The sequence below is a fragment of the Carassius carassius genome, chromosome 15, assembly GCF_963082965.1.
Source record: "Carassius carassius chromosome 15, fCarCar2.1, whole genome shotgun sequence".
Classification (NCBI taxonomy): Eukaryota; Metazoa; Chordata; class Actinopteri; order Cypriniformes; family Cyprinidae; genus Carassius; species Carassius carassius.
The window spans coordinates 25,513,637-25,585,725 of record NC_081769.1 but is presented as its reverse complement, the minus strand read 5'-3'; the positions used below and the strand labels follow the sequence as shown (position 1 = coordinate 25,585,725).

At 36.9% G+C, this 72,089-nt stretch overlaps 3 protein-coding genes across 5 annotated transcripts in view; 1 reads left to right on the top strand and 2 right to left on the bottom strand.

Annotated features, from left to right (window-relative positions):
• Positions 1–12,758, bottom strand: part of LOC132158684 (mitogen-activated protein kinase kinase kinase 5-like) — a 16,959-nt gene extending 4,201 nt beyond the window's left edge. The window contains exons 1-19 of the mRNA XM_059568207.1: positions 12,252–12,758; positions 12,024–12,163; positions 10,985–11,172; positions 10,723–10,891; positions 10,153–10,259; positions 9,875–10,045; positions 8,937–9,049; positions 8,392–8,551; positions 7,865–8,015; positions 7,612–7,716; positions 7,345–7,394; positions 6,252–6,347; positions 5,753–5,843; positions 3,513–3,646; positions 2,338–2,465; positions 1,281–1,417; positions 1,090–1,195; positions 844–1,001; positions 289–484 (exon numbers count right to left, since the gene is read on the bottom strand). Coding sequence (XP_059424190.1) covers positions 289–484; positions 844–1,001; positions 1,090–1,195; positions 1,281–1,417; positions 2,338–2,465; positions 3,513–3,646; positions 5,753–5,843; positions 6,252–6,347; positions 7,345–7,394; positions 7,612–7,716; positions 7,865–8,015; positions 8,392–8,551; positions 8,937–9,049; positions 9,875–10,045; positions 10,153–10,259; positions 10,723–10,891; positions 10,985–11,172; positions 12,024–12,163; positions 12,252–12,582 — 2,731 coding nt within the window. The 5' untranslated portion in view covers positions 12,583–12,758. The remainder of the gene's footprint in view (positions 1–288; positions 485–843; positions 1,002–1,089; positions 1,196–1,280; positions 1,418–2,337; positions 2,466–3,512; positions 3,647–5,752; positions 5,844–6,251; positions 6,348–7,344; positions 7,395–7,611; positions 7,717–7,864; positions 8,016–8,391; positions 8,552–8,936; positions 9,050–9,874; positions 10,046–10,152; positions 10,260–10,722; positions 10,892–10,984; positions 11,173–12,023; positions 12,164–12,251) is intronic.
• Positions 12,759–13,640: 882 nt separating this feature from the next.
• Positions 13,641–27,594, top strand: LOC132158683 (polycomb protein SCMH1-like). Of its 3 annotated transcripts, none has more exons than XM_059568205.1 (16): positions 13,641–13,665; positions 14,967–15,011; positions 15,899–15,976; positions 16,207–16,277; positions 16,371–16,605; positions 17,062–17,150; positions 17,338–17,584; positions 19,526–19,770; positions 21,375–21,545; positions 21,637–21,763; positions 21,866–22,066; positions 22,530–22,697; positions 22,788–22,919; positions 23,028–23,168; positions 23,509–23,651; positions 26,425–27,594. In XM_059568205.1, exons 2-16 carry the CDS (start codon positions 14,987–14,989, stop codon positions 26,545–26,547), a joined length of 2,196 nt encoding a protein of 731 aa, XP_059424188.1. In that variant the 5' UTR covers positions 13,641–13,665; positions 14,967–14,986; the 3' UTR covers positions 26,548–27,594. The 3 variants fall into 3 exon arrangements, with proteins under 3 accessions (XP_059424188.1, XP_059424187.1, XP_059424189.1); XM_059568204.1 differs by lacking the exon at positions 13,641–13,665 and adding an exon at positions 14,272–14,439; XM_059568206.1 differs by lacking the exon at positions 13,641–13,665 and adding an exon at positions 14,585–14,605 and having other exon boundaries at positions 14,965–15,011.
• Positions 27,595–36,171: 8,577 nt separating this feature from the next.
• LOC132158682 (cbp/p300-interacting transactivator 3-like) lies at positions 36,172–38,545 on the bottom strand. Its single transcript, XM_059568203.1, has 2 exons — positions 38,359–38,545; positions 36,172–37,600 (listed from the first exon to the last, which is right to left on the bottom strand). Exon 2 carries the CDS (start codon positions 37,590–37,592, stop codon positions 36,846–36,848), a length of 747 nt encoding a protein of 248 aa, XP_059424186.1. The 5' UTR covers positions 37,593–37,600; positions 38,359–38,545; the 3' UTR covers positions 36,172–36,845.
• Between the last annotated feature and the right edge of the window lie 33,544 nt (positions 38,546–72,089).

Genomic DNA, 72,089 nt, shown 5'->3' with positions numbered 1-72,089 from the left:
AAAAAATTAATTATACATTAATGAAATATTTACAAATAAATAATTAAAATAAAATCAAGTAAATAACTTAATTATAAAATTAACTTATTAAATAATTTAATTAATAATAGAATTATAAATAAATACTACTAGTTAAATAAGTGAATAAAAACAGATTTCTTGTGCAATATGAATAAATATCGCTGGACATGAGTAGACCAAAAAAAAAAAGTGAGTGTGAAAAGTAGTGTTTAAGAAACACCCATTTAAAGGAGTTGGTTTTAAAGTGTCAGAGATTTAAAGACTCACCGACAGGTTCTTTCAGAGTGTTGTCAGACTGAGGCTTTGCCCTTTTCCTGGGACTGGCCTTCAGAAAGCTGTTTTTCAGGAGCTCTGATGCTGTGGCTCTCTTGTCTGGGTTGGGTTCAAAGCAGCACATGATGAAGCCTTTGGCTTCCTCTGACATGCACTCTGGCACTGTGGGATGGATCTTAAACATGCCCACCTGCGGGGGGACAGTTATTAAACCTGATGAGATTCTTTGAAAGAGATATTAACATTTAGGCCTGAAACTCAAGCAAGTATGCAAACACAAACACTTCTAGCTACACATAATGTGCCAGAAAAAAATTCATAACAGCAGCTGTATTGCAGCATCAGTCTTTTCCACAATGGGCGCTATAACAGACATTAGCTTAGTTATTTCTCTGGCCTAACTTTGACTCTATTAAATATGCATTAAGCATGAAGTCAATTGGGAATGTGAGAATGGAATGTAAATAAACTTCACAGTTCATTTAACATGGTTATATAACCATTAGCTTAAAATAACACTCAGATCCCTGCTACAAAAACCTGCAGTACCTTAAACATGGCCGCTTGAGGACTTCCCAGCTCATGAAAGGGAGGCTTCCCTGTGGCCATTTCAATGATGGTGCAACCCAAAGACCAGATATCAGCCGGTTTGCCATAGCCACGAGGACCTTGGTCGATGATTTCTGGAGCCATGTACTGCAGAGTGCCTGTGGACGAATGAATCACGAGGAGTTTGAAAAGCAAACACACAAAAGTACATAATGTAATGTGAGAAGTACGCACTAGGAGACTCACCTGTGAACGTCTCTGTACATGGATTGATTCCTGCTAGTCTCTTAGAAGTGCCAAAATCTGATATCTTGAGCAGTCCGCTGTATGTATTTACCAAAACATTATCACCCTGGTGAGATGAAAAGTAATGGCATGTTATAATGAAAACTGCAGCTGAAATTTTTCTTACAGAGTCTGAAAGCACCCATTTATACCTTAATATCTCTATGGACGATCTGATTGTCATGGAGATATTTCAGCCCTTCAAGAATCTGCTTGGTATAGAAGACAATGGTCGCCTCATTATCTTTAAGAGGCCCCCACTGTGATCGTAAGAGAGAGGACAAACTTCCTGTGAAGGAAGAAAAAAAACAAGTGAATACATTTTCAAATCATACACTCTGTATCCACATGCACATAAATAAATATAAAATGTCAAAAGTCATACAATAGATGACAGAATCATGATATTTAATAACATCTAAAATGCATCAACATTTTTAAAATATAATGAATGCATTTGTTGATTTAATGCTCTATTTTCAACAATAAGTTAAATTACTTACAATTATAAATGTCAATACATTACAGTTTGAGGTAAGATTTTATTTTCTTTGAAAGGAAGATAATTTTATTCAGCAAGGACACATTAAACTAATAAAAAAGACCCAGTAAAATATAACATTACAAAAATTCAATTATTCTATCAGAAATTAAATTCAACTGTTCTATTAATTGTAAAACATTTTGACAGATCTGAATTTTTAATTATTAATACTTTTAGTTTTTTAGGGGTTTTACTGTCTGACAAACTGAACCTGTAAAATTAGATTTTTTGTTGTTGTCATTTTTGATCTTGCCACAAAGATCTACTACAGTGATATCATTTCCAAGCTGGTCAAATATGAATAATTTTTTAAAGTAACTACTTCACTACAAACTGCTCAACGTTTTTTCATGACTCAGGATAGTCTATGTATTGTCTTCATATAAGAGGTGTAGCACCAAACACATCAATGAGTGTTACGTCACTGACCCATAAATAACTCTGAGATGAATTCTCTAAACTGGTCTGTGCTGTTCGGTACAGAACATTTCAATTACGCTCTCAGTTGGAGATCTTCCCACACATGAAGATTACACAAAACACACCCTTCCTTAGAGAGCCTAGGATTTCTCAATTGACCTTACGAAAATCAACATTTCCCCATGTCACCAAAAATGACAAGTAAAAAGTTAATGACAGAGAACAATCAGAAAAGCACGCCACACCTCCAGGAACCTCCTCCATGAAGATCTTGATGAAGCCATCCTCACTGACTGATCCCAAATACTGAACAATATTCCTGTGCTTCAGCCTCTTGTGTAGGGCAATCTCCTCATGGAGTGGCTGAGAGTAGCTAAAAAAAAAAAGAGAGAGAGAGAAAGAGACCAAAATGGTAGACAAAACGTAAAAATGATGATCATCTAAGCTATGCAGTTCTGACCACAATCATAAGGGTGGTTATGGGCATATTTGGTTAAAACTGTTAAGCACAAGATTTGGATCAAATGGAGAGTTCTATTTCTGCTAAATGTCCATGTGAGGACAGATTAAACAAGCATCAGTCCTGTGGACAAACATTACTGGGCCGTGGGGACCTTTGAACATGGTCAGAGGTCAAATAACAAACATTGGATTTCTACTGAAGCAGATCAACAATGTATACACAGTTCAGAAGTGATGTAAATATTCTGCTAAAGGTTAAATTTAAAGGTCATATTATACATCATTTTATAATTTTTTTTAAATGTATTAATATATGTGACCCTGGACGACAAAAGCAGTCTTAAGTGTCAGTTTTTTTAAATCACATGAAAGCTGAACAAATAAGCTTTCTATTGATGTATGGATTTGATATGATAGGACAATATATGTTCGAGATATAACTATTTGAAAATCTGGAATCTGAGGGTGCAAAAACAATTATTGACGTGTTTACGGTAGGAAATTTACAAAATATCTACAAGGAACATGATCTTTACTTAATATCCTAAAGATTTTTGGCTTAAAAGAAAAATCGTTAAGTTTGACCCATACAATGTATTTTTGGCTATTGCTAAAAATATACCTTAGCCACTTAAAACTGGTTTTGTGGTCCAGGGTCACATATGTTCACTGTCTAATATATGAAATTATTCATAGAGTTTATGAATCATATCATATAGTAATTCTGTGTGGCAAAATTGGACACGTTTTAAGAGTTGTGAAACTTATAGTATATTTTTAATGTGCATTGTTACGTAGTATATACGAAGCTATTTTAGCTTTTATCTGTTTGATTCTTCATTATACAGTTAGAATAAATTAAACAAACTTACAGCTAAATTGATAAGAACTTAAGAAGCATATTCTAAAGGATGCATTCCACTAGAGAAATGAAAGCAATGGAAAAACATGTTCATACGTGCTGTCCTTCTCTGGAATCTCTTTGATTGCGATGCGCACTTGATTGCTGAGGTCCCGTCCAGCATACACCACTCCATAGGTTCCTTTCCCCAGCACCACCTTGTCTCCCTTTTCATTCCTCTCATAAATGTACTAAATTGTACGAAATTGATACTTTTATTCATCAAGGATGCATTAAATTGATCAAAATTGACAGCAAAGACAGTAATAATGCTACAATAGATAAGTTTAGCCTTGGTGATTATAAGAGACAAACTTTAAAAAAAAAAAAAAAAAAAAAATCAACCTCATACTTTTGAACTATATTATATGTTTTATGAAATATTTTACATTTAATTAAGCAATGATTAAAAATTATGCAAAAATTAAAGTTAAAGGTACAGGTTATAGTGCCTGCCACAAGAGGGCGCACTACCAAAACAATAACAATCAAGTGGTTTGATGACGCTAAGAAGGAGCGTGGAATGATGGGATTTGTTGTTTTTTACCCAACCGCTGATGGCCATCAATCAGACGGATCATGGATTTAACACGAGTTCCACGATTTGCACGAGTAGATTACATACAAAGTCACTGCAAAGACACGATCAGACTATGGATCAGACGCATCCTCGCGCGGGTCTGGAGATGCAATGCCCAGCGTTTGGCCTGTATGCCCCATAATACTAATCTTGTTGATTAGTTATAATAGCATACGTTTTCTGTAAAGGTGCGAATCCAAACAACTCACCTGTCGAGTAAAACACAAGCGAGATCGGCATCTCTTTCTAGTTGAAGTTTGTCGCAAAGCTACTTGCTCATTTGTCCACGACACTGTTGTCATGTGGTTTCTACGTCAGTAAAGACGGTAACAAAGGGTAACTAACGTCATTGACAGGCGACTGCACTGCCCCGTGTCACTGTTTAGAATGGGAATTTTCTCATGATTTACAAGTAGTTGAAAACATTAGAGATATTGTTAGTAATCAGCTGGACAAAATATATAACACTAGCCTAGTGGTTTTGGGATATTTTACTGCAAATATCTTACAAATTGTACCTTTAAACGAACATGTATGCTAAATGCTTGTTAAAAACAGCAAAGCTGAGTTTTCTAGGACGAAGTATTACATTTCACACTTAAATGCTATATTCAGCAAGTACTAAACTTGCTGCACTTAGAACACGTGACAGCAGGAAGTACGTTTAAATGTGGAGTTATGGCAATAGTAAAGAAATCACAGTTGCATTATGGTACTGTCTAAAAATGGTACCATATGGAAAAATCCACATTGAAGGAAACTATTTTACCATAAAATGTCAAGTCACCATTATTTCTATAGCGCTTACAGATACAGTAAAGATCAAAGTAGGGCTGCACGATATTGGGAAAAAATTACATTGCGATATTTTATTTTTCAGCTATATATATTGCTATATGAAATCTAATCTAATTTTTTCTTACAAACAAAAATGGGGTGAGCACACTTACATTCTCATTTTAAATGATTTAAACATCGACACCATCGTGTCAATTAATTAATATGCGCGAGGGAGAGAGAGCAAGATAGCGCTCGTGTTGTTTGAAGATGGTGAGCGTGCGGCCGGGGGTCTCTCTCTCTCTTTCTCTAGTACTGCGCTCTCTCGCTCACTCTCTCTCTCTCTCTCTCTCTGCCCTGTTAAACTCACAGGACTAAAAAAACATGCAAATTATAAACTTTCACTCTATGATGGTTAAGCTGCGCAATTAATCTGCGAATCACATTCGTGAAGTGCCGGGGAGCAGCTGGCCCGTACAGTTGGATTAACTACGACAGCCTACATCGCACATCCTGCGATGTGACTATCGTGGATTCGTACATCGTGATATCGATGCTTAAACGACACATCGTGCAGCCCTAGATCAAAGCAAAAGCAGCTTCAGAGTAACAAACAGGAAAATAGCAGAATCAACTGACACTACATATCCTGGCTGGCAAAATCCAATCCATGAGAAATGGACCAACTAATTGGTTAATCAAAACTAAACTAATGAGGTTTTCAAATATATCTCAGGTCTGTTCAATTCAATAATATCATCTAATTCTACCATGAGCTACATCTACATCAGCGGAAGTCATTTTAAGGGTTATATATCAAGGATAAGATAAAAAAAAGCTGCTTAATCAACCAAGTGCACATTTTCACTAATGCCAAACATGGTTACTAGCCTGAACAAACAATGAGAAGATATATAATATTCATGGTGATTTCTCTCACCTCTAAATCTCCTTCACCTGCCCTGATTGGACTGGAATCTTCCACGGGACTTTCTGTGTGATGCAACAGAGAGTTGACCAAATCACAGAACCTGACAAGCAGCAAAAATTACAGGGTTTGAGAATATGTCCAACGGAAAAATCTCTTTCAGTGTGACATGATATTTCAGCAAAAATTGTGTTAAAATGCACTTAATCATTTTGCCATTACGTAATCGCTTAATGCTTATTTCATTGGAACTATGACAAATTCAAATGTGACTTACTGAACCTGATACAACAGGATACATGAGAAAATAATATGACCTGTATTTTAAAGGCATAGTGAATAGTGCCCGCAGCACCTCTGAAGATTAGATTCAGTTTATTCTTAAAACAGATTCACAGAACTTAATCTTGTAAGAGTACATTTGCTGTCAAAACAATCACGACACTGGAGCTATTCCCTTATGTTGTCCTTGGCAGCGTGTTTAAGCAATGTGCCGATGGGAGAAGCTTACCCTTTACAATGAAGATCGCTGGGAAAGTACAACTGGAAGTCATCTGAATTGTACAGGACATACAAAAAGCAGCTCCGCTCATCAAACTTGGAAATGCTGCAAGAGTGGAATAACAGGCCAAAAACTAAAACATCAAAGATAATGGGACAAATCATTTTACACCATTTGAAACAGATCAAAATACAGCGATTCAGTTTGTAGTCCTAAAACTCAGAAGATCTGTGGTTTCCCTTGGGAATTTATAAGTTAAATCATTTTAAAACAAATGTATGTAAATCTGTGTGAATCTGCCAACTGTTGTAGTGCAGTAACTCACAATGGTTTTAAAATTCAATACATTTTAGCTGAATATGTAATTACATGTGTTACATAGAACATTTGAAACTCTCTTTAAATAATGTCAAAAGGAGATTTAAATTTTCAGCAATATTTAAATATTCACAGGGTTGCAAATAATCCTTCCAGGATGGCCTACAAGATGACATCATGACTGAACAGCTAATTGCAACTATAAAACATTTTAATGACAAATACAACACTTTATTAAAAAACCCAGACAAATTTCATTTAGTTAAGATGTCTTAGAAAATGGAATCATGTTCAGATAAACAAATAATGCACACCTGTGTGGAAATGGACTAATCCTACTAGGAACACAAACCCTTCCTAGAGCTATTTATGCATAACTGAAATTATTTTTAACTATGGGTCAATGTGACCTTAAATATTAACATCCAGTGCCGTTTATTATGCAACATGAGCTCTAAACTAGATGCCTGCTGCCCTAAGGGCTGGAAATGGGAGCAAAAACAGAAATAAAAAGAACAGAAAGAGACATTGACCAATAGCTCAAAAGCTGGAAAGAGGATAACAGGCGTCAACCAGGCCAAGCAACAAGCAAGGAAGTAAAAAAAAAAAAAAAAAAGAAAAAAAAAGGTCCATTCAGAGAAAGTCACTGGGCTGTTGCCCAAACAGAGCAGCCCTTGTGGGATTATAGACCGCTGCAAGCTCGGAAATGGAAAGCAGAAAAATGGGGGGGGGGGGGGGGGGGGGATGTTGTGGAAATGACAGTATTCCCATAAGAGAACAATACCTTACTCCACGAATAGCAGATGCTGGGAAAGTCCACTCATGAAGACCTTTCTGGGAAAGCCAAATAAAGCACATTACACTCCCACAGACTTGTACACAATGTTAAAATTTACAGCATAAAGCATCGGGTCACTCCGCCATGTTAAATGATGCCTATCCATCACATAAATAATTTAACAACATGGAAACTCCCACTGTTGTCCACTGACAACACACACTGCAGCCTGCACAACGTGTGCAAAAAACATCAAGGGTCAAGGGTGTTCACCTCGAGTGGAGTGACGTGTCTCAGCTGCACTGTACGGCTGTCATCTTCTTCACTTACGCTTATTATACTAGGTTGGAAGACTTTAGTAGGCTCCAGAATCAGAACCTAAACAAGATATATATTTTGAGTCTGTTTATGTCTCCACCTTTTTGGCCTTTCCTTTAATTGTTGTTGAAGCTAAGTAAAACAAGCTGTCTCTTGCGCAGTAGGGTAATGTTGTACCGATGAGAAGGGAGAAAAGAGGCTGTCTTACTGGGCAGCGTGCTGTGGAAACGGTAGGCTTGCATGCCTGCACCATTAACTCCATCCAAAAGTCCACAGTTTCCTGTTTAGGATGACTGTTGTCTCGAGGTTTGGCAAACTGCTTGTACAATATATATGTCTCCATGATGGATGCAACATACCTGTTTTTACAGAGAAATCTTATTTAGGTTTGCCTTCATGTTTTGTCACCATAATCTGATTTCTTTTCCATTCTATTTATTGAGGGTGTTTTTTCATGCAATTTATTGATTAAATCCGTTTATTGTGTAATTAATTATAAAAAAAGATTAATAAAATTGATAGGCCTAGTCCTTTTTTGAATAAGGGGTATTATGATTTTGAAAATAAAACTTAGGGCTTTAAATGTAAATCAATTTGCAATTGCATTTTTTTTTTATTAAAATATTTTTTTTCATGAATGAAAATCATTCCAATAATATTTGTTAATAGTAATAACTTTTTTAACTTCAGACTGCCATAAATAAAGCTAAATTAACATTTACTTTCTTTACTCACCACATTGGCGCATTGAGCCTGTAGAGTTTCTCAGAAGCATCTATGACTTTTTTGTGCTCATTGGCCAAGATTCCAGCCCCCAGATAAAAACCCACATCCCAGTAGTCCTGCATTTTCTCAAGACTGCCTTTCCTGCCCAGCAGGCTACTGAGTGTGACACCTGCACAATGCACAAAAACACCATGACTCAATAAACCAAAACTCAATAATAAAAGCTATCTGTTTGGTAAATGAATGAAGAGCGGGAGTCATGCATGTGTGAAAGCAAGGCAACACCTGTATAACCACCTCAAACTGTTACTTTCTCATGCTCTCTATACACATACTTTGTGTCATCATGCATTCATGCTCAATGCCTGAAGCATCTGTATCATACGAGTAGGCCACTAAATATCAGTTTCTATACACTAGCCTGCTATACAGAAAAAAACATGCGATAGCCCGCAAAGCACTACTGTATATGTAGACCAAACCATGACCCATCTCATTGTTTAAAGGGCTCACAACCAGAGCAGTGAAGCTAAATGAGGGACACACAAACACACCGTTTTTCCGCAGTTCAATAGAGGTGTCGAATTCATGCCCAGCAGCTATCAGAAGCACAACGTTATTGATTCCGGAGTGCAAAGTTGGTTCAATCTCAAAAGCCTTTCCATACCTGCAGGACAACATATAGGTAGAAACACAAGAATGGAATATTAGAGAAATTAGCGTTACCACAAACACGTAAACAAACATGATTGCCTCTCTGCTTGAACCACAGTGATAACATTTGCAAAAAAAAATAAATAATAATTCTCTCATTTTAAGTCAAAGAAAATATCTAAACATGATTTAAACCAGACAAATTCAGATGAGAAGCAAAACTGTATTAAATTATATTTATTTGTCTCAGGGAATGTATTAGGGAATTCATATTGTCATATTTTCCCATTGAACATCTTTATGCATTTTGTTTGCTTTTTTGTTTAAAGCATAAATCTACAAAATTTAGTAAGGTTTATATTTCAAAAAATAAGAAATGTTTTTATTTTATTATTATAAAAATTTTATTTTCTTAGCGCACTGTGGAAATGATTATGTTTTTTTTATTATTTAAAGCATACATCTGCAATATTTAGTTAAGAAAAATATAACTAAAAATGTATTAATTATTTGAAAACAGGAATACATCTTCTCTAATAACAAGTCTTAATATTAAAGTCTTAAGCAAATTTTTTTTTTTTGATAAACATATCTTGCTTTAAGATTATTTGCATATTTGTACTGGAAAGCAAGACAAAACTACTGAACAGGTTTTGGAAGCATGTGCAAACCACTGGAATATTAACTTTTATTTGCATTATTTCAAGTTAGATACTATCCTACCGTAGGACTATACAGTGAAGTGGATGTTTATAAATGTGTGCATGTGCAACAGACATGAAGATCAACAGTCACGTGGCGACTCGGTCGATCAGGACGGTAATTTGTAATGACTCACCAGTAACAAGCTTGATCTCTGCTGTTTGTGTCTTTGAAGCCTGAACTCAGGAACATGTCCTTGTAGATGCGCCCGCACAGGCAGTACACATCTGAGGCCACGGTGCTCCCCGATTCCACGATGGGTAAAATGAGCTTTAAAGCCTTGGCACGATCGCCAGGATGATTCCTCCTTTAAACATTTCAAAATGTTTTGAATGGAACAATATTAATATTTTCTTAAATAAATTTGTTTTTGTGTATTACATTATTTAAATAAATAAAAATAAAAAAGTTTACCTGTTCAGTGCAAATATATACTGAAACTTGATGTTCTGATGTGATGTCACCATGCACATGGGCAAATTATTCAAGGTCTCCACCAGATTTATTATGGCGTCGTAGTCCTTGAATCACATTGAGAAAGAGAGTTCAATTTCATTTAATTATTCACACATTTGGCTGGCACCTCTAATATTTCACAACCATCCAAGTCAAATAATCTTGCTTATTTCTTTGGGTAGACAAGGAAATGCATATAATCAAATTAAAAAAGCACAGCATGAAAATCTTCAAGAACAGGAAGCAATCACTTAATGTTTACTACATGATTTATTATATAAAGGACGGTGAGATCTCATTTCTAGATCTCATTAATAATTAAACAGATTCAGGTGTGTATCACAGAAACAATCAAAACATTCATACAAAGAAAGTCTGGCACAAACATGCATTCAAAAGTACTGCAAATGAGCCTATTTGTTTATATAATATAATAACTATACAGTATGCTATCAACACGTTCATTTATATTAGCTGTGTTTGTAACTGAAAGTTTAGTGTTGTGCATATGTAACTCTAGTAACTCACTGGGATGTCCCGGTAAGATAGCATGAGGCTCATAACAATGTCTGGACTCAGAAGCTCAACAGAGTCCAGGCGCTTCTGGATCCGACCAAGCTCCTGACTCAGGGCCTGCCCAGTGAAGTGCTCTCGGGCCAGACGGATCTCTCTACGGATTGCCTCATGGAGGTATTCGCTAGGAGCCAAGAGTGTGCTAAATGTTAATTCAGACAATTTGAAAGCAGCATTTAGCATGTGACTTCAAGGAAAAGAAAATGCACAGTCCTACCTAGAATGAATGTGAACACTTTCCAGCAACTTGACCAGTCGATCCACCAGAGGGGTCAGCAAGGATTCAAATTTAAAGCTGGAATGAAGGAAATCTTTGATGCCCCTCATCAGTGTGGCATCACAGGCAAATACTTTACCTTGTGGTGACACCATATACGGAATAAAAGTGTAGCTCCCACATTGTTCCTAGAATGAAGAATACAGAAGACCAGATGAAAACATATGATATAGCACCAAGGTAGGTTGTGACAAGGACAGTCACTCAGTAGCTATAATGTTAAGAGTGAAAAGTCTGATCATACAAATGCATGTAGTGTTTTTTGTATGTTAGTTCAGACATCTAAATAATAAATACTTAAATTGCAATTGTACTTGTACATTTTCTACTATCCTAATTGTGCCTTGAAATATAAATATCAGGATATTTTGTAATATCTGTTGGTAAACCCAACAACTTTTTAATGAAAAAACAAGTCAACGATCTAATGAAGAACTGAAATGTCAAACTGTGTTTTTAGGGAAAGCTTTTGTTTTCTTATTTGAAGAATAAATCTACAAACTTAAGTTACATTTGTTTTCTGTTATCACATTATCAGAAAAATACATATTTTATGTGTGTGTGTGTTCGCACAAATACTGGAAAGCAAGCATTTTAGAAAAAGGGTATTTAGAATAAATTAATATTTGGGATAAAAAGTCACATGCTTCATAATTTTATTTTAAAATTCTATTTTATATTTATGTATGTTGCCATTTATTAATCATTTAATGTTTCGTAATAGTAGTAGCGTTTAAATGGAAGGTCACATTATGATAACTCACCCCATATAGCGTGACAACATCGTTGTCAAGAATTTGTTTTTTTTGCCAAGGCTTTAAGGTTTGTGTCTTCACAGAAACTGGCTTTCAAAAACATACTCACACTGAGAAATATTCAATAAAATAAAGTGTGACAACTAGCACCGGTGTACTTTATAGAGACTTTCGAACACAACCTTGCACTTTCTGAAGAATGTTTTGTGTGCCTTGTGTCTCACCTTCACAACTTGAAGATCGTCTTCTCGTTTGTTACAGTACAGGATGACATTATTGGTCATACTGAAACTCTCCCTGACACCCAGGTGATAAAACAGAGACGGCTGGCAGATGGTGTTATTCATCTCCACCACAACAACATCTAAAGACAGAGTTAAAATAACATCCGCTTACAAATGCACTTTGGAATTATTCCTGAAAATCCCAGATATGTACGTGCCACAACTTGCCTGCGTTGTAGAAAGTGTCCAGAATTTCAGTGGTGCCTAACGCAACGCGCTCAAAAGAAATACTCTTGAGCACCGCATGCGCGTCTGCGCAGGCTTCTTTAAGACATGTCAGTGAAAGATTCGCCTCGGTTTGAGGCACAGACCCGTCGTCAACGGCGATATACACCACGGATAAAGCCCTGGTCCTACTCCGCGGGGATATTACGCCTTTACCCCCGCCGCCGATTTCGAGAGCCAAATGATCCTGCCATAAACTTCCAGCTGAAACTCGCACGGGATCCTTTCTCTTGGTCTCGTGCAGGCTCATGCGCCTGCGTTCGGTCGTATACATGGTGTATGTCGAAAGTAGTGCCTAGCTTATTAAAAAATCATCCTGTGACCGCGTCCTGGACATGCCTTCACTATGGCGTTAAAGTATTCCTGTAGTTTTTCCAGGTAAGGCTCTGAGGAGGATCCTTTTAGACGCGCCCTCCTCCGGTTCCCCGCCTCCTCGTGTCTGTCGCGCTCCACAGCTGTGCGACCTCTGCCTGCAACCTTAAAACACACACACACACACACACACACACACACACACACGTGTGTTTATATATATATATATGTGCGTGTGTGTGTTTAAAAATTAATTATTTGTTCTTTTTTATTTCACAACAATGCATCTGTCAGAGATCATTTTTTATCACATTGTACCCTGTTTCACACATGTATAGTATGAAGGCATTTAACAGACCAAATTAAATAAATATACAATAAAATAAAATAATACAAAATAGAACTGCAATGAATAAACTATAAGCATAAACAAATAAAAGAAGGATGCAAAATACAAATGTACCTTAAAATTTAAATCTTTATGGAAAACAAACTGAAATACACACCTTGAAATAAAATCAAGCTGACAATATAAATAAAATCAATATATAATTTAACTGAATACATTATGGAGTCAATATAAGCATAATGAAAAATTTGTACAATATATAAATACTGTGTATGTAAAATAAAAAATAATAAACACTTAAATAAAAAAAGTAATAAAACACTTCACTGTGCTTTTATTTATTTATTGCAACATTACATAATGTTTTATTAATTTTATTATATGTTATATTTAGTATGTAATTCATTGGTCAGGATTTCTGCAGTATTTTTTCGTTATTGTTAAACTGTTCAGTTAAATAAAAGGATGGAAACAACTCATTTAGTGTTTATTCCAGACATTGTTGTGAACACACTACAGAATAGATAACTAGTAGTTGCCGTCTTGGCCCATTTGATAGGAGTCTAATCGTCCCTTGCAGTCGCGTGCATCCCCTCCCCTCTCCTGACACACACAGACTACACGCGCACTAAAACCATGGCGGATAAACACTAACCGTCACACTTGAGAAATCACACAAAAACGTTTCTCCGCAAGGTAAACAGTCCCCGTCATACCGTCCGTTATAACTGCTAGCATCACTTTATAACTTAGTTTTGTTAAATGTAGAGGGGGAAAAAATACACAAAAAGTGACTCAGAGAGTTGCTAGAGGTTAGCCTTTAGCTAATGCTTATGGTATAAACATTGGAGGTGAAGTGTTGCCTTATAATAACAGAACCCCAAACAAGTATATTTTGCTGTGTTTCTTGTGATCAAGGTCAGTATCTATAGCGTAAAGTAATATGAAGTTGTGAAAAGCAATACGAAACATGGCATGATGCTACACGTAGCATGCGCATATTTGAGAGAGTGAAATTTTCTGTGCTATGTTCTTAAAAGTTTATTTATTTATATCGATAGCTTCACATAAATCGTCCCTGGTGAGTTTAACATGATTTTAAATTTACAAAATAATAAATAAAACGCTTTTATTAGAGTTATCGAATCAAAACACTGTAGCGTCCCAGTGAAATCAGGCTGTAATGCTTGTTGGGCTTGTGAACGAATCCTTTAAGTGAATGAATTGTCCGTTTCCCTGAATCGACTCATATTCAAGCGTGTACGTAGGGTGTAGCTCATCCTGCCGCAAGAAATGAATCTTTTTTTAATGAACTGCTTCAAATGATTCGGGGCGCTGGGATGAATCAAATCCTCGCCACTCCTGCGCTGTCATTTATGGAGAGGGAGGGTCTGTGGGTTTGGCGCTCAAAGGCGCTCTGCTTTTGAACGGAGAACTGGAAAACTGGAAGACAGGAAGCCATCTTTTGAGGTATCTGTACACATACAGTTAGTTTTATTCATTAATTCTGCATTTTGACATAAAGGAGGGCTGTATAGTAACAGAAACGATCACATGCTCGCGAGAAGAATAACTTGTGTTCAGATTTATTGACGGCTGGAAAACGCACGCGTGGTTTAACGGGATCTTTGAGTTGGTATTATTGTTTCCTTACAATTATTTTATGTGTCCTTCAGTTAAATATGGTGGGTTCCGACTCTCTTAAAGTAGCTCTACCTTGTCGTTTGTCACTTCACATTGACCTTTTGGGTCATTGCTGGTTCTTAAGCGTCTGACTCAACGACCCCCTGAGTCATTCTAGGCAGGAAACTGGCAAAGTATTCAAGTTGTGCAAGAAAAATTATGTCATCGTGTAAAGAAGCAGAGACCTGTGACAGCTGAACAGGACACAGATTCACTGCCTGAGAGACACGCAGGCCAGATCGAAACCACCTCAAACAGACACAGATGTAAGAAACTGCTTTAAAATCTCAAATTTGTTATTGTCTTTTGCAGAGAGGTTGGAATAAGCTGGATCATGAAGAAACCTGTACCACAGAAAGGTGATACTCTTATTTGTTTGGTACATTAATATCTATTTACTTAAAAAGAAAAAGAAAAAAATTAACAAATGCAAATAATAATGTAACATTGTCACTATGGCACATTAATATTTTTTCTTCTATAATTTATAGATCTATTATTGATAATGAATTCTATAAATATAATTATAACTTTCTAGATATGAAAAAAAAATGTTTTGTGGTTCTTGACACGTGATGTATTTTAAATACTGTTGTTAAAACACCAAAACTTTAGATGTATGTACACAATTTCACAAAACTATGCAAATTGAAATACCACAGCAAAATATACTAGCTTATAATAATGTTAAGTAATATAAAGTTCAAAATATTATTAAAGACAAGATTATGGTCAATAATAAAAAAGCAAATACACAAATTACAAGCAATAGCGATAAATACAATAGAACAAATATACAAATAAAATTGTGCTTTTCAAGTTTTTCAGATAGGTCTAAGTACGTACTTTTCAGGTAAAAAAAAAAAAAAAAACTTCAAAAATTGATTTAGCAAATGTAACACTGTACAGATGTCCCTGTAGAAGTTATGTTACAAAATGTATTCAGTCAGGAGTAGTACGTTTTTTCTTTCTTTTGTTATTTACAGTATCTAAGTACACAGACAGTAGCTAACCTACTGTGCTGAATTTGATCTACTATATTGACACAAAATCACATCTGATTTTCTCAACAGTTTATGTTCACTTAAGGCATAACCAACTGTTTAGGAGGATACTCGCCAGTTATTTGTATTTTGTATTATTTTAATAATGAACGTTTTAACTGTTATCATGGGATGTATTCTGACTTATGATTCAGGCTTAATAATGAATGTAGATATATTGAAGTGTTTTCCTCTCCCAACAGCTATTGAGTGGAAAGATGGCAAACGGATCAAGCACGCTCGCAGTGGTCGCCCCTCTCGTGTCCCATCACAGTACCAAGGTATTAAACCCACTACACTATAGCTAGTTTGAGTCCGATACCTCAACAGGGATACCTTCAGCATTATAGGAATGTACATCTTAAAGTAGTTACAGAAGAATAAGTTATGTACTAAATGTTTTAGTAGTAATTTTTTAAACTATTCAGGTTTAGATTATATCTCATTGTTTGAGATGTAGATTGAATCATAAGAGTAATTTGATTCTGACATGTTTACCTTTATTTTTAAGGGCATTTCAGTTGGGAGAAGTACCTAAAAGAGAAAGGAGCAGTCGCAGCTCCTTCTCACTGCTTTAGACAGGTGAGTCTTTTCATCCACAAATGCAAATGTGGAGCACATCATTATCATGAACTGTTATAAATGCCATTACTGATTGCAAATTTTTATTCTCAGAGCACAACCCCTCCGGTGAATGAGTTTAAAGCTGGCATGAAGTTGGAAGCTCAGGATCCCAGAAACACTACATCTACCTGCATTGCTACTGTGGTGGGCCTGACGGGCTCCCGCCTCCGCCTGCGGCTGGATGGTAGCGACAACAAGAATGATTTCTGGCGCCTGGTGGACTCCTCAGAAATCCAGCCCATTGGGAATTGTGAGAAGAACGGAGGAATGCTGCAGCCGCCGCTTGGTGAGAAAGACAACACTTCATACAACTTTGTTGTACAATAGACCAGTTTGTCTTGCTTATATATATATATATATATATATATTTATATATTTATATATATATATATATTTATATATTTATATTTATATTTATATATATATATATATATATATTGCATTCCAGACCTTTGAATCTCAAAATTCTAAAACTTGATTATATTTACAAGGAAACATTTTTTTTTTTTTACTTTTACCTCAATAGCTTGTGTTTTCATCATATGATCTCCTAAATTTAGTTATAGCACATTACTTTACATGTTTTTCATGATACAAAAGAGAAGATAATATAGAAACAATATTTTAGTTAAAGCACTTAATATTTCAACAAAGGTAATCAGCAACATCTTTGCTGTTGTAAAAATGTACTTTGATAAAATTTAAGTGATCGTTGACTGCGAATGTTCTGTGTTCTTCCTAGGGTTTCGTTTGAATGCATCATCATGGCCCATGTTTTTATTAAAAACACTCAATGGAGCTGAAATGGCCCCAGCCCGAATCTTTCACAAGGTATCTGTCACAAACAAACACAGTCAATAATCAAAGGTTTAGTTCAATGTATTATTCAAAGATTATTTTAGCATATTCTGGACATTTGACTCTAAAATTAGCAAAGTGTATAAGTTTGCCTTTCGTCTTTTTACTTTTTGCCTGATATGTTTCACTTACTTTTGCCTTCATCTCTTTGGACCTTCAGCAAGAACCACCTGCCCCGGAGCAAAACTGTTTTCAGGTGGGGATGAAGCTGGAGGCAGTGGACAGGAAGAATCCTCACTTCATCTGTCCTGCCACAGTGGGCGCGCTGCGGGGCGTGGAGGTTCTGATCACCTTCGATGGCTGGCGGGGCGCTTTTGATTACTACTGCCGCTACGATTCCAGAGACATCTTTCCAGTCGGCTGGTGTGCACTCACAGGAGACAACCTGCAGCCGCCGGGCACTAAAGGTGTTGATTACTCGTATGAATTCAGATTTTGACTACTGTCAATGAAAGATCAAAATTACATAAAAATACAGCATAACTATATTCAACAATGATAATAATAAATACAAAAAAAATGCATTAAATCAGCATCATATAATGATTTCTGAAAGATCATGTGACACTGAGGATCAAAGATTTTTAGTAATACAGGGGAAAATTCAGCTTTGCCATCACAGGAATAGATTAAATTTAGATTTAATAGAAAACAGTATTTTGTAACAGTATATTTTATAAAGTTACTGTTTTTACTGTTTGATCACACAAATGCAGCTTTGTTTTTTTTTTTATATATAAATCTTACCCCAAACTTTTGAGTTAGAGAGTTGTGCCAATTGTAAATGAGAGATGTGTTAAGTTGAATTTTGGAGATAATGGAAAGCACTTATGCAATTTACATTTATGTACATGCATGTTCATAGTGGATGTTTTTATACCAAAGCAACTGAGTATCTATCAAAACTTACGTTAGCCAGGTATGTTTAATTCATTGGGATTAAGAAGATGTTACTTTAATGATGCAAATGTGACAACACAGAAGTAGAATAAACAAAACAGAAGTAGAATAAACAAAACAAAGAAGAGACAAAAATAGCCTAGGTAGAAAACTGTAAATTAATAACGAGGTAATAACACAAATAAAAAGGGATAATTCACCTGAAAAAGTTTAGAATGACATGAAGGAGAGTAAATGATGACTTTGTTTTTTGGTGGGCTGTTCTTTTAAGCAATAAAGGCATTTGATCAGAGATAACATTGGAGTTTTGGTTTACAAGGAGTTGGCATCCACCCAGCTGGCACTGCTGCAAACCCTGTGCCCAATAGCAGGCCTCGCATTAAAGAGCTGGTGTAACTGTTTGAGTTTGAGACAACACAAGGCCAGCACATTTGGCAGAGGAAGACAAGCCTTGTAAGGCCCTTTAAACAAACACTGAACTTCACGGCTAGTCGGGGTAAGCGAGTTGTTATGGTGTTTTATTTGTGAGTCTTTATGTTTGAAGGAAACTTGGAAAATGTGTAAACATATCAGTCTGGGAAAGAGCCAAAGCAAACTCCATTGTGTTTGTGCTTGAAAGACTTTCAGGGTTAACAGTACTAGAAAGTTGGTTGTTGTGTCACTATCCACAGACTTTAAGACTTTAGAGAGCAGATCGAAACTAAGGGGCAGGAAGGAAGTGAATTGACTGAGAGAGTAAGAGGCCACAAAATTACACACACTGCAAGATCAAGAGCAGACCCTCGTTCAGTGAGATCGTACAAGCTTCATTTCTCTGAGTTGGATGAGTACATTTGCAATCCTGGCCTCACTAACAGGTCCGTAAAACTCTGAAGTGTTTGTTTGTGTTTGCAGTCTTTTGCTATAAATAGATAATTAGATTTTTCTGGTCTTTTTGGCTTACTATAGGTATTTTGTTGTTGAAAAGGAATTGTGATAAATGTTCAATGCATTCATGTGTTCAAAGTTTAAAACTGTTCTTTCTTTCTAGTTTTTTTTCTTCTCAAGAATCTGTTTAACTCACATTTGTGGATCTCTTTCTCTGTCTTTCATTCTCCTCTTCCTTTTTTCTTGCGCTCTCCCTCTCTCTCTCTCTCGCAATTTCTATTCATCTCTGTAGCACTTCAGAGACCACTAGCACCAAAAATGTGTAACAACTAATTTCTTTGTTGAGATGGCTCAAAGAAAAATGGGTCAGCTCTGCACACAAAGCCTGCCTTTCTCGTCTTCTGCTTCTATGTTTGTCACTGTACGTTGTGGTATAATGCCCTATGTAAGCTGTATTTTCCTTCCCTACCAGTTTATTTGTATATAGTGTGTGTGTGTGTGTGTGTGTGTGTGTGTGTGTGTGTGTGTGTGTGTGTGTGTGTGTATATATTTTATTTTATTTATTTATTTATTTTTTGCAGTTGGGTCACCAAGGGCGCTAGGTGCACTTGGTGCCCTACCAGAAGGTGGCATAGAGGGGACAGGCATGCCACCTACACCCGGCAGACCCCCACCCCAGAAGAAACGTAAGCCTGGCCGCAAGAAAACCAAACTATCTGGGCCCTGGGGTCAGAAAGGAGCACTTGGTTCACAGACAGGCCAGCCTGGAAAGGAACTGGAATCTATTAAAATCCCGAAGAAACGAGGCCCCAAACCAGGGAGCAAGGTATAACTGTATTTAAAGTCATTACAGTCAATAGCATGGGAGCCATTAGAGTCTTAACTTTACTGAGAAATTCTTGTTGCACAAGGAAGATAAAATATTCTATACATTTTATATGATCAGCTCAACATGAAGGCTGACAATCCTCAGAATTACTCCGAAATAAGTTTATGGCTAGGTTACATCAGGGCTGTCTTAATGTGCCCTTCCCTAGGGATTTGATACCTGGGTTTCCGTCATGCAAAGTTAAGGGGCGTTTCAAACAAAACATGTTTTTGCATTCCACTGCACTGCTTTTCAATTGTAAATATGCACTACACGGATGCTTTTGACTTTTGCGCTCACATCTCAAGGTGGACGTGTTCTAAAAATCCAGCATTGAAGATGTAAGTAAAAAAATCATTTATTTAGACGGTGTGGGTTTTTTGTCACATCCCACTACTTTTAACACTCGGTGAAGACATCCGTCAGTATTGAACAGAGTTGTTTTTGCAGCTTTATAGGCCTTAAACAGTTAAATACACACTTGTATGCATCAAAATGCCCATCTTAACTACCTCGTAAAACAGTAATTATTAAGTGAAGGCATACAGCTGAGAAAGAAAACATGTTACAGTATATTAGATAGATACAACAGCTCTTATATTGACTGCAGTTCAAAACCCCTGCTGTTTGTCATTGCTGCAGCCACAGGCTCCAGTCAAATGAATGTAGAAGCGGTACAGGTGACGAGGGAGCTTCAGCAGAACATCAGTGAACTGCGGTCAGATTAGATGTTGTCAGGGCGTATGTCAGTAAAAGTTATTTTCCTGTCCTGTCAGCCGTTATACTGTGCTCATCACACATTTTCTTTACTTGCATGCACAAATACAGCGGCGCGTGCTGCAACCTGTACCATTTCATATTAACGTTCAAATTAAACTACAAGCATGTGTGTCAGATCCGCGTCACATTCAGCAGCGGCAGCTCTTAAAGTAATAGCAGCCAGATAACCTAACAACCCAGCTGCTGTGATGACTGTTAATCAAAGAACAAAGAAAAACAGGAAATCAATAACTTTTGTAGCTTTAAATATTCATCTATATTTAATTTAGAATTTAGTGTTTGATAACTTTATTCAATTTCTGTATATTTCCTACTTGCTGAAGGGCACAGGTAAATCTGACATTTATTATAATGGGTTTATTCAAAAATTGTTTCAAGTTCACTTAAATTAGAAGTTATTTTTCAAAGTACATTTTTTTTAAACTGATAGCTGTAATATTGAATGGCTATAGTCAATGGTTAAATATTAAACTATAAAAAAAAGATTAAAAAAATAACAATATAGAAATTTAAATTTCATAGAGACAACATTGGTATTGATATCAGTAATTCATGCCTTCAGTCATTAAAAAAAAGATGCCATTAAACAAATACTATATGTGATTCCTACATTAATTTCAAGATTAAATGTGAAATTATTGCAATTGAAAAGTATATTTAAAAACTTCAATATTAGGTAGGTTTAACTGTTTTTTATATTTATATATTATATTTTTAATGTTTAACCAAAATAGTTTAAATGGGAGTTTGAATGTGTTTTGTATATTTATGTTGTCTTCTAGCTAAGCTGGGCCAAGAGGACAGCTTGGCTTGAAGGAACAATCGGAGGTCCTGGTAGACCTATCAGCAAACCTAGAGGCAAACTGCCAGCCAACTGGCCCCCAAAAGTGCAGCAGAACCCAACAGATCCCATTAAGATCCCAAAAAAGAGAGGCCCCAAACCCGGCAGCAAGGTGCAACTCTTTACTAGAAATCAAAGTGATAATTATAAGGCAGCATCATTATTTATGCAGATTCCTCCTGACCATGTTTATTTGTATATAGAGAAAACCCAGATTGGGACCCAACCCTATTCCCACCTCCCCAAGCACTAGCACTCCAGAACCAGACACCAGCTCAGTTCCGCTGGACAACGCCACCATTCCCGTTGCTGCCTTACAGGCACCTACAGGTACTGAAAGTTTCTCAGATCTTTTCCCAAAAAAATAAATATTTAATTCTTTGTCATATATTGTCTTTGCTAAAAACATCCTGGCAAATACTTGTGTGTCAGTATGTGTCTACCTGAATAAGTATGGGAAAGTGGGTCCGCATCTGGATGCACGCCGTATCCAGTCACTGCCAGATCACTTTGGGCCAGGCCGAGCTTCCTCTGTGCTGCAGCAGTGTGTTCAAGCCTGTGTTGACTGTGCACATAACCAGAGCTCAGTCTTTTCCTGCCTCAAACCAGGCCATGGAGGAGAGCTCATATCAGGTCAGAACGCACAGCCCCTTAAGGCTAATAGAAAATTAACTAAGAGCCTCAAGAGTTCTGGACTTTTTGTTGTCTTGGAAAATATTTAATTGCAATTTTCCTGCAATTACAAATAGATTTTAAAATGCTGATTTGCCGTGCTTTATAGGTTTGCACAGTTTGGCCAACAATTTTGTGATTCGTTTTTAATTAAATATTTTTTACAAAATGAAACTTCCCTATTGTAGTATTTCACTGTAAAAAAAATTGCACTATTTAAGACAAAATAAAATAATTTTACAGTACTAATATTTATGGGAACAGTGCTGTGATTCACTCTAAAACACACAGCGCTTATATTTATTTAATTCAGTTGCAGGCTTTGCTGTTTAATAATCTCACTAAGCCATATTGCAAATTTGTTTTCATTTCAATTAATTTTGCAGCCCTTATTTTAATATGCAGTCCCATTTTACTTTTACAGCCTATTTTGAGCAGCAGCACCACACTCTAACACTGCCAGCAGTGAATAGTGTGACGTATATGCTACGCTTGCTGGAGAAACTCTGTCACAACCTGCACTGTGACCCATTATTTGGCAGTCAGCCCGTCCCCGTGGGAGGACTTCACTATGACAGCCGGATGTACACAGGTCAGCGCTCATGTGTGCAAACACATTTTTGTGCATTCTTTGATCTTACCATTGTATAGATGTTAAAAGAGAGCCTCATGTGGATTGTAGAAAGGAGAAACTTTGGAGAAAGTCTGAATTCTGGACCTGGTCGGGGCACTAAGAGGTTCCTCCAACATGATGCCTACAACAGCAACTCTGCACCGCACAAAATAGCTAAAAACCACCGTCTCTCCTCGGAAGGTATTTCACAATGTTGTTCCCACTGCTAAAACAGCATTTAATTAGTGAACTCCTCTGACATTTGTCGGCCCTCTTTGTAAGTGTTTTTGTATCGTTGTGTTTGATCAGAGCCCTTCCTGATGGAGAATGGGGTTGGCAGCTCGGAGGTGCTGAAGAAAACACACTTGTCCTCTGGACATGTCTTGGCAATGCGTTCCCTTTCTCAAAATAGCAGCACACCGCGGAAACTACATCGTCTGGGCTCAACAGGTATGCAAACTAGCCCATTGTTGAAGATCAGTTATTCACAAAATCACATTGAAAATCTTGATTTCAAATCTAATTAAACTTGAGAATTTGTAAGATTATTTCTAGGTTACTAATAAAACCTAAGCAGATTTGTGACATTGACTCCTTTGTACAAAAGGTCAAATGTAAAGCAATTCAGTCATTTTTCAATTTCATTCAAAAATGGGATTCTGCTAATATCTTTTGTTATGAACAAGTTATTTGTTAATAAAAGATGTAAAATTGAAAATGTTTTGCATTTTAGACTTTTCGATCCCACTGTAAATCTCACTAAATCATGAATTGATTGATTGCCGCCCAGGTTCAGAGCATTTTCTGAGCTCGAGGGAAAGCCCGCGACCCAGTGGACAAGACCCCAACCTGTGGACGGTGGAAGATGTTATGCAGTTCATCAGAGACATTGACCCTCAGCTTGGGCCCCATGCAGACCTCTTCCGTAAACATGTAAGTGAGGAATACAGGGTCTGTTTAAAAAAAAAAAAAAAAGCTGTAATTTTGTTGGACTTTAACTTTTTCATAAAAGTTTGATAAAATTTAAAGTCATAAAAAGTCAGGGGACGGACAAATGACAATTGCTATACAGCCAACTTAAAAAGGCAATAATTTAAGCTTCGGGTCAATTTTCACATCATAGTTCAGATGCATCAATTAGTGATGAAAAAATTGCTGAGCTGGTGGTAACAACACGAGACCGTGCTGCCGCGACTGTCAAGAGCAGCTCGACAGTGTTATGTGTCCCACAGCAGTAGCGTGCCGTCAGCGCAGCTGAAGAGTTCTGTGTTCAAATACATGCAGTAGGCTTAAGCTTGCCGCAAGGCACAGGCAATGGTAATTACCACAAATGTGACGGGGGAAATTGTAAGTAGATATTTGAATTATTTATAGGGGTTGCATGACTACTGATTTCTACTAGTAGATTTAAAAAAAATAAAAAATACTTGAGTTATTCGACTACTAGTGGTTCATGCTACTGTAAATGAAAAGACATCAAATGTTTTTTATTATTTTTATCAATAAACGCTTATTAATTCATAGCCTTATGCAACAATTACATGTGTAAATTGTCAAAACTTTATAAATTATGACATTACATATTTCAATTTTCATGCAACAGCCAGTATTTGTATCTGTATTTGTGTATCAGTATTATTTATTTGTAACAATCACATTTTTCGTCTGCATTCGGATACAACTTTGTACAGTTACTTAATAAGACTGTTCTTTTTTTATAAATATAGTATTTATATTAAATCTATATTCATTGAGTTGAATCGAAATCGAATAGATTTGATAGCTTGTGAATCTAAATCGAATCGATCTGGAACATCTGAATCGATACCCAGCCCTAATTTGAACACGACTGAATCAATTCAATGCGCACATTTATTCACATTATATCATTACACAGAACTCTTTAAAGCGAGTCTTAATGTTTAATGAACTTCACTAAACAAATGTGCTTATTCCATGCAAACCAGCAGAAGATAAAGATGCAAACATGTAGGACAAGTAGAAAATGTATCCGTATCTAAGTTGATTATTAGCCTGCCCTCGAGAGAGAACTGGTTTGGTTTTTGAGAGACTGATGCACAACGCGGCTGTTTGATTGGTGAGCACACTGTGCTTAATCCATTCATTCGTATCATATCGTAGCCTAAGGTTTAAATCATTGCCTCTTAAATAAATACAATAGAACGTGTATGATGTATTATTATAGGTGATATTATTCTTGCCAAGCTATGATTTCTGAGAGATTCACGGAGAGACAACAGCAATGCTTTGTTTGATTTGCGCTCTTTTCACTCATAAAGTTTACATTCATTCACTTCACACTCGTGACTTTAGAGGTCTGTGTATTATATTGCGCTGATACCCTGGCTCAGCTGTTATCTAGCAAACTCCGGACCAGCTTCAGCCGAGTATTCAGGCAGAATTATTCCTTGTCTGTTATTTGTTTTTGAAGCCATTATCCGTGCCATTCCGAATAAGGTATTCGGCTTCAGGCACACCCCTTATTATTACATTACATATATTAATTTTACATGCAACATAGATAAGGTCATAAAAAGTAACAGCTTCACGCAATATTGTAATGCTCCAGTAGTCGATTGTTTCCTACAGCGCCGACTAGTGGTTGGCGACTATTCGACTAATCTATCCAAGCCCTAATTATTTCCTAATAAACTAGTGTTTTCTGAGACGGTGTCACCAGGATGAAGTTGCCAATCCTGACTCGCCATCTCCTCATTAGATGCGCCTTTAGAGAGTTTATGATCATGGATTATGATTATATTTAAAGAGTTTTTATTTTCAATTTATTTCATTAAGTAGTCATTTAAAACTTTATGTAGATATATTTATCATGTCTTTGAAGCATGTTTTTGCTGAGTTTCAGTTCATTTTTGTACTCCTGTTAAAGACGAGATGGCAGAAAGTGCATCATGTTTGTTTTCTTTATTTTATGAAAGCACAAAGTTTTGTTGATATTGTGAGTGCACACAAATAAAAATAGAACCTTTGCAATTACGAATGATTACTCTTATGACCAAAAATGATGGCGTATTCTCCTCCAATGTCCTGCAAAGCATCTCCGCACATATTATTGGATATAGTACACATTTATCAAGGTTTAACATTTAAACATTGTTATATGCTTGACCTGTTTTATATCTATAGATTTGATTTTAGGCAAGTCATGATTATCTGAGAAGGCTAAATTAATCAAACATTCAGTAGGCTCACTGTCTGCTGCTGGCGCTAGGTCATTACTTTAAAAAAACATTTAACCAATGACAATTGCTCCAAACTTTTTTCTAAATTAACAATAATGATAAAAATAAAAAAATAAAACAAAACAAAACAAAATATAATCACTTTGCTATTACATAGAAAACTTAACTATTTTAATAACTGCAACAGTAGTATAAGCTGTTTTGGTAGAAAGGGGGAAAAAATACTGGCTCGTGCTGGTAATTCTGATAAACTGTCAGACACAGGCCAGGCTGTGACCTGAGCGTCTTGGGCCAGGGCCGGACTAAGGCCTAAATCTGATGCCCGTACAGTGCTCTAAATCTTAGCCTCTGACAAAGTTCCAACAGTCACGAGAAAACATTTTGGGGCATGTAGATTTTGTGTCCGGTATCTTCTAACACATGAAAGATGTTCTGTCTTAAAATGCTAAACATTGTCTTTTCTGGGTGATACTCTTCTTTTGCAGGAAATTGATGGCAAAGCTCTCCTCCTGCTCCGCAGTGATGTCATGATGAAATACATGGGGCTGAAGTTGGGTCCTGCCCTTAAACTCACCTTCCACATTGACAGACTGAAACAGGGCCGTTGACATTTATGGCACTTGAATGGGTTTCGACCTTTACCCCTTCTAAGCACATTTGAAGATACACGGCATGCTGGGATCTTTGTGTCCCCCAATACTGTAGCAGGTGTCGGCAAGCTTCAAAGCTCCGCCCATCTCGTTTACCTTTCATTTTGTTCGATAGTCCATTTCTCCAGATTTTAATGCATTCTGTTATTAATTATAGCACTGTTATAATCAGTTTTTATGACTGATATCCTTGCGGTTGTTCTCACGTTACACTTACGGTTGTGTTTGTACCGTATCAGAACATTTCACATGTTCTTACTTGACTGAAGCAGTGAAGTGGACCAGGCTGTTTTTGGGCCTTTATTTGTACGACATACATTTAATTGTATATTATACACCCTACATCAATAAGGGTGTTTTTTGTGGCTTTTTTATACAAGACTAATTTTCTTCAATTAACTGCAGATAAACACTAGACCTCCCCCATAATGCTGGAAATCAGTCTGGCCTGACACCTCAGAGACCATTACTCATCCTCCATACTTTATACACATAACACATTTAGGAATTTAGATGCAGTACACTAGACTTAAGAGCATGCAAAATTACTTAAGAACAAATATGGCCTACAGGATATGATGTCATACTCTACCATCTGTTTGAATCTATTGTACCTGACAATTAACAATGCATTCATAATGTCATATTATCTGCTCCACTTTACAGCAACACTGCTGACAATACAGTGTTAAAGTAATTATTCTTTGCATTCCATTGGTCCAAAAGGTAAATGTGTGACATTTAGATCCACTGTTGGTCAGATGTCTTTTGTCATACCAATTAGCAGTTCAAAGCAAAGCACACGACTTAGTAAACTAGCTTTCACATGTTCAAATATGACAGGAAGTCTAGTATGGCCGCACCTATTATACACTCTGCCTGTATTTTGTATCGTGTTGATGTTTACATTGTCTTTGTTATTTGTACTTTTATACAATATTGTAGAGTGCATACGTTGACAGCGTTATACTCTAAGCTTCAATTAAAAATATGGAGCTTTTCTTCTGTTGTTTTTTTCATGACTTTAGTTCATATGGGGTCATATGATGCGATTTCAAGCTCTTGGTGCATGAAGAAGATCTTTAAAGTTGGAAAGACTAAAGTCTCAAATCCAAAGAGAAATTCTTTATCAAAGTTAAGACTCTGCCACGCCCCCTTAAAACGGCTCTTTCAAACACGTCCCCACATGTCTACGTCACTATGTGGAAATATTTGCGTAATGCTGCCCAAATGTTAATGCAAAGAAAGAAGGCGTGGTTTCGGTAACTGCAGTTAGTGTTGAAGCAGCCAAGTCAGGGAGATGCTGAGTGTATCTAGGAGAAAGCAAAAGCACTTCATTTGGCCTTCCGAAAGTAGATGCATTTAGGAATCTTTAAGATTAGTTACAACAGACAAGCAACGCATTTTATGGACGATGGTTTCGTAAATCTAGGAGAGGAGGTAATTCTGACTTTGCTACAGACAATCTGGTGCTTCTGAATCAGCTACTGTAAGTATGTTTTGTTATTAGTTTTAAGTATTTGCTACTGACTTCAAATGCGGAGTTTTTTCACACAGTGGAGTCAGTTGTCTTAACCACCCATGGCTTGTATACTGCAAACACATACATGCTTCATCATTCTGTCACGTGACTCTGTTCCCCTTTCAGGCTTTAAATGATGGTAAAACTAAAGACATTATTAACTGTCTTTACATTTATTTTGAAAGAAGCTCGCGATTATGGAAAGGGGCGTTACATTTCAGACAAGTGCTTGCGGTGTTCAGCCAGTCACAATGCACTTGGTCAGTTGGCCAATCAGAGCAGACTGCACTTTTCGGAAGGAGGGACTTTGTAGAAAATGATGCGTTTGAGAGAGGCGGGACATAGAGGACCTACAATAATGTACAGTATTTGAAAAATAATGTTTTTTAACATTAAAGCATGTCAACATTCTGTTACACCAAATACGCACAAAAAAAATCTTTAAAAAGCATCATATGAACCCTTTAATGTTTTCTAGTTTTTGATAGAATGCATACTGTTATTTCACTTCATTACAAAAATGGACTTATTATAACCTCAAACTTTATTGCATTAAAATAAAATTAAACAAATTAGGGTTTTAAACTAATTAGATCTCAAATTTTACTTTACACTTTCTGAAATGTAAATGCCCACCACTGTCTATGTATACTAAGAACAAAAACAGTAAGACTTTGAGCTGACTTCTACTGTATTTATGTAAAGTGCTGGTTCACTACCTCTATCAACCACATGGGGGCAGCACAACCATTATTGGTCTCTTTTCTATTTTTAAGCTTGCTTGCTGAAAAGCACATAGACCAGATCTTTTATAAAAAATAGTATCTATGTTCTTTACAGTCTTGAAGATAGTTTAAAATATATATATCATGTTTGGTATGAACCATATGAAACTTATATTTGGTCAGGAAATTTTTGTAGAAAAACAAAAACAAATAGAATATAGCAAATCAAAATTAATCCAACGGTTGTCAATAATTACCTTGTTTCTGAGTGCCACAGCTATAGTGAAAGTGCACTTGTGGCGGTTTTCACTGACTGACACGAGTACACGTAGAGAGCCGAGTTGAGGGATGTCACATACTGTAAATCTTACCACATTCTCAAAAACAGGAAGGTGTCTTTCAGGGAGGGTGCAACACTGTTGACCAAATCCCTCAGTAACAGTCAGTATGTGTGCACACTACGGTACACAAATACAGTGAGAATAACATAGTCATGTGACTTACAAATCCCTGTGTAGTTTGTGGAAAACCCCTCTCCATCATACTAGCTGAACCAACATGTTACAGAAACGTTTTGGAGTTTCAGTGTGCTCTCTGCGTGATTACAACCAGTCCAGATTTTAGTCAGACCGAATCTGTTTACATCAGCTCTTCAAGTGTGTGTACTTTGATTAAATGTGCTGGAGCGTACTGTTCCTTTCCAAAAACCCCAGTGGTTTTGCTCAGGCTGTGCTGTCTAGATGTCCTCAAGGTTTTATCTTAAATTAAGATATTATAGAGAAATGGAGTTCAACTGTAAGCAAATACACCCTTGTTGAAAGATTTTACAGTGTTTCTTCTCAAAACTGATTCCTCATGTCAACATCTTCCATGTTCACGTCACACCATTCAATACACTTTGATACTAGCATGTAGCTAAACGAAGTATTCTAAGTATTTCTGAACACTCCCCATCCATCTTTGGTCATACAAAACAAATAGTACTGTCCCAAGCTAACACCATTGGTGGGGCAAATGTTGCTATGTTGGGCTGGTCAAAAAATAAATACATTGTTTTGATAGCACCAACGTTTTTACAACCTTCAGGGGACAAACCTACAAATGGAGACAATTGGTGTGCCCCAAAATGCGTGCTTATGCACTATTCTATTAAATTTTGTAGTATAAATGGTGCGAGTAGTGTGTTCACACTGAAAATTACAAAAATAAAAACTACACTTTAAATACCCAGATGATGCATGTAACAAATTAAACCTTCATAATCATCGGGAAGAAGGAGACGGGAACCGGCTGAAAATCAAATCAAACTTTAAAAAACAAAATAAACACAAACCAGCGCGTCAGCCCCTCACGGACGACTGACGCGCACAATCAAAATCAAAACACAAACTAAAATCCAGGCCTGGTCCTCTCTCGTCCTTCACTGTCGTCGCTCCTGTTTTATATCCTTCCATCTCCTCCGTGGGACTCAAGACCGGTGGGTCGAGCATGTGTCGCTCATTTCCAATCACTCCACCGGCCTCGCTCCTGTGCCCATGGCTCTCGGCCCCGCCCCACTCGTCACAATGCACTTAATTAAATAACCAGAAAAAAAAATGTGGAATGTTGGACACGTCATGGACTCAGCTGTAGCTATCAGAATCAGATTATTAATGACAAAATAACCTTATAAAATTCATACACTACATGGTCAAGTACATAAGTACATATAAGTGCATAGTGTATAGTGCATCATTCGGGATGCAGTTAACAATTGTATCATTTTAAAAAAACATGCAATTTTTTAAGTTCAAGTTTTCTGGCCCTCAAAAGCGTTGTTGTGTAAATGAAAAGCCAAAAATGCCAACGGTGTGTTATAAATGCCCCTCAGTGATTGAAAAAGTCCATAATATGTCACCAGAAAGAAGTCATGTGAGGTCAAAATTAAAATAATAATAAATAAAAAAAAACATAAGATGAATCATTCACAATAAATCAATTATATGCATTTAGAAAATAGATAGAATTTCCATTTCATGGTTCCATTATTTATTTTTTTATTTTATTTTTTGGTTGACAACCATTACGCTCTTGTGGCTATACTTTGGAAATAATGTGGATTTTTATCTTTATCCCGCATTCTAATTGTGTTTTACTAATCAAGTCATTATTTTCAATAGTCTGTGAAAGCTTAATTTGTATTGAACCCAGAACATTCTTTAAACACCTCATATCTGCTCCACAGAGGACCATCAAGATGTGTCAAGAACCACAGAATCCAAACTGTGATTTTCAGTCTTTGCGATCACACCGAGTATATTTAGAATTCAAGAGTATCCAGCAAACCCAGTGGTATCCAATCAGAAGAGCAGACAGGTGCTTTCTCAGCCAGACATGCTACAAATATAAAAATGTGTCTGTCAGGCTCCTAGAATATTCTGAATGCTTAGAGCGCCGGCACACTGTTGTGTGCCAGAGGGTGCTAGGTTAGCTTCTAGCATCTGTGATACGGGTTTTGACCACTTCCAGTCCCCACTCAGTGTTTTTACAGCTTTATAGTTCACCTACTACTGTTTCACATCTCATTTCAGAAACCATGTTTCTTGCTGATGTTTGGGAAATGCTGCAGAGTCGTACGTCACTTGTCAGCATGATAGTAATCTCTAGCAGGCAATATCAAAACCCACATGGCTTTCTCAATCTGCTCCGTCTCGACCTGCCAAAACAGTGTGCTTGAGTCTCTGCCACGGCGCTCTGGAGACATTCAGAGCACACACTTGGATGACCTCACCTGGATAGCTCATGTTCAAAGGCGTCCATCTGCCCATAGGCTGCTTATGCTAGAAATTGACATTCTTAGAGCTAAGGGATATCGGTAGTTGAGTGCTCAGCGATGAATAGCTTAAAGCCACCCCCACAGACACACACACATACATGCACAACACTGAACAAACAACAAACAGTGCCACTCCTACCTCGGCTTGTTGAAGCTGGCCTGGCTGAGAGGTAAGCTTCACACAGGAAAATGAATCATTTACACAGTGCCCTTAACTTCAAAAGCCCAAGGCAATAAACAGTGGAAGGGGAAGGGAACAATGGGAGCAGAGCGAAGAGAATCTCCAGCGATTTTAGCTGTCAAACACTCTTGGTGCCACGGCCTGCCTAAACATGTGTGGCATCATTTGCACCTACATAATGAAGATATTGATGAACGTGTGAAGACCTGTGATGGACCAAAACATGAATATTCATAGTTAAAGGTAGTTATGGTTAGTTCTGTAGCTAGAGCTGGTCTGAGTGACTCTCAATTAGGGTTGCTGGCTGGCAGTCAGGCGAAACAAGAGCAGGAAGTGTGGTCCATCACAATCAATTTCTTGCGTACGTTCACGCATGAATGGTCAGCGTGGGGGTAAAACCAATTGAAGTCCAAAAAACATGTTTTTATTTGAAAGACAGTCAGTTGGCAGAAGGAAAAACATGTTGATGCACGCTCCACCCATTGATCCCTTCCTGTATTTTTCTCTCTCATATAATGATCTAAAGCTGATATAGGCTTATTAGATCACATGCTTTGTGATCTAATAAATCTTTGGCTTGAAAGGATCGGAAAGGTGTTTGCAGCCTGGTGCCATAAGAGAACCATGTGCTGTGGTTCTTCAGAAAACCTTCTTCAAAGAACCCAGGTGGGCTTCATGTTTGCTGGTTTACACATGATGCAACTTGCAACAATATGCTAAAGAATTTATGAATTCAAACTTTTTTGTAAATCCAAAGAACCAAACAGCCAAATAAAAAAATCTACAGAAATACAAAAGGTTCTTAATAAGAAGATCAATAACATAAAGCAATAGTTAACATGTTGTTCCAAATCTGTATGACTTTCTCTCTTGTGTAGAGAAGAAAATGTTTTTTTTAGAATTGTCTCTGTAGCGTTATTTTATTTTATTTTTTGTCCATTCAATGGCCACCAAATCTGGTTACCAGCATTCTTCAAAATATCTCCTTATCTTCTTTCCCACACAAAGTCAACCAGGTTTAGAATGACATGAGAGTGAGTAAATGATGACAGAATTGTCATTTCTTGGGTCAGTATTGTTATGTACCATATCTTTTAATTATTTGGTCAGAAATGTTCTCGAAGTCAGGAATTACTGCTTCGAATCCTTCTAATGAATCAATCAACTGAATCAACTCACCGAATCATACTGACCGCTCGCGTCATTATTTAAATTAGCTACTGTTTAATATAGCCACTGCTTTTGCTCGCTGGGCTGTCAGATATCGTTTGCAGACATTTCACTACAGTATTTAATTAATTGTTCTTTGAAAAAATTATCAAATCTCCTCTCCTTCTAGACAGAGACATGAAATAGTAAACACCTCAGCCGCAAACTGTTGTCATGAAAGCTGTGTAAGAGAGAAATGGCTGACTGTGTGATATGTTGAAGAGGGGTGGTCTCCAGGATCCTTCATGGCTACTGGGTAAAACCCTACACAGAATTTCCCAGACTACTCTTCTCAATTTCAGTAAGTGACTCCCCCACCCCCACCCAACCGAGACATTTCTTGTTTTGGACCTTGTCATTTTCTCATTCTTCTGAATCCAAAGCTGTTCAGAGAGCTCAGTGTCTGTTCTTGTGTATGTTTAGAGATTATTGTGGGTGGCCTCAGAAAGAGACAGCAAAAAACAGTCAACAGTACATGTCTCCTGTCACACCCTGCTTAGTGTATGTCTAGTCTAGTTCCCCAGAACAGTTTGACAAAGAGAAAATATATGATGGCGTAATCTAAAAGGCTTTAGTACTCCAAGTTTTCATAGAAAAGTTCATTATGATAAATTGTTGTTCCATTGCATTATTTTCTATACAAAACAATTAGCTAATAGCTGACAGTAATAATCGGTCACACCCAATTCTTATCTAATAGGCGGATGAGTGATGCCATATGGCTGAAGACACCCAGGGATGTTACATGTTATAATGTTCTCATTCACACAATAGTTGTATGTTCCATCACCTAAGAAAGTAACCACGCACACCTTCCCTCTCCCTGTTGTGCACACACACCTATATTTATCTTATTAAATTGCAAAGTTCACAAAGACAGCTGAATTTCCCAGAGAAGAGGTGAGATTACCGATACATCTTTGAACTGAAAACCCCTACTTTTCATTTCAAAAGTGTGCAGTCGAAATTCTTTTGAGCTGTTTCGATCTGTAAACGTTGGATTAAATGTCACTTGGCACATGTTACTGTTACAACTTGATTACAGTGTACTCATGTACAATCAAAACATTCAGGTCATTCAGGTGCATTTTTTAAAAGTTTTAAAAAGCTTTTAAACAAAAATCATCTGTCATATAGGGTTTTAAAGTGTTAGTCCAACAAAAAATAATACTTTTATATACTATAAAACATTTGGGGATTTTTTTATGGTTTTGAAAGAAATATATATATATATATATATTTTTTTTTATGTAATTCATTCCTGTGATGGTAAAGCTGAATTTTCAGCAGCCATTTAACGTCACATGATCCTTCAAAAATCATTACAGTGTAATGATTTGGTGCTCAAGAAACCATTGTTATTATCAGTGTTGAAAAACATTTTGTGGAAACCAGGATCCATATTTTTCAGGATGATCTGATGAAAAGTTGTTCAAAATTACAACATTTATTTGGAATAGAAATTTGTAAAAAATTATAAATAATTGTTCTGTTACTTTTAAACAATTTAACGAGTCCTTGCTGAATCGAAGTATTAGTTATTGTTAAAATCGTACCTCAAAATTTTGAATGGATGTGTATGTTAATAAAACTAAAAAACTAAACTAAACATGTATGAAAAATCATTTTAAGTGCCCCATCTCCCATTTCTAACCCATCTCATTTATAAATATAGCTACATTTTATTGCTCAAAATAAATAGAATCTCCAAACAAAAATGACTCTTCTGTATCAGTTTGGATAGATCTAGAGGATCAATCTGTTAGAAATTAGAAATCATATACATGAAGACATTGTGAATGTGAATTTATACTCATTCAGTCACACCATGTTAATTCACAATACATAAGCTTCTAATTTTGCTGTTTATGGGTCCAAGACTAGGCATCAAGACCATTTGAAGGAAACGGCACCAACTTCATCTCAAAAACAAATCAGAGACTAACAAACCGTATAGATTTTGAAAATAAACAGGGTGGAGCCAACACTGAAACACTCTGATGGTGTCTGTTAGTTCATTCCTGGGATTCACCATCCACAGGCATTCATTTTGTATTAATAAGGCTTGTTCTGATACCAGAGCAATCAAAGAGGAATCCAATGCAAGTGCTACTACACAGTAACCGTATTGACTTTCTTCGAGCCCTTCCTCCGCTGAGGAGGAACAGGAAGTGACAGTGGAGCGTTAACGGCTTGTCACTGCAATCTTCACCCTTCCCCCCACCCAAACCCCCTCACCACAGTATGTCCGTAAATGGACAACACTTTGCCCTCTGTTCCCATTACAAAAACACAGGCCCAGGGTTCACATAAAGACTTGTAATGTCAAGGTAAGCACAGATTAACCTGGACAATTTCCACTACCTCCCCCATACACACCTTTATTATATCTGAAAGTAGGTAAAAGGTTGTTGCAGACTTGTATATAAGACCTAATAAGTACATACAAATGGAGAAAGTAGCTATTGCAGCACAATTCAACCACTTTACACCAAGCATGAAACTACTTTAACTAACAAAGGTTAGTCATTGGGTTCTCAGAACTGTCACTAGTCTAAGCAACAGCTTTTAACGAGAGTTATAGTAATTGTTTTCAATAGCATATTTCAGGTTAACACCATGTATAGTCAACCCTCTCAAAATTAAAGCCACTTAATTCACCTTTGTGCTGTTACAAACCTTTATGACTTCCATCTCCATAACACAAATGATAATTTGACCTATGTTGTTACACAATTATTGAGATCCAAAAATGGATCAAAATGAATTTAATTGTATGGAGAAAAGAGACAACCTAACACCACAAACATTTCAAAGTAACTGGTCGGTTCCATAAAATAAGAAAGAAATGCATACATTTTGGAACAACAGGAGGATGAATTGTAATTTTTTAATGAACTATCCCTTTTATGATAATGGTGGATAACTAGTGAAGTAACTGCTTTAACCAAGCAAGATTGTAATTAAAAACATTTCAACGAGTAAACTTCTATAGTTTGATATGACATTGTAACTAATCAAATAAAGCTAATCCAAGCTTCATATTTTAGAACTTTTCTGAACGCTTTTAACAAATATACATGCTTCACTCACCCCTTTTCATTTCCGAAAATAAGATAAGAGACTGATGAAAAATTAGGCCAGCGTTAAAAAACCTGACCATCTTTATTACAAGTCACACATAGGTTTGAGCCCTCTTGGACTCTTGGGGTGGGGTTTGGGGAGACAAATAAATAAAAGCAACTTGATTTAAGGCAATTCTAAAGCTTAGACAGACCAGTTGTATCACGACAGGCGTTAACCACTATTGTAAACAAGCAGAGGTTTGGGTTTGCTGAAACTTTACAGTCAAACAAAACATCAGACTTACAGTTTGGGTCTGATTAACAAAGTTCTCAGTCTAAGTGATCAATAACAACAGTTCAGCAATACCATTCTGGGAGTTTCCCCATAAACCACAGGTTCTTAATGTCATTGCTTTTTTGTTCTATGTTAATACATCTGATAAGCAATAAATAAATACATTTTTAAATCTAAAACTGCATTGAAGACAAATAAGGTTTGAGTGTCTTTACATTGCACCAAGTTCACAGTTCTGAAGTGTTGTTACATTCATCCATGGATCGCCGCTCGGCGTTCCAGACAGAATCAGAACTGCAGTCCTGATAGGAGCTTGACCACCCGTTTCTGTGGACAAAGAGACATCGATCACCTCTTGTCCTGGTGATGGCGATCCCAAAAAAATAGATCGAAAGAGTAACTTCTGCTGCCCATATCGCCTTCAAGCGTCCATATGTTCCAGTCTTAGCAGCTAACGGTGCTTGGCTGCTGTTTGCTCACAAAGTCCGAGATAAAGTCAAACTCGTTCTGTCCTAGAAAGAGTTCAGGGAGTTCCTGCACCCTGTCCAGTCCTAGTTCCATGACCAGCGATGTCAACACTTCCTCGTCAATCAGATCGGCATCCATGCCATTGAGACTGAGAGCCGGGCCGGCCATATGCTGCATGTTGCTCAACTGGGCCTGACCCATGCGGAACTGTGCCCCACTCCCCATGTGGTTGCCATTCATGTGTCCCAGAGGGTGTCCATGGTACTGGGTGTTGAGTTTCTGAAGGTGCATGCTAGCCATGAGCTGTTGGGAAGTGAGACCCCCGCTCATGTACTGTTGTTGTTGTTGCTGTTGTTGTTGTGGCGGAGGCTGTTGCTGCTGCACTTGGTGCATGTGGTGGTGCTGTTGGTGCTGCTGAACGTGATGTTGCTGCTGCTGGCCCTGGTTGTTGAACATCATGTTAGTTGACTGCATTTGGTGGTGACCCATCTGTCCATTCATAGGCCCCACCATGTTGGCCCTCTGGCGCATGGCAGCCTCCAGGTTTCCCTGAGGCCCCGCTCCATAGTGCATCATCTGTCCATTGGGCATTGCTCTCAGCCCGGGCTGGGGTGCATGCTGCTGGGGGCCCGCCTGCAGGCCTCCATTCATGCCCATCCGGTAGCCATGCAGACCCCCGTTACCCTGTCCGTGGTTCATGGGCATCATCATGTGCTCTGCCATAAAATTTCCTTTCAATGAAACAGATTATATTGGGTTTAGAATTGGACTATTGACAACAAAAAGCAAGTTGTTTTACTCTCAGCCAAACTGATAAATGTAAATGAGTCCAGATGAATTGACCACAAGTTCTATAAATGCAAAGAGAAATCTAACAGTTGTAATGCAAAATTTAGCAAAGAATTTCCAGTCTCATTGGACAGGTAGGAGAGATGTCTTTTTGCACCCTTCAGCCCACCTGACTGCCTACTACTAACACACTACTACCTCTTAAATCTCAATGATGCACATCCAAGCAGCACTTCTGAAATTAAATGGAGTATTATTTTCAGTATTTATTTCAGTACTAAAGCTTTCACACAGCCTCCATCTAAATAAATTCAAAGTATATTTTTAAACACTAGATCTATACAATGAGGATAACTGAAAATGCATTTTAATTAAAGCCTTACATTTAAGAAAAAAAATATTACTCGTCATTTTTTATATTATATCCTGTACTTTACACACAGAAATGTAAAGAATGCACAGCATAAATCCAAAGAAAGTCACCGTGCAGCGAAGCAAACAATGGATCTGCCACCCTGAGCTTTAAATTACTGGCGCCGTCATAAAACCTAGTGAGCTGCCTACCTAGACAGCATTTTGGGCATCGCAAGCGCGTAAAATGCCACAAGCGCTAATGACGACTAAAATGCTGTCTAGATAGGCGGCACACTGCGTTTTAAGACACAGTCCGTGAGTTTCTCAAGCGGTTTGAATCTCTTACCCCGTGTCCTGTGCTCAGTGACTCCGCAGCTGCAGGGCAAATTCGCTTTATCTGTTCCAAAGCCTCTGAAGTATTACACTTTGTATTCCGCAAGGTGAAGCTTCATACTCCAGCGGACCGACGCACAAAAGAGCGCTGCTCACTATCTTCAAACGAGAGAGAGAGAGTGTGTGTGTGTTTTCTGGGTCAACTCCACGGGCTTATATACATGAGAAAACGGAGAGGTGGAGCTATCGTTCACTTCATCCTTTGTTGCCATTGGCCCTGCTGTTTAATATAAGTGTGCATAGAATCCTCCCGCGGTTTCAAACACTGGCCAATTTCTGTCTACAGTTGAGTTGTTTTTCTGTTTCTGATTTAATTTGAACAGGAAATCCCTTCAGAAGAAGCTGATCTGTTTGACTTTAAGTGAAGCTTAAGGGCAAGAGATAGATAGATAGATAGATAGATAGATAGATAGATAGATAGATAGATAGATAGATAGATAGATAGATAGATAGATAGATAGATAGATAGATAGATAGATTAAGTTGTAAATAAAACATATTGGAGAACAATTTACAAGTAGGCTACATTTTCAGTGTTTCTACTTCAGTATTTAATGTTTAATTCAATGCGTTACTTTGTTATTTGTTTCTTTGTTATTTGTTTCTTTGTAATTAATTGTGTAATTTACAAGCAATTTCTTCAGTGAAATTTTTGTATTTTCCTTAACTTTTTTTCAGTATTGTTAGTAGGTCTGCAAAACTAATCGAATTTCTAATTACATTACAATTAATGATGTCACAATTACTTAATTGTTCAAAGCAGAAATTAATCGTTCAAAGTCCACTTATGTTATTCTGCGTGCTTAAGATGCGTTTTTATTTCTACATGTCATCTCAAGGGTTTTCCCCATTGTTTTGATTTTAGTTTTATTATACCATTATAATACCATTTATTTTATTTTATTTTTTACTTTTTTATAATTTAAAGAAGAAACCAGTTCAATGTTGCCATTTGAGGAATACTATAATAGTTTTTCAGTTAGAGTGTTTTCAGCTTGTTTATTTTCATATAAAAATAAGTCATGCAGTTGCATCAAACAATGGTATATAAACAAAATTCAAGGTCAGTTGTGATAATTGTAATTAATAATCGCAATTACAATTTCAAGACATAACCGTGCAGCCTTGTTAGATAGATTTACAATCTTGATGCTGAATACAGTTTCAATAGTCTTTCAATAACTCTTCTTGCATCTAACCATAGATTTAAAAAACACATCCGCTCTGATTGAAGACAAAACATTTTTAGATTAACAATCCTATTGTTTATTAGTCTAGTTTAATAAATGTCCTTACGTGTTGTTCTCCAGAGCTGTTTTTGTTTTGGTCATTGTGAGTGCTTATACATTAGTGTGAGTGTGTGTGATCTGGCGTCTCTGTGGCAGTCTATGTGACCCAGTGCTCGCGCTGCTGGGTGTGAGAGAGAGAGGGGAGGGGAAAGGAATGCTTGTGCTATTCTGGGCCCCCGGCTGGAGTGGTGGTGGTCCAAACCTGGGCTGCATGTGCAAGTCATTGGAAGTTGCAGAGCACAAGGTAAATAGTGGGGTAGCTTCCTACTGTTTCAGATCCGATGATCTTGATGAAGATGGTGTTACATACCAAACTGGACCCTGATTACTTGCTCTGAACACAACAACACTGGGCTTGTCTGTTAGAGAGAACAGTGAATCAACATTCTCTGTTTTGTCACAATAGCTCTCTGTTTACTCAGAGGTCAACACTGGTCAGAGCAAAGCCTCACACCTCTAAAGTGCATTATCTCTTGACAAATTAACATTTCAATTCCTGTGTCTTTGTTTTGTGTTATTACCAAGACCTTGGGTGTAATTTGTATGATAATCTGTTCACACCTTCAACAGCTTGCTGCACTTCTAAACTGTTAAAGACTAATTTCGTTGCGTTAGGAAATATGGGACAGAAGTCACATCACATTATAGGTCAAAGATAAGTTATCATGATAACTAATTATAAACTAACAATCCACACTAGCCCAAGTAAAAAGTTCAGCTTGTACAAAACTGTGCAACAAGATCATCTTCGGTAACACCAGCGGGTTCTTCATTGTTCCTTCCTTTTCATTGTTTATCTGGATACCAATGGTCATCTGGAAACACAGTTGAAAACTGTGTATGTTGGGTTTGCTCATGATTATAATACTAGTCACATTATTATGGATCATCTAGCATTACCATATTCAAATCCTCGAAGAAAGAATTGAGCTTCTGCTGCGTTTTTAAAAAGTTTCACTTAAGTTATAAACGGAAGCTTTTTCAAAATCATTCGCATTTACACTTATCCTAGAAAACGGCCAAAAACCCCCAAATGCTGTTGTTGTGTAAACGAACATGGAAAAACGCATAAAAGTTTCCAGTTTTTGGCTGAAAACATTGTTGTGTAAACCCTTAATTACTTAATTAAAATTACATATCATTTTTGTAGTAGCTTTTATGGGTAGTTTTTGATTGTTTTGTTGTATATAAATTTTTGTCAAGAAATTTAATAAATTTTTTATGGAGGGAGATGACGTAATGTCCATATACTTCTTTAAATCAAACTAAAATTTTGATAAAATTTGAATGAACATATAAAGGAAATTACTTTTTTTTTTTTTTTTTACTTATGCTTTTCCTTCACTGGTTCATTTGAAATGATCCTGCAGTGTGACAAATGAATATTCAAAAAATGTCACACCACATGTTTAACTTTTCTTTAATGTAAATTATCAAAGAGTGAAACGTAAAAAGTCTTCGACCCCAATCAGACTGGGGCCCACTTTATTCCATTTTCTAAATAAATAATGGAATACAAAGACTTTCACCAAGCTATTTGTACTTATGTAAGATCCACAAGGTCGCCGTTTTTAATAATCATTTATCTGGACTCAAGTGTTGTGATTCTCTAAAGCAGCTGTGGTTAAATCAATATTTCAGTGAGAATAATCACACCGCATATTCACAATTACCTGTGCATTAGACCTCATCCGTTCCTTGAGGCAGATGCACGGTCCATTGAGAACTCAGCTGTGGGAGCTGCTTATTTACCTATAATGCCTCAGCCTTACGAAGGTGTGCATGTAGACATGGAGGATTAATGTCTATTGACACAAACGATTCAAACATGTGATTAAGCCTAAACAACTAGACATGCCTGTGTATATCAGCGCCACAGCCCTGAAGACTTGCCCTACAGTTAGTGGTTTAGCGTCCAGCTTAGACACCTAGTTTGTGGGCTTGTTTGTACAGTGTGTGTCTGGCCGACCATGGGCTCGTCCTCCCCCACAGCTGATTAGCAAAGAGGCAAGAAGCTGGAGGAGGGGCAGGCCAACTGCCACCAAAAGCTGCCTGCTAAAGGACTCGAGAGAATAAATACAGTTGATAACATATCAAGACTTTAGATTTTCTTGTAGTTTCTTGTGGAGATGTTGCTATAGGCTTCTTCAACCCGATCTCACAGCAAGTTATATGAGATGGCTAATTCAAATGACCTTGCTGATACGAATTTGTACATCATGTGAAAAATCAACATAGCCCTTACTAAAAAAAATTACAAAATCGAAATTATCAGATCGTACTAATTCGTACCAATTAACCACCTCATAAAATATGTATGAATTCGTTGTGAAATAGCATTGGTTTTATTTCACCTTTATTTTAGTCTTAATTAAAATTCTTAGTCTTGTACTAATTGAGTCACCAGTGCACGCTATACTAAATACATAGCAAAGCTTGTCATCTGAATTTTGAAAAACTGGCTCATAATCTAAAATAATTTTGCGTGATGTCACTGAGGCCTTTCCGCCTACTGGACAACCATTATTGATAAAAGCTAAATAGCTCTGCATTGTTGTGACTTATTCTGGCAACATTGTGATATGCGATGCCCACATTTCAACATCCAAACGATTTCTGAAATCCTGTCCTACAGTTTTTTTCTTTTAAATAGCTTATTTTTATTTTATTTTATATTTGTAAATCTGCTTATATTCAATTGTTTGAGGTCAGTAAATTCTTTTTTTATTATTATTCAAGGATGCATTAAATTGATCAAAAGTGACACTAGAGACATTCATAATGTTACAAAATGCTATTCTTTTAAACTTTAAATTCATCAAAGTATCCTAATTAAATGCATCATAGTTTCTAGATATATACATATTAAGCAGCACAACTGTAATCATCATTCATAATAATAAGAAATGTTTCTTGAGCAGCGAATCTGCTTATTAGTATGATTTCTGAAGGAGTATGTGAAACTGGCTGCTGAAAATTCAGCTTTGCCATCATAGGAATACATTACTTTGTGAATGTAGATATTAAATATATAGAGTTATTCTTAGTTGTAATCATATTTCAGAATATTATACAATATATTTCACTATTTTACTATATATTCCAGCATTGCAGCTTTTAGTTAGCATTCTTTCAACAACAAAAAAACAAAAAAAAACTTTTCTAGCCCCAACCTTTTGAGTAGTAGTGTACATCACATTGTGGAAGTAAACTGAGCAGCAAAAAACATTTTTTTAATCAGTTCTCTAGAAAACCATAGATGTTTTTGTCACTCAGACACTTTGCCCCGCTTTGCTCTGAGATCAGACTCTGTCCCAGCCACCCCAACCCCCTCCAACCCAGTTACAGAAACACTTCACTATCTACCTTGTTTATTTAGCTCCAGAGTGACCCCTCGCTCTCTCTCAAGAGTTGAGCAGCTGGATATTGCTGCAAAGCTGTTGTTTTCACCCTTGTGTTTTCAATAGATATCTTAGTAAGGGCTAGGAACTTGTTTTGATTACAAATTCTCTACAAATTGTAAGTAATATGTGTCACCAGGGTCATATCAGGTCAGGTTTTTGGTGCTGGCTGCCTTACAAGTGCACTCCCGAGTTTCAACAGTACGAGTATGATTTAATTGTGCAATTTGTTGTTAACTTCCATGGAATGTTAAAAAGAGAGTAAATCATTCCGAATGTTATATATGTGACAACTTGGGTTATTTTTTATATGGGTCTTGCGCGAGATGCATCATACAGCATGATGGTTGAAATATAACAAAACTGGCATTTTATCTTGTGACTGGTCCTATAAATTGCAAAGCCACAATAATATGGCATAGTTCAGATTTTCCAAAGAATGCATGTACGACAGCAGGAGCGGGGCCTTCTACTGTTTCACCAAAACAGAAACACACCTGCTGGGCTTCAGAGAATCTTCTCCCCACCCCCACTTATACAACCCTTCCCCCAAAACCCTGCATATCCATAATGCTTTGTCTTATTCTACAGATCAACTTCTCCTGAAGCACCAAGACTTAACACACACTTAACAAAATAAAGAGTGTTACCACCCACTCAAGACATGGGCCATTGAAGGTGTTCATCTCATCGCTCTAGAACCAACACAGGCGTTACCTTATAAAGCTTAGTGGCTAGCCCATAATCACCAAGCTGCCTGCTAGAGCATTCGCAGATAATTAAGGAAAAGATGTTCTCAGAAGATCAGGATGGCAGCACCATCTGCTATTTTGTTAACTGCTTAAACAGTGATGTTGGTTAGCCTACTTGACTCTTGGCTACATGCAGACTTTGGTGAATTCGTGAACTTCAGTTCTGGTGGCTCAGCACCTGGAGACCCAGTTTTGTTCACGCAAAACAATCTGTTTCAGTTGTGATCTTTGCACCATTTTTGCATGGAGCAGCTGACTGTTGCAGCTGTGGGACCTGTAAGAATACACGTCCTGCTTGTGTTGTTGTTCTAAAAGTGTGTGACTCAGTGTTTATGACTCTTACTGTATGTACAGTGGAGTAGGTTTTGACAAGAGGCATTGTGGGTGCCCACAGCCTTGAATGTATAACAGCCAGATGGTTTACGAAACTATAAAACAATGTATTTTTTTCTGAGCTTTAGAAAATGTTGTTTGCTGTGTGTGTGTGTGTGTGTGTGTGTGTGTGTGTGTGTGTGTGTGTGTGTGTGTGTGTGTGTGTGTGTGTTTGTATACATAGGCTACAATAACATTAACAAAAAGTAAATAGACAATTACACAAATTAATAAAAAATAAATAAGTGTAAATTGTAAAAATAAAAAATTGTGATATCTACATGTGATTTCTGCACATTGTGATTTCTTCATATATGTGAGTGAGATAAATAAGATAAATATTTAGGCCTTTTAAATGAATTAATAAAAAAATACATGTGTACAAGTTAATAAATAAAAAATAAATAAACATTTTTAAATACATTTAAAATTGAATATCAATTAAAAACATTATCCCAAAAACTATATATAAAATATTATATAGTGTCGATTAGATCAAGATCTCTGAGGTGTGATGGATGGAATCTGGGAGGATACAGAAATGTAATGTTTAAAACTTTCTTGTCATGCTAGGTTGATTTTATGTTATACAGTAAAAAAAAAAAACATTAGTAATTGTTTGTGCAACCTTAAAATGTTTTGTCAACTCAAATATTATAGCTGTCTCTTAGTACAATGAACACTCGACTAAACTAAACTATACTTAAGTGTATACAACAGATTTCAAATAATAATAATTCTAATAATAGAATAGAATATTAATGTGTGCTTATAATGCTTTTAAAAGTCACAAGCTAACAGAGAACATCATATTCATAAAAGGTGTTTGAAAGTGAATATTAATTATTAATGTTCTTCAACACTCTTAAAAATAAAGGTTCTTTATTGGCATCAATGGTTCTATAAAGAACCTTAAACATCCATGAAACCTTTCAAATGCAGAAAAGGTTCTTCATAGTCCATAAAGGTTCTTTAGATTTCTAAAATGTTCTTCAAAAACTGTTCCCTGAAAGCTTCTTTGGGGAGCCAAAAAATTGTGCTTCTATGGCATTACTGCAAAAACACCCTTTTGGAACCTTTATTTTTAAGAGTGTAAGCAGTGGTTGATATATGTAATTTTGTTTTTTTTTATCCAATATAAACTGAGCTGAGAATGCATGCACCAAAACTGCATTGCAACCCAATTTTTCCCTGATTACGGTCACACTGAAATCACCCAATTCTATGTTAGCTGTCAAAACCACCTTGTAAACTGTAACTATAGTGCAGTGCTCTCAGTTTTATTTTCCTATCATCATCAAACAGCGAAACTAAAGTTTGATTCTATCTGCACTCAAACCCCCAAACCCCCCACCCTCTTATTTTGTGTTGTGGTCTTGAAGTGGCTGAGGGGGCTGGGGTTTGTTATTGTTCAGACTTCTCATACGAGAAACGTCTATAAATACATGCAGTGCTTCCTCTTGGTGAACAGAACGCCCCATCTCTGGGAAGTGGAGGCTGCTGGACATGGTGAGTCAGGGCCATGGGAGAGAACAGTGGGTGGATACACTGCCACTGAGGAAGAATCTTTCACTTTTGCACGAGAGGGTCTTGTTTCAGGGAGCGAGAGCAGTGTTTGACTTCTCTAAACCCCTTTCTAGAGAGTGCCACCTCATGTTGAAGCAGCCCTGCAAATGAAACTAGAATCAACATCACTGGATTTACCGAGGTCAATGACATCTCACTGCAGATAAAAGCACTAAAATATTATATTCATTAAAGAGTTGTGTTGAAATTTACTGTGCATGGTTTGTACTGTACCGGTTCAGAAATACAAATGGTGCTGAGATTCCATTTCCAGTGTTAGTAATCACTGTTTATGCCACTCTTGTCCATGCTTAGGTACTTGAAAGTCTTGATCATTAATGGTTTATGGAGACAAGGGCTACCCATCAGTTCTCGATCTGTGGATACAGGGTAGAAGTCAGTGCATGAGCTCAATTACACGCCACTGCACTGTCAATATAGGTTTGGGATTATTACACAAGCCATAAATTCTCTCCAATTAAAATAACTGCATACTAAACATCCTTTCTTAGTAGTAGTATTGTAATACAATTTATTTTATGCAAAAATATAAATATCGACTCAGGGGATATTTGGTCAAATAAAATTAAATGTATTTACTTATTTACCTATTGCTTATGAATGGATTTGAAGTATGTCATGTTAACAATTCCAAATTGAAGCTATATGCTCGAAATGTGACATAAAAGAGTACTGCAATTAGAGGAAATAGAAAGTAAATGAGTGATGTTTTGCGATAGGAGGAACAAGACAGTGATTCCTTACCATGGAAACTCCCGTACACATTGAGTAACAATACCATCTCTCTGCAAGTTTCATGTTTATTAAAAAAATGACACAAGAAATTGTCAGCGAGCGCTAGATGTGATCTTTAAACGTTTGTACATCTCCAATCGTTTTTATCATTTAGGGATTATTAAACTATGGGTATTTTCCACAGGAATTTCATTACGGGGGTTTTGAGCTGTAATAGAGGGTATTTGCATACGGGATGTAATAGAGCACAGTGGTGACATTTTACTTCAGCCATTGTTTGTTGACATTTGAAATCAGCCATATCTACCCATTATGTTATCGCAAGTTTGAAAACATTGAAACCACCGCATTACTGGGCAACCCTACGTTATACCATAAAAATGCGACTATATCTGAAACAAGTTATTAACGATTAAATAGATGTTATTTCTCTGTGCCTGTGATTTCAGTCTCACATTATAATTGTTTGACGTTTAAGATATTTTAATGCATTTTCACTTGAATCATTTTAATTCACAACCTTTCCTCCACTCTCTGATCTGAAGGCACTTGGCACACAGCCATGACACAAGATGGCTGGCAGCCTGAATAAACTGAAAGAGTGAGAGGGACCTGTATGTATAACAGATAAGTATCTTGCGTGAGAATCCTCTGGAGATAATATGAGGTGGGAAAGAGCGAGAGAAGAGCTGAGCGTGCAGCGACGCTAAGAATGCTGCATGAATCTTTTATTATCCCCTAGCCCAGTTAATGAGGTGGTGCTTCTTTAATAATTAGCGGGGAGACTGAGGCGTATTTCCATAGCAGAGCCTAAGGATGCAGAGGGCATCAGGGACTGTACGAAGAATGTGGGACGCATCAGAGATGAGCTGGAAAGCACACGCTGAGCTGCGAAAGAAAGATACACACGTGTGTTTTCAGATGTGTGTGTGTGCTTGTATGTAAGTTTGTAATTATTGTAAGTTTGCTTGTATGTGTGCTTGGGAAATGAGCGCTCCGTATGGAATCCCGAGGATCTGAGAAGGTGTTTACACTTGGTCTAACTATCCGACTGGGATAAGACCCAGTGTAAATGCAAACCTAGATGCCACAGGAGGTGGTTTGAGAGACAGCCAGATGCATTTACACTTTTAACTCAGTCATCTGGTTGGTCAAGCCACATATGTAAACTTTACTCCTCTTAAATGTAAATATGTCGGATGCTTAAGTGCCTCACAATTACAGTAAGTAATCATGAATGAGACACACGGATGGAGAGGCTAAGAGAATGTTAAGGCTTAAATTGTATCTGGCACCTTATTACTTGCACTTATTCATGCACAAGCTTTAAGAATATAAGATCCCTTTACTGTTTCAATAAAACACACAACATACAAAAGAACAAGCCAAGAGCCACATTCTTGACACCCAACCCCATCACCCTCCCCCATTAATATGCACCCCTCCCCCACCAAAGCTCACCGGCCTGCGCTTGCCCTCGATGTGTGTGTATGTGTGCAAGGTGGAGAGGGGGGATGTTTTCTCTTTAGACAGCTAATTGACTCACAGATGTCAGGATGAGCCGACAGAGGGGTGGCACTGCAACACACACACAGTTAAAACGGTCTGCAAACAAATCTGTTATGACCACGTCAAAGCGAGGTCTAGTTCTTCTGGTATAAATAAATCCAAGGCACAGACAGAGTTAGCAGAGCAAGAGCATACGACCGCAAGCCAATCAGTCTTTGTACACATGCATGCAGACCAAAACACACAAACAGACACACTACACCTCGTGAGACGCTTTCACTGCTGCAAACAAACCAAACGCTACTGTAACTCAACCTGAGCTGGTGTTTTGAACAGCACACTAGTACTGTGCTCTATTATGAAGAGACTTGTGTATAATCTATAATGAAGGGTTGCCCATGTAAAAGTCAATTACATTTTCTTGAGAGAAAAAATAGAAAGACATAGTGATGACATATAAAAATTTCAAGACAACCGTGCAGGTTTTTAAAGGCCCCGGGATTTTTAAATCATTACCTAAATAAATAAATAAATAAATGTGTGTGTGTGTGTGTGTGTTTGTGTGTGTGTATGTGTATGTGTATGTGTATGTGTATGTGTATGTGTATGTGTATGTGTATATATATATATATATATATATATAGACACATACACACACAAACACATACATACAATCCTAATATTATAATAAAATATTAAATACTACACATGCAGTGGTGGCCCAAATGATTAGAATACTAGTATTTTCATCAGCTAAAAATAATTTAAGTCAGATATTTTAAGTCTATATTTTGCTGTGTTGTGTCAGTAGGAAATACATTTTAGTTTACATTTCCAAACATTCATTTTGCCAATAATTGTAATAATCCAATAAGGTTTGCACAATGAGTTTGACAGCAGCTAGAGCTAGCTAGTGCACACCAAATGTTGATTAAAATGTTAAAGGGTTGGTTCACCCAAAAATGAAAAAAAAAAAATATTTAATTTTTTTTTCATTTTTTGTCTCTTACGTTCTAGGGTAGTCTCCAAAATAGTGGAAAATGTTAATTCGGGGAGAATTGTTGAATAAATTATGTTATTATTGTTTTCTTTGTGCACAAAAAGTATACTTGTAAAAAAAAAGTATACTTGTAGTTTCGTAAAATTACGGTTGAACCACTGATGTCACCTCGATTATTTTACCGGTGTCCTTGCTACATTTCTGTACGCTGATCATGGTAATATCCATGCTGTCTATGGGAGGGTCAGAGAGCTCTCAGATTTCATAAAAAATATCTTAATTTGTGTTCCGAAGATGAACGAAGGTTTTATGTGTTTGGAGTGACATGATGGTGAGTAATTAATGGCAGAATTTTTATTTTTGGGAGAAGTTACCCTTTAATTGATAAAGAAATGTATTAATGAAATTATTTTTAACAGCATCCTCATTTTACAGCATTTTTACACAAGTGCCTAAAACTTTTAACAGTACTGTAGCTTTGCAGGTAGGTTTCTTGAAGCATCCTGGAGACATTTTAAGCTGTTGAAAATACTAGTGTTCTAATAATTTTGGCCACCACTGTATATATATATATATATATATATATATATATATATATATATATATATATATATATATATATATATAGTACAGACCAAAAGTTTGGACACACCTTCTCATTCAAAGAGTTTTCTTTATTTTCATGACTATGAAAATAGTCATGAAAATTGTAGATTCACACTGAAGGCATCAAAACTATGAATTAACACATGTGGAATTATATATGGAATTATATAAATAACAAAAAAGTGTGAAACAACAAACCTTTCATATTAAATCTATGATTTAAGTGTCTGTACAGAAAATGAATAGGAAAAATACTTCGGGAACCAAGGCCACTGAAATGGTGGGTGGCCATTGTTGTGTTTTATTGAGAACAGACACCTTGCTTCACAATATAGCTTGTTTTCTGTCAAAGAAAGAATACAAAGTTATATAGATTTATTTTAAGAGGATTATTTTTGTCTGAAAAGATTACATTGTTATGTTTTCCTGATAATATCTGTCATATAATATGATAAAATGATGTCATGTTCTATCTGCTTTGTTGATGTCACAGCAGTTGTTATCAGAAATAATCAAAGACCTTGAGCCTCATGAAAAACAAGCGCACACACTCATGCACTCCCACACACTCTCACACATGTATTAAGAAATCCCTGTGTTGTTTTGCAATGCCACAAACAGCAAATCCCCTCACCAGACAAAATATCACACAGACCCAACAAGAGAAAAACACACCAGGAGAAAAACCTCAAACCCTGCAGCTTTACTCAGTGTGACTGAATGTGTGATTGCAAAAACATGCAAGTGTCTGTGCCACAAGTTACCCAAATCTTAGCTGAATGTGAGCCAAAGCTCACGCTGGATGTTGAGTCAACCCTGTGTACTGCCCACAAGTGCAAAGTTTGTATCCTGTTATTCCACTCACCCATGCTGCTGTTGTCATCCTTTGCTAGGAAACCGTGGGGGAGATGGCCGGTGCCACCAGCAGGGTTTCACTTCCAGTACTGTGGAGTGACAGGAGGCTGGAGAATGTAACAGGACACACTGAACGGCAAAAAAAAAGGTCATTACATAACAAGATATCAATCCATGTATGACATACATTCCATGAAAAAATAGGTTTCAAAATAAATCTAACTTTGTTCAAAATTAAGCGTCTGAACACTGTCTGGCTACTATACGTTTTTGGAATGTGTCCATAGTTCATAGGATAAACAAACCTGTGGTTACTTTTCAAGGACACCTGTGTGAACTTAAGGGGAAACGACTTCATACATCTACTAAACATGACCTTGGGACCAGTTGGTTCAAATAACTGAAAAAAAGTTTTGAGAAAAGGCATAATTTGTTTTGCTGACGCCAACTGGTTTGATATTTTCAACCTAATGCAGTAACATGTACTGTAGATATTTTTAAATGGCTTGTAGATATTTGTAAATACTTTTTGGAGCCTGTATATTCTCTCAAAACAAGTGGAAGAAATATTAAATTAATCACTTCTTTTAATTAATTTAGTTCAGTATTAAATTAAATAAGTTTATATTTTTTCAACATCTCTGATGGTTTTTCTCACTAAGCTTGCCATGATAGAGTTAGACTGCCATACAGAAACAACGTTCCATTAAAGTCACAATAAAATGGAAGTAGTGACAGATATTTTGTATTTTGATATACAGTTTATTGAAAAAAAAAGTAGGGCGGGTTCTTCTGTCTATCATTTTGTAGTTGGATTTTAAGATATGTCCATTATATTCAGCAATGATGTCAGTCTGAATACGAGTTTGTAACCAACGCGTCAAAATCAAAGAATGGAGAAGTTCAACATACATCACTTAAGGTCTGTCATTTTACTGGAAGTTAACATATTAATTAAAAACCACAAGGTCAGAAAAGTTCATTTTAAGATCCATAACATGCATTTAGAAAATAAACAGGGAGGATTTTCTTTTCAATCTAACTTTAAAAATGTGTTATCTTTCAGGCAGCTAACATGTTGACAGTTTAACTGACCTGAGAATAGTTGGCATGAAAGAGTTATAGAAGAAGAATTTATGCTAATATACATAGCTAGAAGTGTTTGCGTTCACATTTGTGACAGGCCATAAGCTATAAACGCTCAGGTGGATTCTGTGTTTACATTATACAAAAACTGAAAAAAAAAAAAACCTTCTGACGTGGCGTGACCTCTGTGTCATTGTAATAGTTGTTATTATGTGGTATGGATTTACTATTCAGATTTTTAAAAGTTAAGAGTTATATTTATCGTCCTTAGTGGCCGTTCATACATCGTCACTGGTGGCTTTAGTCACAAAAGTAAATGCCCACACTGTGTTCTCACATGCTCTGTCACTGGAGTGTCCACTCTTGCATCACAGGAAGTAAATATGAACACTTTGACCTACAGCAATGCATGACTATCATCATGTGTTTCTTGTACATCTTGTTATACATTCAACAGAAACTATTGCTTCACAGGTTCTTGATTTAAAGATTTAAAATTTGACTAATATGTTAAAAAGGAAAACATCTCTTGACTTGTACTTTTACTGAGTCATCTTTAATGGTTTTTCCTTACTAGATATTGTCTTGCTTATGCTTATGAACCTAAAGTAAAAGACAAAGACAGCATAGACAGTGGAATTTGACAATGGAAACCGCTAATGATAAAGACATCTTCCTCAGCGCTATCAGAGTGGATAATAGTTCATTAGCATTCAGCCCCATGTGCACAATGATGACATTATCATCAAAATGAGCTTCAGCTTTGTTGACATGTTGGTACTGCTGGGGTTTCCTGGAGCTTTTGGGAACAGGATGTAGCTGGTAGCTCACTTAACCTCTGGTCTGGCTGTAAAAATTTAGACTTTTTGGTTTTGTTGTTGCGTGTGTAGGCCATGCATTGTCCTGACAGTTATTCTTTCCTGCGATGTTGCACAATTACTAATTTGAGCAAGGAAAGAAATTCAGAATGTTTCAATTCTGAACATCATGTCAAACGGGTGGGCTGAAACGTTGAGGTTTCGATTTTCATACACACACACAACAGGATTTGGAAACAAACAGCAGGCGGTTACCTCCTCTCGTAGAACAAGACGAGACGTAGAGACAGAGAGAGACTTCCTTGGAGGGTTGTTCTTTTCTGATACAAGATGTATGAATTTTGAATTAATCTGAATTATGGGATGCTTCATTCCACATGTGCTTCTTATGCAAGCGTTGTCATAGCCAATAATTCAGGAGAGAAAATCAGTCAGGGAAGCATCCAAAAATATTTACTAAAATTGATCACCAGACATGCATAGTAGACCGAAGATGTTTATGGTGTCACTGATCTTAAGTGGTACATTGTCAGAGTATTCAAGTCAGTCGCCAAATCAATATATTGAGTGTCACATGATTTCCTCAGATGACCTTCACACAGTTTGGATGAATGGTGTGGAGAATCAGTAATGTGTAGGCCGCATCCCATGTGATACTTCCCAACTGCAGCACAAACACATGTTTGTCAATCTTCACAAACGCTCCACTATTTGTTTGTATGGGTCTCTGCTGTAAATGTCTCCCTCAGTTAAAATGTGCATGTCTTTGAATACTCAATAAACAGGACACCTTACAAGTCAACCTAAAAAAAAAGTCACCCTAGTTTTTGAAGGCCTTTGAACGCAATAAAAAATAAGATATCTAAGACATTATTGTGAGATACAGTAAACAGGTAAAAAGATGTACTTTGTTTCCTACATGGCGCAGTACCCTAATGTCTGTTTCAGATTCACTGACAAAAAACAGTTCAGAGAGTCATGTGTTGATTCAGTAGTTCCTTCAGTGAAAAATTCTTCAGAAGGATTTGTGAAACTGATTCAAACAAGTGGTTTCGTGAGTCATTCATTGAATCATTAATTAAAAGAATTGATTCATAAGAGTCATGTGTTTTTCGCCTTGGCTGGGCGTGAGGATTGATACAAGCAGCACAAGAAACACTGCTGTAATCTGCAATACACTAAACTGAAGTCATCCGTGAAATATGTAAGAACAAGTCATTTCCACCCAATTTGTATTTTTCATTTGTCAGACATGGCATGAACGCATCACCATTTTCAGACTTTTGCACGACCCACTTATTATTTTTTACCCTGAGACCATTTCCCTCACAGTTTGGCGGCGTTCGCATTTAAAGCAGATTTCAGATGTTCACTTTACCTGTCAAAATGCGGTCATTCAGAACAGCCTGCAACATCATCAAACACAGACGCAAATGTTGTCATGTTGATTCAGACATTGTGATAATATAGGCTAGTTGGGTAAATAAATATATGAAAAATGATACCTTCATACATAGCCTATATGAAAGTGAAAGTGAAGTGACATTCAGCCAAGTATGGTGACCCATACTCAGAATTTGTGCTCTGCATTTAACCCATCCGAAATGCACACACACAGAGCAGTGAACACACACACACACACTGTGAGCACACACCCGGAGCAGTGGGCAGCCATTTATGCTGCGGCGCCCGGGGAGCAGTTGGGGGTTCGATGCCTTGCTCAAGGGCACCTAAGTCGTGGTATTGCAGGTGGAGAGAGAACTGTACATGCACTCCCCCCACCCACAATTCCTGTCGGCCCGGGACTCGAACTCACAACCTTTCGATTGGGAGTCCGACTCTCTAACCATTAGGCCACGACTTTTCCCCAATAAACGTGTCCATTTGTCTTTATAGAAAATATATTATAATAGACTGTAATACTAATAAATAGTTATTCAAAACTCCCAATTTAAGTGGTTTGTTTGTTTAGTAGTATGAAAATTGTGTTTTCCTACGTGTTTTATTTTTTTAATGAAAAAACATGAAAGAGTAGTGTAGTAAGTATTCCTAAAAAAGGTATAAGGCAAAAAGGGCCAACTGTTTTCATTAAGTGCATCAAATGGACACCTTTATATCCCATGAAGCCACAGGAGACAATTTATGAATGGCACTGAAATGCTGTAACTGTCAAAGACAACCTGACAAATGTATGTCCGAATTTATTTAAACTACACACATTAATACAACATAATCTTAAACAGTCATGAAAAAATTATTTATTCAAAATGAATAACTACTCAGAGAGTGGTCATTATAATTGCATTAAGCATAGCACGAAACCTTAGTAAAACTGATGTACTGAGGTGGTGTGCAGGGACTCTCTCTACTTCCTGTGAAGTGATGTACTCTTGTTCCATTTGCTGTATTCAGTGTCCATTGGACTTTCACAACACCACAGTACAGTAAACTATATTGTACCTTCAACAATCGATTGTGAAGTTTGCTGTTGTATTAAAACCATTTCTCCTCTGTTTGCAGCTGTGTTAAATCAACATTGTGATCTGTTCTAATGCGATTGGCGGAGAAAAATGAGGCGGATGTGTTATGAAGTGCTTTTCAGGTGTACTGAAATAGATTGAGATAGATTAAAATTAAAATTGTAGTAATTGTATAATCCTCTTTGACTGAAAACCTGAGCATAAACGTGTTAAATGGACAGCGTTTGAGCTGGGTGAATAAAATGCTAGGTAGCAATGCCAGATGAGAGAGACAGTGAATGGGAGTACGTTCTGTCTATATGTGGGCCGTCACTTGTGTGGATGGTGATTTCCATATCAATATTTGAGAGCTGGTGAATAATTTATGGACTCACTGATACAATGAATGCCGAGCTGAAAGATACTTGCCCCTCTATCCTATGCACAGCCCTCAAGGGTGTATATGTGTGTGAGACAAACACACAAACCCAGTGGTTGTAATGGTAAGAATTCATTGTTGAGGGGTCAGTATTTCAGTCCACTCTCTTCAGTTCCCTTCCGCGTTGTTGTATAATCTATGGGTTGCTGTTTCTTTCAGACAACATGCAGTCCAAAAAAAGACATCTGCTCTGTAAGAGAATGCCCTAATTATTCATGACCATTTAAGCTTTGAGGAGTTAGTCTGTGTAGCATATGTGTCCTTCTCACTAGCACATTGTTCGGACCTCACTAGTTAAAGACTCGTTCATTGTATCTTTCTCTTTGCCTGACAATACTGTTAAGTATTCATGCAAAGGAGCTCTGGATTCTGCCCAGAAACCTATTTTTGGATTCTCTCTTGGTTTTACAGATTCATGTTTTTTCTTCCTCCTCTTGTCACTGCCCTACATCTTTCAGCATCTTTTTGAATGACATACCTTCTTTGTGCCGATCGATATTTGTAACACATTCACATTTCCTGCATATTGATATTCCGGTAACTCCGTAGAAATCTGCATGTCTTGAATATTGTAAAACAGATTCTTGTGGCCACAATCACACCCTCAATATAATCCTGCAGAACCCGACAGGCAGCCATTACAACAAAAGTCACACACACAACTATCATTTGCACCTGGGACATCACCTTGGCTCCAAACAAAGGAGTCTGCTTCTTTGTGTGAATGTGTGTGTGTGAGTGTGTGCTTTTGTTGCAGCGTCAACGCCTGTTATTCACAGTCCTAGTATGCAATCAGCCCATGAGAACAACAAATCATTGGTCAGTGTGAGAAGTCACATAAAGACCCATGCTAATGACTGGATTCACTAGCTTACATATCTACAATCATATGCAACTTTTGAGCTTTTAAAATCCCCCTGAAGGGTTTTCCGTGACATGTATGATGAAATGTGCATGTGTAATGTTGCCTCTCATCATTGTTACGTGAGTCATTGTTAGCGGTATGTAAAGACCTTAGCCTAGTTAATATGAGATAATCTAACCAGAGGAGCTGATCTCTATGTTCTCTTGTAAGCACTTTTCATGTCATAATCGGAGTAGTAATATGAGACTCTGAAGAAAATGTGAGAAATGTGCCACCAAACTTACCATGATGTTGTTTTGAGAGGTTGCTAGGGTGGCGTTAAATGATTGCTTTGGTAGGGTATTTTTGTGTGTGTGTGCGTGTGTGATTATTTGATATTCTGGTCCCTATGGCTCAGATATGAGAATATGAGTCTATAAGAATGTTTTTGTTCAGAAAAGTAACAGTAGACCTATCCTTGCTGAGCTGCTCGATTTGAAGTATCATTTATGTGCAAAGCGCAAACGGTGTCAAGTTACAAGCCAAAGTCAAAAATATGCATGTGTTTTCCATTTTCTAATGCACATTAATTTAATCATCAACAGGGTGCTTAATTTTTGTGTATGTTGTATGCACATGCCTGATTTGGACTTCACCGATTTGCACTAATTTACGTGTCCTTTAGGTGGCAGCACTCACAGTTGGATCATGCTTTCAAGAAGTAGCAGAAGAAGATGGAAAATTCAGCTTAAAACAACAAAATACGATGATAGAAACAACAGCAATTTGTCCAAGCACTTGTGCGAGGAGGTTGAGAACAGGTATTGCAAAGTACAGGTTCATGTTTAATTGAGTGTGCTTGGAAAGATTTGAAAACTAGCATTATACTTGGGCTTTGTCCAAAATCATGTACTTTCCTACTATCCACCTTATTGGTGGGCATGGCCATTTGTAAATTTTACCTGGCTTTAGTAGTCATTCGCATTCAAGCTATTTTTAGCTGTACAAAAAAGCTTGTTTTGCTGCTTGAAATTGCAAATTGGTGTGTCTCACCATAATATTTTAATGTATAACAACCCGAATTCCGGAAAAGTTGGGACGTTTTTTAAATTTTAATAAAATGAAAACTAAAGGAATTTCAAATCACATGAGCCAATATTTTATCAACAATAGAACATAGATAACGTAGCAAATGTTTAAACTGAGAAATTTTACACTTTTATCCACTTAATTAGCTCATTTAAAATGTAATGCCTGCTACAGGTCTCAAAAAAGTTGGCACGGGGGCAACAAATGGCTAAAAAAGCAAGCAGTTTTGAAAAGATTCAGCTGGGAGAACATCTAGTGATTAATTAAGTTAATTGATATCAGGTCTGTAACATGATTAGCTATAAAAGCTTTGTCTTAGCGAAGCAGAGTCTCTCAGAATTAAAGATGGGCAGAGGCTCTCCAATCTGTGAAAGACTGCGTAAAAAAATTGTGGAAAACTTTAAAAACAATGTTCCTCAACGTCAAATTGCAAAGGCTTTGCAAATCTCATCATCTACAGTGCATAACATCATCAAAAGATTCAGAGAAACTGGAGAAATCTCTGTGCGTAAGGGACAAGGCCGGAGACCTTTATTGGATGCCCGTGGTCTTCGGGCTCTCAGACGACACTGCATCACTCATCGGCATGATTGTGTCAATGACATTACTAAATGGGCCCAGGAATACTTTCAGAAACCACTGTCGGTAAACACAATCTGCCGTGCCATCAGCAGATGCCAACTAAAGCTCTATCATGCAAAAAGGAAGCCATATGTGAACATGGTCCAGAAGCGCCGTCGTGTCCTGTGGGCCAAGGCTCATTTAAAATGGACTATTTCAAAGTGGAATAGTGTTTTATGGTCAGACGAGTCCAAATTTGACATTCTTGTTGGAAATCATGGACGCTGTGTCCTCCGGGCTAAAGAGAAGGGAGACCTTCCAGCATGTTATCAGCGTTCAGCTCAAAAGCCAGCATCTCTGATGGTATGGGGGTGCATAAGTGCATACGGTATGGGCAGCTTGCATGTTTTGGAAGGCTCTGTGAATGCTGAAAGGTATATAAAGGTTTTAGAGCAACATATGCTTCCCTCCAAACAACGTCTATTTCAGGGAAGGCCTTGTTTATTTCAGCAGGACAATGCAAAACCACATACTGCAGCTATAACAACAGCATGGCTTCGTCGTAGAAGAGTCCGGGTGCTAACCTGGCCTGCCTGCAGTCCAGATCTTTCACCTATAGAGAACATTTGGCGCATCATTAAACGAAAAATACGTCAAAGACGACCACGAACTCTTCAGCAGCTGGAAATCTATATAAGGCAAGAATGGGACCAAATTCCAACAGCAAAACTCCAGCAACTCATAGCCTCAATGCCCAGACGTCTTCAAACTGTTTTGAAAAGAAAAGGAGATGCTACACCATGGTAAACATGCCCCGTCCCAACTATTTTGAGACCTGTAGCAGAAATCAAAATTGAAATGAGCTCATTTTGTGCATAAAATTGTAAACTTTCTCAGTTTAAACATTTGCTATGTTATCTATGTTCTATTGTGAATAAAATATTGGCTCATGTGATTTGAAAGTCTTTTAGTTTTCATTTTATTCAAATTTAAAAAACGTCCCAACTTTTCCGGAATTCGGGTTGTATCTTCATTATGAACACACTGTTTTGTAGTGCAATTAGATTTACCATTTACTGCACATTGTTATTCTTTTCATTATTTCCCTGTAGTGGCTAATTGAGCCATAATTCTCGCTCATAATCTTACTTCTGCGTTGAAGAATAAGGTGAATATAGTATGTGTGAGAAAGTATGTGAACAGAGTAGCTGGATTGACAGAATTCATAAAATAGTGGGCAAAAACAACTACCTGGATGACCTGCTATTTCTGACGAGATTCTGAAATATGCATGGACCATAGGTCGCATGACTATGACAACGACAACATGAAAAATGTAGTATGTCAGATTCACATTGATATACAGGTTCATACAGTATAAAACATACTTTTTTTAAACAGCCGCAAAGTAATTAATCAATAAAAGTACTCACTCAATAGCAGTAGACTGTATCTGAAATTGCATACGGCATGAAATGAAAATTCACTCTATTTTTTAAATGCATGTTATTCATATTGTTTTTCCAAATTTCTTTAATCTCAGATTTTTAATCAAAATAACTAAATCTTTCAGTGAAATGACATACCTCTTTCTGGTGATGTATGAAGGACTTCCCCAATCATTTGGTCCATTGAAACCCCACCCATGCATGCATGCATTCTTCTTCCCTCGTTGTAGAATACAATGCCACATCTCAAAACCCAATCAACAACCAATCGAAAGATCTGATAGAAGTTCCTGCCCAACATTTTTTCATTTTTGATAATGTGTTACACTCCAAAAGAATTGGAGCTCACAATACGAAATAAATGATCTTATGCTACAACCATTTCACCGTGACATTAAAGGTGGTGTCACATCAATCCACTGCCAGTCAATCCTAAAAAATTCCATGCGATCTAGAGTTTTGTGTAATGGCTAAAGATTTCCCCACACAGATTTTGCTTATGTTCAAGTTGGTCACAAAAATTTGCCTCGTAGACCAACAGAAAGCTGTTTGCGTTGAAATTGACTTCTTTGTTACCAGTGCTTCAATCAGTGATTGACAGTGGACCTGTATTTATTTGCGAAATGTCATATCAGAGTTTGTTCAGACCATTTACTCAAAGTATGAGTAATAATAATAATAGTGATGTCAGCACTAATACACTTAATTTTCGTAATTCATTGACCACAGTTTCATGATAATAATGGAATAAGTGTTTCACTTTCACACTCATCTGGAGTGTAACGAGGTTTACGATCAATAAACGCATAAACAAACGAGTCAGTGAGACGTGGGCAGTAGCCAGTTGTCAGTCAGCGCCTTTTCCCCCAACAAAAGACGCTCCTTCTCCTCATCGGCTACAAAAACTCCCACCCACCCCCATCTCTGCTCAAGTTGCACTCCCTGCATACCACTTACTTTTCTCTCTCTTTCTGCCCTTTTCTTCCCTGCACCCCCTCTCCTCTCCTCGCTCATGTTATCTTTTGTCAGGCCTTCCTCCTCGCTCTATCTGTCACTCCCTAAAGCTGTCTTGCATCAAGAAAACAGTAGCGTTAACCCACTTCTGAAAGCTGGGAGATTCAAATTCATTTAAACTCCTCAAATCAAACAAATATTTATACCATCCACTGTTGGATCCTAATGATATTAAAACATGCACTTTGTGAAATACTGTTTTCTTAACATCTCAAATGACTGCTTGTACAAAAGCGAACCACTTTTTAATTTTTGTTTTTTTATTGCGTTTTATTTGGACACTTCATTTGCTGTTCAGCCAGCCGTGAAAGACTGCGCTCTGGCTTTCTCTGTTTTTCTGATCTGCCCTTCCCCCCTATTGCACAAAGTGCCACACGCTTCCTGTTTACACTTGAAACAACTGAACTGGGAGAGAAGAGACGAGCTGTGTCATCACTGAACCTCAAGTTTCTTTTCTGTTGCCTTCAGACATGGTTATGAAGACGTGCACCATGCACTTTCGAATCCACCTGCTGCAGTGTAAACATCATATGTGTTCATTATGAAGAGGCAGTTTTCTGAACTTTATGGGAGGCGTTCACTCAAAAATAAAACTTCTGTCATGATTCTCAGGTCACTCCGTATCTGTATGCTGTTGTAATTTTTAAGAGTCTTTGCTCTGAAATGACAGTTCATTGTGGCTAAGAAGACAAAGAAGCACCACAAAAGTATTGTAAAATCTTCTGAAGTCATATAAAAGCTTTGTGTGAAGAACATTGCGATATTTAAATTATTAGTCACTGATAAAAATGCATGCAAGAGTTAGTTATGTTAATTATGAACTGTCATTGCATGGAAAGAAATGGATAAGCAACAGGAATGTGTTTTTATTTCTAGGTGAACTAATTCTTTAAAGACCTGGGAGCTTCTGCCTTTTAAACATGCCTGCAATACTTATTGTAGAAGTAATAATCATCTTGTGCCTTCTTCTTCATCCCTTTGGCTCTGAGCAAGTCATTCAGGCCCACTTCCTGAGTGGCCAAGATGATGCAGGCTTTGCCGTAAATGTAGTTCCATAGAGCTAAAATCTCTTTCCATCTGTACACACCACAACAATTTGATCATGGACTGATCTATCTGCTGCCCACTTACTGTCAACATTTGTGTCTGGTGATGTCTGATGTCAGACCTATGAAAGATTGAAAGTTTTTATGGATAAAACTAAGGGTGGGCACTATATGTGGGCACAGCATTATTACTTTTTTTTTTTTTATACAAGAAAAATGTTTGTGTGAAAAAGTGATTAGAAAAACTACAGAAAAAAGACCCTTTAAAGACATTTATATGAATACTGTTTCACAGTTTGGGGTTAGTATGATTTTGTTTATTCTTTTGTATTTTATCATATTTTATTTATATCATATTAAATTCAACAAAAGGGACAATAAAGACATTTATAATGTTACAGAAGATTTCTGTTTCAGTTAAATGTTGTTATTGAACTTTTATGTAGCAATGACATTATATCCATCAAAAGTGACAGAAAAGAACTTATCCATCAAAAAAAAAAAGAAAAGTTTCCACAAAAAGTATTATTATTTAAATCTCTCAATTACACATTTCTTTGCCCATTTTCATATTTGGGATATTGCCTTCCACGTTGGCAACTCTACTAAATATAATTGGACTTATTTCTAAATTATTTTATAATTTATTATAATAACTTTCGTTGAAATAATTCATTGAAATAATCACTTGATTTCCATTGTTTATGGGAAGCAGGACAAACACTGGTATATTTTGCATAGTTGCAATCACATTGGAATTGTTGGACGTTTTCTTTCTTACCATCTTTTTCTTAATGATTGGAAAAGATTGGAATACAAATTCCCTGCAATGATGCTTTTCGGTTTTTCATTACTACAGATTTCGAACAGTTCTGTTGCCCTATTTTGGTGACATTTTCATTCATATTGTAAAAAGCCAGCTGGTATCTTCGCAACAGTTTCACATCCTCCTCTTCCTTATTTTTTTTTTTTTAAGTTCTCTGTCTACAGTCACATACATAACGAAATAAATTGCATGTGCATTCTGTGGGTGTGCAGGCTGGCATCTGAATATCTGGTTGATTTACAGCGTGTGGCACGTAGCGCACAACCAAGAACATTAGATCATCATTTCGTCTTTTTCTTCTCCGTCACATTGGACGCAAGCAAGAAGCAAATTCAATTAAAACACCAAAACAGACATCCACCAGGAAGAGAAGGAGCAAACACGGCAGCAGACATGCATCTCTTTGTTTTTGTAATTCATTTAGACCGGGGGTTAGCGTTCCGCCCACACGTGCTGTGCATTTGAGACATCACGAAGGAGTCAGGCGACACCTCAGGCCTCTACTGCTCCTTTCAAACACTTTAGTTCTTTCTTTCCTGCACTGTTATATATGAGTTCCTACAGGGAAAGGCCAGACACATTCACAGATGCTCAAACATTTACATAATAGTTGCTGTGTCCACTTCTTGTTTTTCAGAGAGCATCCAATTGAATTGAATAATGCCTCATTCTCAAGTGCAACTATCATTTAAACACTAATTCGTTGTATAAAGCTGTCGCAGTGGTTGTTTGGTGCTTCCTGCAGGCTGTATTGTATAAAATACTACTAAATATCTGTGACTAATAGACTCGTCTCTCTATTATGAAGGCTAATTATGGTTGAGGAGCAGAATGAGATGTTTGTTTCTCTCCTTGTTTTAGACCGCTGTAGCTACCTAAATCAGAGGCTAACGTCATGAGAAACAATGACTCTCTCTTGTTATCCAAGCAGCGGGATGTGTACTCCTCCATTTGTTTGGTCCACTTAAATACTCATAGGACTAAAACAGGAAAACAACACAAAGGTCAGCTGACAAAGACTGATATAAACCCTGCCTTTGTCCAGAGGACATGAACTGAAGGTCATGAGATGTTGACTTGAATACATAAAAAGCTGTACGGGAGGTAGATCTGTGTTTGCAGAACTTCATATTGTGAATATTAGCACTGAAGTTCATAATTTTTAAACATGCAGGCGAACTGGGGATAATCTGCACTTCTAATTTTCACTTTGAGTGAAACAGTAAATCATTGTGGCTCAAAAAAAGGTTGTCCAGGTGTGAGCCAGGAGCCTCCAGGGTGCCGTTGCTTTTGTTTTTTTTCAATGATGCTACAGTAGAGCACAACACATTAAAGCCTACTCAAGGCACAAGCAAGTAAATCTATTCAGAAAGACAAAATGAGTATCAATAGCGAGACACTTCAGAGTCATTAAAATGAGTATCCAAGGTGAACACAGCATTGGTAGTACAATTGTTAAAGGATGTGCTCTATTTTTTGTTAAAATTGCTGATAGTACTTCAGTGCAAAACTGGGTGTTGAGCTAAATAAAATAACTTTTACTTATTTCTAAAATTCTGTCTAGTTCTAAATAGTGCCTTTCTGGTATCCATGCGCCTGTCAGGCAGAGGCTACTTTTTATCTCCTCTAAACGGCATTGAAAAGAGTCTTGACAACAACCGCTATCATTGGTTACATTATAAAGTCTGTCTGTTTTTTTATGATTTTGTTTACTCATACAATTCATGTAAATAAACCAATTTTACAAATTCGCTGATTTATTGCACCAATATCCTACATCGTACTTTGGCCGTATGATCTTATGCTTTTAAATCTCTTGAATTTTAATTCCTTTGAATCTTGAATCTTGAGTCTTGCTCCCTAGTCTTCCACTGTAAGTGTACCCTACAACTTTTGCTTGTTTTTAAAAACTGAAATACAGGTCAAAAGCCAATAACACCACTGTTCATCTTCGGAAAACAAATTAAGGTATTTTTGATGAAATCTTAGAGCTTTCTGATCCTGCAAAGACATCAATCTAACTACCATGTTCAAGGACCAGAAAGGTCATCATTAAAGGGTTAGTTCACCCCAAAATGAAAATTAGTCCATGTTTTACTCACCCTCAAGAAATCCTATATGTATATGACTTTCTTCTTTCAAATTAATCCAACTGGATTTATATAAAAAATTTTCCTTGCTCTTCCAAGCTTTATAATAGCACAGGTGGGTGTTATAGCAGTTCAAAAGTAGTCAAATAAAGCACATCTATCCATAATAAAACGTGCCTCACATGGCTCCGGGGGATAAATAAAGGCCTCTTGTAGAAAATTGATGTGCTTTTGTAAGAAAAATATCCATCTTTAAAGCATTTTAAACACCTTTCTCTCACTTCTGCTAACTGTTTAAAATAGTCCATGTGAAATCAGGGGTTCAACCTTAATTTTATGAAGCTACAAGAATACTCTTTTATGGAAAAAGAAAACAACAGTAATTATTCAACAATTTCTTCTCTTCTCTGTCTGTTTTCAACACTGGGGAAAGTTTAGAAAACAAACCTTCACCGACCGTCAGGAAACAGCATTATCACCCGGATGTGGGTCACTAACATGGGGTTACAGGTTCAATCCCAGTAAAGCATGAGTCAGTAATGGACCCTGGAGAGTTTCTAGATCATAATCCAGCCATGTTACAAGTGTGCCCTTGACCGAAGTGCTTAACCCAAGGTTACTCTAGCGGGGCTGTTCCTGTAATTAGTGTGCTGTCAGTTTGAATGAAGAACATTAGCTAAATGGCTACTAACTACATGTGTCTATCCTATTTTAAGGTCACATTACAGCGACTTTGGTGTGTTGAAATAGCATTCAGTTTTATTTTAATAAGGTTGAATAAACAGTCACTGATCACTGACAAATAACTTTAGTTGAATAGTGGCATGAAAGTCAGTGACATTTATCTTTGTTTGCACGCACACACGGAAAGTTAGAGCAAAACATGGTCTTTCTATTCTTTCTTTCCATTCTAATCAACAAGCCCCATAACAACAAATCATCATAATCTCATTGATTAAAGTTTTTTGGACAGGCTTTTATTTGGATTCAAGCCATTTATACTGTGATCCAGCGACAGCAGCTTTTTAATACCCATTTTGGATCCAGCTATAAGTACCTAACCAATGTAAGCATACGCTGCTTTACGGTCATTTAAAACACTCAGCTCTAGATTAACTAAGATTGATATGGGTTTCTGCAGTGCCCCAGTACACAGTACGTGCTTATCATATGACCGAACTAGAAAAGGATGGGTTCGCTGCACTGTGTTGTTAAACAAGACAGCGACCCAACACCCTACACTGCTCTCCGAGGCACTTCTTGTTAATCGTTTCCTGTCATTGTATGTTAGAGGAAGGGGAGTGGAAGCGATCTGTTTTCATTTGAAAAAACAGCTTGTTTGTTGAGTCATAGTCTCGGAAAGCCTCGCAGGGCTGGTGTTCGTCTCTTTTATTTGTGTGGTTTTGTTCGGCAGAAGGATGTGCAGGTCCAACTCGTACAGTTTTAAAATAATTTGAGTGCAAGAAGAATGATTCTTGAATAAAAATCACTTGGTTGAGTGTTTTGCCGCGTACCAGTTAACCGAATGGTTAGTACAGGAAATCCTGAGTAATTGTGATATTCATAGTAACAGTCGGCGAGGGACTATTGATTGGATTTATTGATTGTGAGAGCTGAAATCAGTAGGAGCAATTTGCCGAGACAGGGAAACAGAAAAATGTGTAGTGTGTCCTCGAATACCATCAGGAACCATAGTGGATGTTTCTTATGCACAAGATAGAACAAATACAGGAAAAGGTTTTGACATAGAGTAACTCTCCACTGTAGCTCAAAAGGTTTTACTGAACACATATCCCTTCTCTGAATCCTTTACTTGGAATGGACATGTCCAGCTTTTTGGCTTTTCACTATTTTGTTTAAATAAATATGTTGTTCAATCAGATTCACTTATTAAATCATAAGGGCAGATTCACACATTCTCATGCATGAACTACAGACAGTCAACCTTTTGTATAGCTTATGGCTTCATATCTTCTGTGGAACACAAAAGAAGGTATGTATTTTTTAAATGTCTCAGTGTTTTGTCCATACAATGAAAGGCAATGAACTTAGGACCCCAGAATATCTTCTTTTATGTTCCACAGGAGACAGGATAGTCACAGATGTTCGGAACGACATAAGGGTTAATACAGAATCTTTATTTTTGAGAATCTTGTTAAGGCTTGTGAGAAACATACACAAGATACTGAACTCATATTTTGGATGCTGCTGTTACAGAAGAACAATAATGGAGAGAATCCAAACAGTAATGAAGAGCTCTTTCTTCTCTCCAAGTGTGCACTTCATTTTGAACAACACCTTACTAATGCACCTCAGTTACCTCAATACTTATTGTGTTTTTGTGTAGCTGAAACATGGTGCTAGCAACAACAAGGTAATTGGTTCGATTTCCAGGGAATGCATGAAGTTAATAAAATGTGTATCTTGAGTACAATAAACTTCAGCATAAATGTCAAATGCAAATGTGACATGATTGGTAACATGCAGGGACATGCAATTGATTCAGGGAATGCATAAAGAAAATGTACTTTGAATGTAAAAATCATTTTAGATAAAAACATTTGCCAAAAGCATGTATGTAAATATGCATAAACAAGCATGTTTTTCAAAAGTAAGAATGGCATAAACTCATTCTGGTCAGACACTTACCCTCCTCCACACTGAACAATAAGGGTCAGTCCTTTCTATTAGTCATTACACAGCCTCTGACCAGAGAAAACAGCCAGCAGAAAGGGGGACTTGGTGGGGGGCTGTTTCCTCAAAGTATCCCCTTACTCTCAAACAAAAGGCTTGTTCAGTCTGCTGAGGGTCTGAATGTGGAAGACCCTGAGACTGGGACAAACCAGTGATGACTGGTCAGGAGAATGAATCACGGTGTCTGAGTTTTAATAATATATGTATTTTTTCTTTGCTTTAAAAATACGTCTATTTTTAAATGATAGTAATATATATATATATATATATATATATATATATATATATATATATATATATATATAAATATAAAAAACATAAATAATATTTGTATTTTATCAACATTTTCTATAATATTTGATTGATTTCTTTATGGGGTTTTTTTATCAGTCAAAAAATAAAAAAAAATATAAATTCAGAAAAATTCTGTAAAATGAGCTACTCTGTGATGCTATGTATCGTATATACGAAATCTTTTGAAAATGTATTTTCAGAAGGTAATGTTAGTGCAATTCGATTAGAATCAGAATCAGAATCAGAATCAGAATCAGAATGAGCTTTATTGCCAGGTATGTTCACACATACGAGGAATTTGTTTTCGTGACAGAACAAATCTAGGTCAAAATACGGCCTGATAGATGGAAATAAACGAAGCAGCGACAAACACAAACCCATTATTCACAGCTCTCCTTAGTCAGTCCTGGCCTTTGTCTACAAAACCCAGCCAACAGTTTTGGCAAGTGTGTAATCATTCTTCTGTCTGCATAATTCAAACGTGGCACACATGAATTATGCACACAGCGGAATGATTAGCGTCTGGATTTAGCATCGAGAAAAATAAACACTGAACAGTTTTAATTTGTGAGAGCCTCTCAAACGTTATGTATTTCATTGTTCTGGAGTGCCTTTACTTGGAGTGTGAAATCAGCAAAAGTTTATTTCTTCTGGTAGTGATCATTCAAATATGAAACTGTTGTTTAAATGGTAGTTTTGTGCGTGGTGGTTTGTGCTTGAAGGAGATCTTCTGGAGGGCAGGGGTGATGATATTGAGATATAATGACATAGTTGAGAAGTGCCGTGTTGGGTAAACACAGGAAGGGCCTCATTGTGGAAAGAGACGAGGAGGGGTGAGAGAAGAGAATAAACCACAGAGGAGGAGTGTGCCAGCAAGCTGGTGTTGGTGTGCCTCAATAAAATGCAAGGGGCTTCAGACAGGACACAAGCCAGGGCTGACTGCCTGCCTATTGTATCAGCGAGACGGTCCCCAGAGAGACGCCTTACACAAAACACCCAGTCCCATCCCAGAATGAAGAATGTGGCATCCTGACTACTGCTAAACAGCAGACATCAAAAGCTGTGGATACGCCACTGGTCGCACCAGTGAGGATATCCAAATTAATAATTAGCTCACCACAATGCTTTCGTACACTAACACACATTGACATCATTACAGCAAACCAACTAGAAGCACGCAGTTTATCTTTGCGTAGACGTTTTGGTGCTCTAAATCAGGGGTTTCCAAACGTTTCAATTCCAAGGACATCCAAATATAACATTCTCCCAGGGAGGGACCTCTTTCCTAAAATATGAAGTCATGTATTTTAATGGATACAGAGCCATTTACATCTACATATTTATACTACAGCCTGGCATTATACAAAAACATGCTTTTTAGACATAGCATACATTGGGTCTAATATAATGTGACATGATTCACTTTCTTTTGTCTTAAAGCTATTCAGCAGTACACAGTAAAGTTAATAAACACTAGCATGGACAGCTGGGCTGATTAAGAGACACGTATAGCCAGTGCTACTGGTCAGGCCACGGATTCACCCCCTCATGAAAAGATTTCAGGGGTCCTGTGGTGAGTGTGGAAATGTGTACTCAGGTGACTGGGGGTAATTACTACAGGGGTCTGTCCCTAAGGCACGCACTGTAAACGACAAGTAATCACTGGACAGGATAACAGGGAAGACACAGGAAATAGCATATCTAAAAGGGAGGATGAAAGAAACGAGAGCGCAGCATGGAGAGAAAGCCAAAAAAGGCAGTGTGACCCCCTCTGAGTTCATAAATGTTCACAAGCAGCTGCGACTCCTGAATGTGATGCTTGAGTATGAGTTGTCTCCAGATTGAACGTCCACATCTTATACTTCCTCTGGGACATCGGAGCAGAAGTGTGGCCTTTATGTGTGCCTGCATTGTCAGTTGCACGCATGCAACGATGCATTCTTGCTGAGGCAGGTCTGAATGAGGTTCTTTGAGCTCATCCATTGTAGGAGACAGCTGGCCCCCCTGTTACTTCTCCCCTCACTGGGGGGCAAAGGGCACCCGGCACCAGGGGATTGTGTTTCCCGTCTCATTCATCTCCATTGAGAGAGAACAGCTCCCTCTCTCTGCTTCTCTCTCTGTCTGGGTTCCTCAGAATGACACATTGTTGTTGAGCAGATGACGAGGGTTTGCGCCACAGGCTCAGGAATGTGTGGCATGACTAAAGACTTTTTCATGTTTGGGGCCGAACATCAGTGAGGCCTATTCACACCATGCCCAAATTTTGATTTGGAAAAGCCCAAAAGATTATAAAATGTAACAATGGATTACTATGAATGCTGAAAAAGTGTAGTGTGATGAATTACTTAATTATTCTGAGTGCAAGACATGTTTTATTTATTATTATTATTATTATTATTATTATTTATTTAAGCAATTATATATTATGTTAAGCAATGCATTCAGGTATGCTCATGAGAATGATTCCATAGGAAAATTGTATTGCTCAGAGGGTTTTCTTTATATATATATATATATATATATATATATATATATATATATATATATATATATATATATATATAATTCATTATATTTAATTCCATTTAATTTTAGTTATATTATATTATATTATATTATATTATATTATATTATATTATATTATATTATATTATATTATATTATATTATATTATATTATATTATATTATATTATATTATATTATATTATATTATATTATATTATATACAGTAATGTTCTTTACATATTATTACCATCTAAAATAATTGTTTTCTGTTTTTTAAGTATTTTATTCCAGTGATTTCAAAGCTGAATTTTCAGCAGCCATTCCAGTCTTCAGTGTCTCAATAATCCTCCAGAAATCATAATAATATGCTGATATGGTGCTCAAGAAACATTTCTTGGTTTTAGCAATATTGAAAACAGTTGTGCTGCTTATTATTTTTGTGGATTGTTTTGATGAATAGAATGTACAAAACAGAAGTGAAAGTCTTTTTTGTCTCTTTTGATTAATTGAATGTGTCCTTGCTAAATAAAGGTATCAATAAAAAAGTATTGTAGTTTATATAACCTACATAAAAAGAAAGATAAAAAAATAAAAAGGCAATGGTGAAATAAAGTTACAAAAAAAAATCACGACTCATAAATATTGTCACATATATGAGAAACAATGTCAACATTTTGAGAAATTAAAAAATAAAGTTGCAATTGTGATATATATATATATATATATATATATATATATATATATATATATATATATATATATATATATATATATATATATATATATATATATGTATGTATTTGAACTCTGAGGCATAAACATCTCATTGCTGGTCAGACTTGATGTGAAAGTAATTGGGCTTCATTTAATGGCTATTCACACGATTTTTTGCAAGCTCTCCTTTTAAATCACTCAAAAAATATGTTCAAATGCATTATTTTAGACAATGCTAAATACCTACTGAAGGATTTCAAATCTAACATTTCTTATATCTCCTATCAAGTTCTACACCCCCAGAGCTAGACATAAACAAACTGATCTGATATCTCCCATTATCAGAGAAGGTGAGCTATCACAGCACAAGTCCGTTTGGTCAGGGGCTGTGTTGCAGAAAAAGTGGAAAGGACCCGAGTGACCAAACTGGGGTATTTGAGCTATTTTAAGTCGTCCGTGTCTGTCTCTCTTAGATCAGGCTCCAAATATAGCTCCCCTACATCAAGCACTCAAAACAAGGCTCCTGCTCCTGGGCTCAAATCCACTTATATAATGTCGGCCTTATTCAAGAGCAGCTCAATCTCACCATCTGGGGCTAATCTCAGATGCCACCCTCCCTGTTTCTTTCAGAGGAGCTTCATTTTGTTTAGGCCCCTGCATTTATTTATGTCCTGCTGCCAGTACAAGGTCAATTGTCTGTGACACATGTTTTGAGAAATGACAGTGTAGGAGGTTGTTTGCTTCCATTTGGATGCGAAGAGCAAATTTAGGAAAAACAAACTGGGTGCAACCCAGAGGCCGCCCCCTGTATCCTGTCATTTCTGAGTACAATGGAACCAGGGGAAGCTGGAGAAGCTTCCCAGAGCTTTTTAGAGCTGTGTTGTGTCGCTGGGCTCGGAGGCTTCATCTAAGATTAAACTCTCATTAGCAGGGACAATGTCCTGTGTGTGATGTTTCTGGTCACGATATTGAGGATCTGTTCGGTCTGTTTTTCATCATCTTCAGAAGCACTCAAACACCTGCACCACTGGCCAAGTGTACAAACAGAAGTGTATTACATACATGACAAAACATTATGTATTTAAAAAAAAAAAAAAAAAAAATGGCCAAATATAATATTTTAACATATAATTACATTAAAAAATGTATTGTCTAAAATATGTTTTATAAAAAACATTCACCAAAACTTGTATTCACCCAAACTTTATTCAATATATTTAATATAATATACAATAAATGGGCAAAAGTAATACTTTAAAATGTGACAACATTAAATAAATAAATAAATATATATTTTTCTTACTTTTTTATTGTCTAAAAGTGTTTTAATAAATACATTTACCAAAAATGTGTTCGCCAAAATGTACCCACTCAAGTACATTTAGTAAAATATTGAGTTAAAAAAAATATTGTATTTGACAAAAAAATTCAAAACTCCATAATGTAATAAGACTTATAAAAATCGAATTCTCATTTGTGACCGGCTGATTTTTTTCCCCACAATTCTTCCATATTTGATCTCCTGAAGGCTTGCTTTCTTTAAAATATATTCCACCCTAGAAACTACTCAAAACTCCCAGAATACACCCTAAAAACCACCCAAATGACATTTACAATATAGTGGTGATTCTTTATAAGTAATATCGCTTC

Bases quoted from the DNA above. Each gene is read 5' to 3' on its own strand.
- LOC132158682 (XM_059568203.1), bottom strand. From the start codon at position 37,592: ATGGCAGAGCACATGATGATGCCCATGAACCACGGACAGGGTAACGGG.
- LOC132158683 (XM_059568205.1), top strand. From the start codon at position 14,987: ATGAAGAAACCTGTACCACAGAAAG. The intron at 16,278-16,370 runs GTGAGTCTTTTC...TTTTATTCTCAG, and splicing joins CTTCTCACTGCTTTAGACAG to AGCACAACCCCTCCGGTGAA. The intron at 19,771-21,374 runs GTATAACTGTAT...GTTGTCTTCTAG, and splicing joins GCCCCAAACCAGGGAGCAAG to CTAAGCTGGGCCAAGAGGAC.